General features: G+C 42.0%; 4 protein-coding genes and 1 long non-coding RNA gene across 10 annotated transcripts in view; 2 read left to right on the top strand and 3 right to left on the bottom strand.

The window, feature by feature from the left end:
- Nucleotides 1-9,930, bottom strand: part of LOC129178849 (ras-specific guanine nucleotide-releasing factor 1-like) — a 33,818-nt gene extending 23,888 nt beyond the window's left edge. The window contains exons 1-4 of the mRNA XM_054771459.1: nt 9,358-9,930; nt 2,313-2,419; nt 743-890; nt 114-206 (exon numbers count right to left, since the gene is read on the bottom strand). Coding sequence (XP_054627434.1) covers nt 114-206; nt 743-890; nt 2,313-2,419; nt 9,358-9,633 — 624 coding nt within the window. The 5' untranslated portion in view covers nt 9,634-9,930. The remainder of the gene's footprint in view (nt 1-113; nt 207-742; nt 891-2,312; nt 2,420-9,357) is intronic.
- LOC129178850 (uncharacterized) overlaps nt 1-14,957 on the top strand; it is a 21,117-nt gene extending 6,160 nt beyond the window's left edge. The window contains exon 3 of the long non-coding RNA XR_008569856.1: nt 14,474-14,957. This is a non-coding gene — a long non-coding RNA (uncharacterized LOC129178850). The remainder of the gene's footprint in view (nt 1-14,473) is intronic.
- A 22,625-nt stretch (nt 14,958-37,582) lies between these two features.
- On the bottom strand, nt 37,583-43,673 carry si:ch211-107o10.3 (uncharacterized protein LOC407663 homolog). The gene is made up of 7 exons (XM_054771663.1): nt 43,464-43,673; nt 42,260-42,400; nt 41,995-42,186; nt 41,420-41,581; nt 41,095-41,211; nt 40,814-41,018; nt 37,583-38,891 (listed from the first exon to the last, which is right to left on the bottom strand). Exons 1-7 carry the CDS (start codon nt 43,543-43,545, stop codon nt 38,795-38,797), a joined length of 996 nt encoding a protein of 331 aa, XP_054627638.1. The 5' UTR covers nt 43,546-43,673; the 3' UTR covers nt 37,583-38,794.
- Nucleotides 43,674-44,202: 529 nt separating this feature from the next.
- tmed3 (transmembrane p24 trafficking protein 3) lies at nt 44,203-47,014 on the top strand. Its single transcript, XM_054771016.1, has 3 exons — nt 44,203-44,429; nt 44,575-44,820; nt 46,247-47,014. The coding sequence occupies exons 1-3, from the start codon at nt 44,283-44,285 to the stop codon at nt 46,478-46,480; spliced, it is 627 nt and encodes a 208-aa protein (XP_054626991.1). The 5' UTR covers nt 44,203-44,282; the 3' UTR covers nt 46,481-47,014.
- A 1,339-nt stretch (nt 47,015-48,353) lies between these two features.
- Nucleotides 48,354-68,116, bottom strand: znf710b (zinc finger protein 710b). Of its 6 annotated transcripts, XM_054771012.1 has the most exons (6): nt 58,661-59,477; nt 56,842-58,586; nt 54,446-56,029; nt 53,319-53,510; nt 53,066-53,237; nt 48,354-51,825 (listed from the first exon to the last, which is right to left on the bottom strand). In XM_054771012.1, the coding sequence occupies exons 2-6, from the start codon at nt 56,884-56,886 to the stop codon at nt 51,644-51,646; spliced, it is 2,175 nt and encodes a 724-aa protein (XP_054626987.1). In that variant the 5' UTR covers nt 56,887-58,586; nt 58,661-59,477; the 3' UTR covers nt 48,354-51,643. The 6 variants fall into 6 exon arrangements, with proteins under 6 accessions (XP_054626987.1, XP_054626988.1, XP_054626990.1 ...); XM_054771013.1 differs by lacking the exons at nt 56,842-58,586; nt 58,661-59,477 and adding an exon at nt 68,061-68,116; XM_054771015.1 differs by lacking the exons at nt 56,842-58,586; nt 58,661-59,477 and adding an exon at nt 63,082-67,727.
- Between the last annotated feature and the right edge of the window lie 3,638 nt (nt 68,117-71,754).

The raw sequence follows: 71,754 nt of genomic DNA, 5'->3' as shown, positions 1-71,754 counted from the left end.
GACTCGATGCCGGATGAAGAGCTCTCAACTGTGAGAAAGTGTTTGGTTGCTTTTGTTGCTTTGGTTATTTTTAACTTGCTCGCTAAATGTAGATGCACACCAAAGTTCCCCACCTTTTTTATCTTCTTGATTTCCGTGTCGTCGTCACTGGGCGGTACCTCTGGATTGGACTGGATCTTCTCATTGTCCTTCAGCAGCCCTGCGATCTAACATTCAACATAGAGCCCACTAGCTGGTTAAATCCCACTGCACTATATGAGTGAAAAATTGCACCTATTTTATCACATTCAGTTTTCTATTTAACCCAATCTTAGTTAGTACACTGCATAAAGACTCAATACTTGAATAAAAATCATGTTCAGTCCACATTTTAAGTACGAAAATGGAGCCGTTATTAAAATTTTCTGCTGATTGTAGTTTCAGATACAAAAGTAGCTGAATCGTTTACTGAAAAGGTTCAGTTTAGACTGAGGCATCCATTACGGCATTAAAGAGAAATGCATTTGCTCTACAAATCCTCACATGACTGACTGGTGGTTTCTATGATTACACATTAGACTATTGTATTGTTTGGATGGGTTAGTAACAAAAGATACTGGAGTTCTAAAACATTTCTTTTTACAGAATTTTTGTCCCATGAACTTTTCAGTATTTATTTTCTATTCATTAACCTTGAGCTTTAATCTGCCTCCAACGTAGACAATGGTGGTTCTTTCTGGCAAAATAGCACAAGGCAGGTTACCTCTGATTTTAGCCGCTCTATCTCGATTTCCCCATCCTCAATCTGTTGTCGAAGTTGCTTGGCAACCATTTTCTCCGTCTCCACTATTTGTAGTAGATGCAGATACTTCTGCATGAGGGTCTCATGCTCTGTAGCCAGGTTCCTGTAACTACAGTGACACATACACATAGGCATCATAATAACCCTCTTATTGTATGTTTTACTTGGCGTTTTCAGTGGATGAATCAAGGAATCAACAGATCATCATCGATTTAAAGTTATGTACCTTTACACGATCAGGCCGAATAAGCATTTGTATATTGTTTTTAAATGATACTACTGTACTATAGCCAATCATATACAAATGCTGCCTCTGTATGAGCAATGTCTCTATTCATTACCCACTCCTAATATTGGGTGTACATGCTAAAATAAGCTTGAACACAGTATAGTCGACTCCTTCAAGCTTATGCAACTGCCTCTCAGTCTTTTTGTAAAAGTGTTCTGGGGTAATGTGAAATGACACAAATATCCTCTGTACCTTGCTGCTGCTTTGTGCTCACTGGCTACTAACTTCCTGTACAGTAAGAGTGGCTGCTTTTGAGTGAGCACTAATCAAAGTACTCTTCAATGAGTCCAATCAGTTGACCTTTCACCACACAAATGCACAGTGCTGACATTTACACTGATTGCAAAGCTTGGCTTTCAGTGCCCTCGTGTGTTTGAGCTTTTGTTTATTATACGAATCTGCCCTGACACATCTGAAATTCCAATTGCCAAAGTGTTTTTTTTCTTTTAAATCAGAGCTATACTTGATTTAATCCAATATACAGTACCTTCAGTATACTTGGTGTAAGAGTACTTGGCTTATTAGATAAAGGTGGTCCACAGTTTACGAGTTTTGCCTTTTTGTGGATACGTATGCACTGCCATTAATTATTAATATTGTACAGAAAGAAAAGAGAACTAGTTACATGCATGCAGCAGACTAACACATAGGCAGATGAATACATTGCTACACTGAGAGTATCTGCATGCCCAGTCCAAGCTGCTGAAACACAGCGACACTCATGAAGGGTCAGATGGTATCTTTAAACATGTGAAAGGTCATGTTCCTATGAAATGGACAGTGGTAACAGCATAAGCAGCATAGTGTTCTTCTTGCTGAGACTTTGTTGAATGTATAGCTTATCGCGACAACAACATGAATGTAAATTGCTGATTGCTTCTCTGAGACTGCTTTTGAGTGTGTGTGCACGTGCCACGGACATGTACCAACAACCGTAAGTGAAAGCCATGAACGCCAGTTATGTTGTTTGTGCTGAACGAAAATGTATGACAGTTTTTATGCAGTTTCATTGGTAATTGTGAAATTTTTACAATCAGTTCTTTCAAACCACAATTGGTAGCATATGCTAGCCAGTGGTGGTGTTCTTATATTTTTCGATTTCAAAAAAATGTCATTTGGAGCAACTTTCATAGCAACTTACAGTCCCTTTAAGCGTTGCAGTGGGATAAGTGGACTAAAACTACTGTACATTTTACTACAATTTCACAGCATGGGGTTATATTGTACTGTATCAATTAGTACCTGGCCTGCGTAATGGCAGCGACCCACTCATCGCAGTCCTTAACATCTTCTGTGCGCAGCTCCAAAGCTTTCTGGTTGTCGTGATTGAATGTGACGGTGAAGTAATACTGGAAAACAGAGAGCAACAAAGAGATCATACAGTATTTCCTGTTGCATTAACAGCGATGTCAGAGAAATAATAATAATTCTGTATCAGTTACTTCCACATTCTCGTGAAAGAAATCCTGACATTTAAACATTCGTCACTTTGCAAAATCAATGAGCGAATGGCTGCAATGAAGAATCTTGATAGCCCACAGACCCATGTGACACGCATGACATACAGTCAGGACAGTCAATTACAACCTCATCTGATGGGGTCTGATGGGATCTGATCTCGCAGTCTGGATCAACTTCTTAGCTTCAGACCCTAAATACACATAGATTTTTTTTTTTAATTAGATTAGATATGAGATTTTTTTTAGTTTTACTCATTGTAAATGATAGTGATTTAAGAACAAAATAATACTTGAATTGTGCCATATTGATAGGGATTTGCATGAAAATTTAACAGGAACTTTGGAAGAATATCTACACACATCATAAAAAATCCATACCAAGCAAAGAAGTGGCAGGCATGGCATAATAATAATGCACTGAAACTATCTGGCCGTAGACTTGGCAGTTAGGGAGTTAGTGCAATAACAAGTCACAGTTTCAACAATAAAACAACATCCTTTCCAAATAACCAGAAAGTATATCAGCTATTTAGTAAATACTTGGTGTCTTTTCACAAAAAATCCCAAAAATGTTACATGGTGAGTACACAGTTGAAACATTTTTGTACGACAAAGTCAGTCATATTAATTTCTCAGAGGTTTCTCAACTCGCAAACCCCTCAATCAGTGTGCAACAACAGTAGACAGCGCCAGTGGAGGCGCTGATGTAAATGAGCCCCTAAAAATCCACTATATTGGTTTTTCATCCACCCCAAATGCCAAGAGTGAATCATCTGTATAGCGGAGCAATGTTCCATATTTCCTGATGAGAAGCACAACAAGCATTTGTCAATAAAACACTTTTTGTCTTCCACTTTTTCTGTGCTAACGCGCCACAACATTATCTTTTTAGTTTTGATACACATTATTATTAGGGCTGTCAATCGATTAAAATATTCAATCGTGATTAATTACATTTTGCCCATAGTTAACTCATAATTAATCACAGATAGAAAGACGTTTTTATCAGAAATACGCATCCAGATACACGGGTTAAGATATGATTCAGAAACTATATATTTTAAAAACAACGATTTGATTGGCTTCGCTACACTGTACAAACGATACGATTCGATTTGCTACAATTCAACTGTTACATTTGTTGATGTAGACATTAATATTACATAATGGAATAAAGAAGCCAATTCGATAAAAGTGGTATTCTTACAGTATTAAAAAAATAAAATAATTTGTACATTACATTTTATGGGAGGGATATCAATTTTGGAAAGTAAATATTCACATTCCCTCTCACTTCCACTGTATTACTGATAAATACAGTACTCAAATAATAAATGACAACTGTCTTCTCTAGCCACCCTGTTTCTGTCCATAGCTTCTGAAAGGACTCATTGGTGGCATTATATACATTAATACTCCAATGCTGCTCTCCTTCCTTCTTCTTTGGTGTTTGTCCCCTTTCTTCCTCTTTAGGAGTTAATGTGTGTTGTCAAACTAGCTCATTTGCACGTTACTGTCAACTACTGGGCTGAAGTGTGGAGCAAAGGTTCATTGTTTATAATATATTTTTTAGTTCAAATTAACACAATTAACAGAATAAAATAACAATTTAAATATACGTATTTCTTATAAAAATCTGACCTGCTTAATATAAAACAGTATAAATTGTCTGTGCAGGTTTATGATAGCACAGGTGTATCCAACTTCCTGCACTATTAAAAGTACTTTGACAAAGAGAAAGGAGAGGTGAGCTATTTGTGTTTTATGTGACTGCCAACATTTCCATTGTACTTTATTTAGAAAGCCCATCTCCACTCAAACAGTGCACTCATTGTCTTCGTGCTATTTTGTGCTCATTTGTCATTAGATACAGGCATCATGTCTGAATTAAACAGTTACAATGAATACTAAGATTTGAAGCAAATATTCTTTGAGTGAGTTACTCAACTGATCAGACAGCGAGCTACCGGTAGTTTACGAGCTACCTGTTAAGATCCAGATATAGCGTCACTATTTTAAAACTGGACACACTACGTGTTCATGTAGACACACAACTGGTGTTTTGAAGACAAGACATAATCATTATAATGGTGACAAGAGAGCAAGGTTGTTAAGTGACACTTTAAAAAGTAAGTTAGCACATACCCAATGTACGTGACAGCCTTGGTGGTTTCCCTGTGGGACAAAAACAAGCTCCGAATGAACCACATTGCTTGTTTGTTTTAAACACTGTCCCCGTGGTAAAAACAAACAAAGAGTCACATTTAGATTCTGTGGACCAGAGGCTAGGAAATAACTACAGAAAGCTAGCTACCGCCAGAGAGACAGTGGAGCCAGGCAAAATGTGTAAACAAAAATGGTAGACTAGTCAAACTTCAATGCGAGTCAAGCTTGCGCGATCATACACGCTGGCATCCATAGGCTTAGACTGTGACAAGCTGTCCTCAATTGACTTCACATTTCACAGACTATTTTTCATTCTCACTGTTATAAGGGACGTCCCTGGTCAACTGAACACGGAACACGTACTTTTATCTGGTCGCACATGCGCGAGTAGATAAAAAATTTACTTGCAATGTCTCATATGTTAGTCGCAAAATGCAACCATTTCGTCACAGTCTGGAGCCTTGAAATGATATAAATTTAGCTGTACAGAAACGGTTTCCTTTTTTGTTTTAGTGTGACACACTTTTTGCTTATATTTCTCCCATTTGTCCTGTTCAGTAAGTGCACAATAACAACTCATATTCTCACATTTTGTTGGCCCCTTCAAATGCACTTTTTCAGATGCAAATAGGGGTTGCCATAGTAACAGTGGGCTTAAACGTCGCTCGCCTTCTAAATGGGGAATAAGAAAGTGGAACACTACAAAGACTACAATGAGAAGGGAGAGATAGTTGAGTAGGGACGGAGGGGGGGGGATGCTTTTTTTTGTTTATTGATTTTTTTTCGAGGAGCGAGGCTATAAAAAGCAAGTGTATGCCTGCAAAGGTGGCAGTTGGCTTGGCATCGATTTGCTGCATTGTCCCTTCCCCTGTCACACACTGATAAAATCTCCTCGCATGGCCCTTCCTCTTGCAGCTTTGACACACACACGCAAGCACACGCACAGACACAACATCTGCGTATGTAACAGGTTTAATGCCCGAAATGCGCTGTAGTGTCGCCTCACAAGACCTCCGCAGCCCCACTCATCGACCCGAGTGTCGTTCTTTATCGAAATCTGCATGCCCTCAGACACCTGCACCATTCATTCCTCTCCTTGTCCTCATTTCACCTCCTTTCCTGCTGAGTTGAGGATGCATCAACATGAACTTCACGCCGGTGAGACGTACAGTACATACAAGTAGATTGACGCTGAGCGCATCACATGCACAGACACGGCTGACTGCTGTGCAGGTGTCACACATTGAAAAAAGATACATGGTGTGGTACACAGTGGAGACTGCATTGGAGGCAACAGATGGCACTGTTTTTCTTTCTGTCCGACATGCAATGCAGAATGGTGATTCAAGTTCAAAATTAATGTGTGTACATAGAGGTGTCGCATAAGCGGTCATTTAGACGGCTTAGTGAGCGTGACTTGCATATCATCACTGTCCAATGAAAATCTTGTAACTTCACTTCATGATCATTTTGACATTTTCACATAATAATTCACTCTTGGTGGATTCACTATAAATGGCATTTTTGGGGTCCCTTTTGGGTTGTAGTAAAAATGCTTTGCAAGACATGCTAGCATACATGTACAGTAATACAGATATCCTCAAAGTTTTATAATCATTAGATAAATGGCCGATGATTTAGGGTAGTGGTTCCCAAGGTTTTCAGTCTCGTACCCCTTCAGATTTGATCTGAAGCCATGTGCCCCCTACTCCTGCACACGCAAAAGACAAATCAGTATCTGTAAGGACACGATAAAACATCTTACTCTGAATCATTTCTCAACTGTTTGATATGTTTAATGAATGATTATAAACATTTTTTATATATTTATTATATTTGTGTATTTAAGAATGTATTATTTTAATTTAATCACATTTTACTATTTAATTCATCTAATTCATTATTATATACAAATGTACTTATTTGTTCATATGAGGCACACAGAACAATGAACAACTTGTCTGTGTCCTTTCTTCTGCGCCGTGCAGGTGCTGCTCACATGATGAGGCGTTCAAGCACACTGCATAATTCTCAGTGTAAGGCTTTCAGCCACCGATGTTATCACGCTGTTTTAAATTTTTATTCACATACCCTCATAACAATTTGTACCCCACTTTGGGAAACTTGCCCCTGCAAAGATGTTTTTCTTTATGGCGTCATGTTTTTCAGCCAATCTTGCTCAAATTTTAAAGACATGTCCCCTAAAGTTGTGTACCAAATTTGTCGGTGTTTCAGCTAAGCACCCTAAAATTACAGTGGCTGTTTTGTAAAGCGTATTGACCTGTGTGAGAAATTTCAAGTCCATCCGACTGATGAGGTGCATTTGCCAGAAAAATAATAGCACAGGCAACACAGTAGGGGTACATGTTTTGACAAATTTTCACCCTTTTGTATGCAGCGGTTCAGGAGTAGAAGATGGCAAATATTTCTAATAACAGGTGTTTGTGGCTTGTTTTTACCTGCCTGACAGACTAAACGGTGCTGGTGTAAAAGCACGCCAAGTGAGAGTACTGTACTTTTCTTGTTATAGTACATTGACTGTAGTCACCTACTGGTTAGTGCCACATAAAAACACGAGTGTGCCAACACACACACATACAAAAACAGGCATCCTCACACCAATAATGCTAAACAGAGCAAATTTATTCCTGTCACAAGAAACACATGAAGAAACAGAAGACAGTGTGATGTTAATTGATGCCTTTCAAATGCATTTAATCATTGCTGAAATAAATGGAGTGGAGCAGCCTGCATGAGCAGCTGTCACTTTACATGTCATCAGCTCATATTTCTCCTCCACACCCGCCAAAGAGTACAAGCGTCTTGTCCTGGCACACTTTGGGAGGAACATGCCTACAAAACTTTGAAAACGTTTTTAAACGTTTTAAAAGTTGTCAACAAAGAGTGTGATGATGTGATGTTGGCTTTTCTTTCCAAATACGTGTTAACTCGCTGTTATGCATTGACAACTGTTTTTGCCTGCCGTTACTATGACGATGAAATGTAGTATTCTACACTGCTCGCTAGGTGTCAGTAATGTTACTGTAATGTTTGGTGGGACAGCTGAAACTCAACTCTGAACCACCAACGTCACTTCCTGTCCGCCTCTCTTTCTGGTCCCCTAGAGAACACATTTATAGTAACAGTCTTAAATAACGAGTCTAAGTAACGAATCTTAAATGGCTTATTTATTCTTATTTTGCCTTCGATTCTATGTCTTCTATTCTTCTATATTGGGTATTACAAGTGCAAACTATAGGGGTGTTATTTCACGTCTAGAGGATTGTAATAATGCTAAAAACTGTGTTTAGAAGGTTGGAAATAGGTTTTCTATGCTCTAAAATGTATTATTTATAAAGAAGGAATCCTACTTTGCCGAAATTCACTTATCACATTCGGGTCTGGAACCAATTAACCCCAATAAACGAGGGATTACTGTACTGTATAAAGACTGCACCTCTCATTGAAGCCCCCTGTTTTACCCTTTAGGAACTTGGTGCTTAGAATTACTTGTAGTATAACATCTGATACCACCAATGTCGCCAGTGGACATCTTTACCACAACACACACTGCCTGCTACAGAAGACATGGCATCTGTAAAGCTGCTGTATGCGGCACGGAGCATTCTGAAAGCTACAAAACATTTCAGCACTGATCCAAAAATAAAATCTACAGAAAAAAAGTGAATAACGTCAAAGTGGCTGCTGCTCCTCCTTTGTCATCATTTATTTTTTCCACATGTGGCCCTCAGTGGAAAAAGTTTGCACTAGTAGATGCCTTGTACTGTCAGTTGAGTAAATAAACACCCTGGCCATAATATGAGGATATAGGATTTATCCTCCTCAGTGCAGCTATTGTAATGTTGAGTATACAGTATATACTGTATAGTGTGTATACATATGTGTGTATAAGCACAACTTGATGCTGTAATACCTTGTTTATTGCACCAGCTTTCCTTAGTTTGTTGATTGCTGTGATCGTTACATCAATGATTCTGTTTAGTGTCCAGACTAAAATGAGCCACATGACTCGCTGAGACTTTTTGGCTTGATTTCTTTATAGCTGCAGAAGACTGCAGCTGGCAGGGCAGCTTTCACACAGGCTGACTGCAGTCATCAGCTTGTTTTAAGACCCTCATCATCATCAACAGCAGCAGCAGCAGCCTTCTTGACTCCTCCAACCTCCCAAATGTTTCACTTTGCTTGCAACCAATCATTACATCAAATTACTACTTTTTCTTCAAGAAACACACATGTAAAACTAGTAGGAGTATCTTATCATGTGTGGTGTGAATGTGAGAGCCGTGTCAATTGAATCATGTTACCACAAAGCGGGCAGATGCAGTTGCCAAGGTAGGATGCTATTAATATCAAGACAAGGAGTTAAAATCAATACGTCAAAACTGCAGCGCAGGGGCAACCCGCCTCCACCAGGTGGCAGTCTAAACCCAAAGTTTTGGCTGTTTTAAGTTTGCCACCCCCCTTCCAAGAAAAGCATTGCCTCAGCATGAGATGCAGAAAAAGTACATGGCAGCAAGTTTAAGTGTTCTCCCAGTGATGCTTAGTGCACAAGCAGGATGGCCATTCCTGAGAGAACTGTGCATGGGAATAGTTTGCATGCACATACAAAGTCCTGATATGTCCATAAAAGATGATCCTACCTGTTTCTCCAGGCATTCCTTGGCAGAGAGAGGCGGTTTGGGCGAGGGTGCCCTGTCGCAAACGCACCCCTCCAGCAGGTAGAGTCCGGAGGGACGCGAGCTGGAATCGTTCTCGAAATAGAAGAGCATGTTCTGCAGCAAGCAGAACCATTTGGAGTGCCATTTGGTGTTGTCCGAGCTCTTCTTGCTCAGGCATCCTCGCCTGGTGGCGTCCTTCTTGGCCAGCAGCGCCAGATAGGTGACATGACCATCATTGAGCCGCATGCCCTTCTGCATGTTGCAGCCCTGGGAGGACGCGCACTGCCGCTTCTTACATCTTCTCCCTTCCCGCTCTTCCACCGAGACAGTCACACTTGATGGGCAACAATCCCCCTCTCCCTTCACTACTAATCTTTGAGGGAGAAGCCCCCACCTCCTCTCCTTCCCAGTCCCAACAAAGATAGGCTCCAAAAAGAACCACACACACGTTCAAGGCTGGAATGCAACCAAGAGCTTCCACGCCAGGAGAGAGCCCCAAACGCTCCTTGTGAGGGTGGAAGTGTGCGCGTGCACTGGAGGAGGCGCGCGCACTCGCTTGGATAGACACGCTGCTCGCACAAAGAAGCGCAGTCATGTGACCCCCCCTCCTCCCTCCACGCCACGAGCGGCAGGTTTCAGCATGTTGGACAGTTCCAGCTCTCTCTCACACACACACACACACACACACACACACATTTTGCATTGAAATGTTGACCCCTTCACTAGTTACGCAATGGCATTTGCCTCCATAATGATAATTAGGCTTTTTTTAAAGGGTCATTCATTTAACAGCATGATTATCACTGAGGTTTTAGTTCGCGTGGTGTACGACTGCACTGTGTCTTACTGAGAAGTTGGGCGACCAAAGCGGATAATTAAAATATTAGAAACAGATATTAGCACGATAAAGTGAAATTATTAATCGCAATAATAAATATATTGTTTAATTAATCCATGTGCATTGCTGAACTTTTTCTATGGACACAAAAGTCCAATTTTTCTCAAATATTGTTCACAAATCTTTCTAAATCTGGGTAAGCCAGCACTTATATTTTGCCGGGATAATCCAACCACCTCACCAGCGTACCTTAAGCTGGCCATAATAAAAGGCAGTTTTAGCACATAGCAAATTGCCACAGATGTTGCAAGTGCTCAGGGAGCATGCAACAGGCATGCGGACTGCAGGAATTCACCAGAGCTGTTGCCTGTGAATTGAAGGTATTTCTGAGAATTTGGCAGTACATCCAACCGGCCTCACAACCGCAGACCACATATAACCGCACCAGCCAGGATCGTCACATCAGTGATGGTCTGAGACCACCCAGACAGGTGATGCAACAATTGCTTTGCATAACCAAAATTTCTGCACAAAAATAACCTAAAACATTTCTGCACAAACTGTCAGAAATGTCTCAGGGAAGCTTATCTGCATACTCGTTGTCCTTATCGCGGTCTCAACCTGACTGCAGTTTGTCGTCGTAACCGACTTGAGTGGGCAAATTCTCACATTTGATGGCATGTGGCACTTTGGAGAGGCGTTCATGGACGAATCCCAGTTTTCACTTTACATACACAGAGATGCCATGACAAGATCCTGAGGCCCATTGTTGTGCCATTCTTTTTTCAGTTATGTTGCACTAAAACAGTCCCAGTGTGTTTTTGCACCAGTGCTGTTTATATTCTGGTTAAAATATGCTGCAAAATATCTATTTATTTTATATACTGCTTGTCCTCATTAGGGTAACGGCTAAGCTGGAGCCTATCCCAGCTGAAGGCTACAAAATATAAGCGATGAAATCCATTTTTTTTTGGTCTTGTTTCACCCTATCACCGTATCGAGATATTATGGTTATCGTGAGCAATGTATCACAAATGGTATCGCATCGTGAGATACCCTGACATTCCCATTTATATTAATCATACTGTCTCATCAGCATCTTCATATGCCACACTTGTGAGGTGGATGGAGTACAGTGTTCCCTCACTTCTGGCGGGGGATAGGTTCCCAAAATAGCCCGCAATAAGTGAAATACACAAAGTAGCCAACTTTTTATTTTATTTTTACAATTGTTATATATGTTTTAATGCTGTAAAATCCCTCACCATACACTTTATACACTTTTCTCAGACCGCAAAAAGCAAATGGAGTGGTTAGGAAGTATTAGTAAGGCACTGAAAGAGGAATCTAACTGACATTGACTATGGTGTTTTCAGAAATATTTGAGACAGATGGCCAAAAAGCTTCAATATAGGATCCCGAGTCTATTGTTGTTTTAGTGCCTCACCATCGTACATATGTTCCATTAACACTGAGTGTATAACCTGCGGTTTTGTTGAGAAATGTGTCCTTTTAATGATCGCCCAGACGGAAAATGTTTTTAGTAGCACTATAAACAACTTTTTAACCATAACACAGAACACCTAGAGTAGGAGATATAATGCAGCACACTTTATTATACAATCCAGGTAAATAAGTACAGATAATTATCAGTGCAAATGGAAGAATGAAAACAGGTTACATACATCTATAGCAATATCTGCCTAACAGCAAACAACCTTCAATCACCCTTCTTCATGTTTAAAAGCACAAAAGGTGTCATGAGAGCAACACTTCTTGTGGCTTTGTCCAAAATTGCACTTCCTGTGTAATTGCTAGGCTGGAAAAAGAATTCATCTGTCACGCTGTCAAGGAGAAAGGTATCAACATGATGTGAGTGTGACATCAATAATCCTGCAATAACCATATTAAACTGGTCTAGGTCACTGGGTGCTGCATTGTGCACGGTGTGGGCAGCTTTGATTTTATTTATTTTGAATAATAATAATGATTACATTTGCACCAATTTCTACCCAAATGAAGCCACACTTAGGTTTATTCCAGGAGCGATATCATTTGATATACAGTACTGCATACTGTAGTCTTAAATTAAAACCTTGTACTCCACAAAGAGTGAACAAAAGCCCCTCTGTGTCTGTCCACTGCTGGATGCATTTGCACATCTAAGAGAGCTGGAGAGAGACCCTCATTAGGGTTGGCCCATAATTAATCCCGGATTAGCATATTGGGGCGAGGACATACACAATGGTTTATTTCATCACACAGGGATCACAGTGCTAGCGAGGTCGCGGGGCCATCAGAGAGTGAGCTTTGGTGACCAGAATCATCTGGCTCTTTGAAAGAAGACAGCTCTATTGAAAAAGACAATTTCAATTAATGAACGCATTATTTACCTCCACCAAGTGCCGTTAGTTTGTTGGTTGCTTTGTTAGTTGGCAAGAAATGCTAAATCGTCACAACAGATTTCCATAAAACTTTGTTGAGGGTTGACACAACCCAATACATTTTGCAGATACCAGGAATTTATTTGTGTTTTTGCAATTTTAAGCCACAACGGAAGCGTTCCTCTTATCCCAGACTGCAAATTGTACAGTCCCGTCCTACAGTGATACTAAGATCTTACATCGCTTTTCATGAACCAGGAAGTAGCTTTCTGGCTAAAACAGACTGACAAACACACATTTGTTTTGTAAGTCACAATAGAATAGTTCCCCCAGCGCAGTCCGTCACGATTGGCATTGTTAACAAGGAAGTGATACATTTTCTTCAGGTTTGTTCCTGCTAGCATACGAATAGCATACGAATTACATTTTGTAAAACAACACAGATATGCTAAGATAAAACAGACTGCATCTCAGCTTAAGATACAAAAGTATGTGCTTTCTGGGTTAGTGAATAAAATGTCCATTAATTAAATCGTTACATTTATTGATGCAATACATCATTGGCCAATTTTTCCCAGTAATTCAGAACTGGATGTGGCACGGCTAATAACTTTTCTAATGGGATGTCAGCCTCCGCACACATTGCTACAAAATCTTCAACAAACTGTAATTCCCGTGTTTGTGATTACGGAAAATGTAGTCACAGATGCAAATTCCAATTGCATTATTAATGTAAGATATTTTTTATGACACCCTTATTTTGTTTACGAAATTAGACAGGATGTGGCTAACAGCGCTGTTATTTTGAAGGCCGGAAGTGTGTTGTGTGTGTGTTGAGAATGTCTGTTGACGGTTAAGACGAGCTGGGTGCAAGAATAAACGTGCCTCTCGTCTTTTTTCACTTTGCATTGTAAAACGCTCGCTTAGATTAACAAGAGGTGAAGCACAACACAGCGAAAAGCCCGAGTCGCACACACACAGCTGCACTAGCATGCTCGGCTAAACTAAGCTAGCTTCCATTCATGCTCCGTGAGAGGAGTTTTCCGCCCACTTCGCCGGTGTTTCAGGTCCCCATTTCGACATGTTTAGGGTTTATGAGATTCTGCCACTATTGAGCGGTCGTCCGGGGAAATACTTCCCCACATTCCACATTCCACGATTCCATAAACATGGACATCGTAGGGCCCTACATAATATTATGACAAGTGTTACCACTTTTTTCTGTTAACTTTTCTGATAACTTTATTCCCCTAATATTTTGACACTATTCTTGTAATATTACTGCTCACTTCTACCATTTTTTCCAGTTTTTTTCCTGTTTAATTGTACTTTTAGAATGTGCTGAGGGCCATTAAAAAACTGCTTCGGACCACGAATGGCCCCCGGGCCGCACTTTGGACACCCCTGGGATACACGAGCACAACAACTGACCATTCCCCCGACATAGAATGTCAATGACAAACCAGAAAATAGCCCGCGATCTAACCAACAGCTTAAAAAATGGCACAGTCCCGTCATTTTAAGTCATCTCCCAGGAAGTAGCCTGCTAGCATACGAATAGAAAAACAAGCTATTATTCTTAAGTTCAACCGTTCAACCTTGGCGTACGTCTGCGCTCGACTGAATGCTATTCTATTTTTACTGTGGCAAGTAAAAAGTGTCAGATATGTGGAGGGAAAGCAAATCAACCGTGAGGGAGGATCTGTAATTTAACCTTGGCCCGTTAGCAGCACTGATGCAGCACCGGGACACCCTGCAGCCTCAAGCCTCCGAGCTTCTTCTATTCCCATAATCATGCCCTCAGACAGTAGTGGTAATGAGGTGGTGACTGGCACTGATAGTAAAAGATTATTTTTTTTATGACTTCCTATTATAGGTGGCGTGAAATGAGGGTGAGGCGGAAGATTGGAGAGGCATTCTGGCGGTGACATTTGACAAAGGTCACGGATGAGATTCAAACCTGCGCAACGGCGGCCCCCGACCCACAGGTGTAGGTGAGAGTAGTCGTATTATGTAACGGCCTTTTTCTGAAGCATCCTTTAATCACGGTTAAAGTGGATGGAAAGGAAGCTCGGTAAGTCATAATAGAATTCGATGATTTCTTTCACCAACAGGGGACACAAAAACCTCCTGTCAGGCTCCAGTTGTCACTCCACTCCACCTCCCCAGACATACCGTCAAAAAACAAAACTTCACAAAGACAGCTACCCACAAAATGGCACGCAGCAGAACACTGACTGTAACGCATTGCAATGTGTAGCTAGCGACTGGCCTTTGACCTCAACTGCCTCAGCCGTGTTGTGTCAGAGATCATTCAAAGTTCTTCTCAAAGTCGTAAACAGTCGATCTTAATTATAAAAAAAAAAACAACAGTAAAAATGGACAAATCTGCAGTAATTTGAAAAGAATAAAGTCAAAATACGAAGCAAAAAAATTGTAATCTAACGAGGACAAATCGTAATTTTACAAGAATACCGAAAAATAATGTCATTTTAGTAGCATAAAGTTGAAATTTTAAAAATCTGTTTTTTTTTTTAAGTCGTAATGTTATGAAAAAACTAAACAAAGTTGTAATTTTTGGAAAGTTCAGTTGCAGAAAAAGTTAGAATGTTACGAGAATAAAGTCAAAATATTATGGAAATAAACTCATGATCACAAGAAAGTTGAAACTGTTGGAAAATTTAAAAAAACAAAAAAACAACAGCAGCAATGGAAAAAACAGATGTACATTTTACGAGAATAAAGTCAAAATAGTAAGAGAAAAACGTTGTATTCGAACAAGACAAAAAGTAACAATTTTACAGTAATAAACTCGTAATATTATGAGAAAAAAATAATTATAATAAAAATAATCATTGCATAGCATAGTTTTGAAAAAATATGTCATTTATTTTCCATGATGTAAGATGAAAGAAGAAAAAAAGAGAGAGAGAAAAAAAAGAGATCATTCAAAGTTCTTCTCAAAGTCGTAAACAGTTGATCCTAACATATTTGAAAATCATTGTTTAAAGGTACTGTATGCAGTGCGTTCCCCAGCTGCCTGACAACATGTGAACGTGCTGCCAATAATATATCCCACCCTCTTCCTGTTTCGAGTACTTAAGCTATGTCCAACATGACACGCGCACTAGTGACACACTAATGACATCAATTTGGCTAAGTTTAGCTACTAATGTTAGCAATCATTGAATGTACAGCGGCTATACAGTTCCAGACTCCACGGCAGTAAGTGCTTATTATATTGTATCACATTTTTCGCGAAGTACGATTCAATATTAATAAATGCAATATTTTTGTAGTTTAGTAAACTTATTTATGACTTTCTAAATACGATTTTTACCCTTATTAGAGACCTGTAGACATGAAATAACACCCCTATAGACACATTTACACACCTATTAGTCTTTGTTTACAACACATTGCTCAACTGCAAGGACACAAGAGACGGTCGCCACTTTCCAGATAGCATGCTACCAAGCTAACTAGTTGGCCTCCAGTTGTTTTATTCTAAACTTAAGAAAGGGTTTCAAACAGAGTGGAGAAGAAGGACAAAGAAGCCAAAAACTTATCACTTCCACACGGAATGAGAGGGGAACATTTTACAATATGTCATGTCGGACATGCCATGACAAGCAGTGTGAAGGTAATCTAATCTAATGCCATGTCTCATCAATGTAACATTACTGACGCCTGGTGAACGCTGGCACCTTCTTCCGCTATGGAACACATACGAATGCGGCATTCCGTCGCAGAAGAGTGGCATTACCGCGAGCGTCTTCATCACATACACGTGAATGTGCAGGTGACAGTGCGCAGGGATACAGCGGGAGACAAGTATAACGCTGAGCGTTTTGTGAGGTATGATTTTTTTTTGAGGAGGCATTTTTGTGATGCAAATGTATTACTCTTTTGAACGCACATTTTTTAAAGAAGCCAAACTTTTTACTTAAGCGGCCCCAGCAAGTAAGCGGAACTATGTTCCTCGTCATGGATCTCCGACCAGAACTGGACTCACGGGACCAATTGGAGGATAAGTCCCTGTTGCTGTACTACACTGCTGATGGGGATGTCATACAACTTCATGTCAAAAAATCCAAACTATCCCTTTAAGTATTACTAAAAACAGAGAACAATAGTCAGCAAAAGTCGGCATGAGAAAAACATTTACTTCTTGATGCATCTGGTGTACAGTTTTATCGACAATAGGCATAATGTAGCTAGTAGCCTCAACATGCTCAGTGAAGCGTTTAAACCTGACATTACTCGCCACTGACAGGGGCTGGCTCTTTTCCGCTACAGCCAGTGACTTTTTGCCGTCCCGTGGGAGTTTCTCACAATTTGCAAACGTTTCAAACAGCAATGGAGGTTTCAGGAAGCCGCGGTGTTGCAACAATCCTTCTCCAAATGCGCAATGAGGTTGGTCGTATTAAACTTCCCCAGTTCTGTGCTACCACGGGAAACTTGTGCATGACAAGCCTTGCACTCAGCTGCGAGGTCTTTTTTGGACTCTAACGAAAAACACAGCCACTTAGCTGACATCCCTCCTTCTCGTTGCTAAACATGCTGTTGTTGTGATCATATGGGTTCTGCATGCTGAAGAGAAGTGTTGCTGCTTGATAGAAGTGCCTGTGCGGAGTCTGGAATAGACTGCTTGTATTGGAGACTGTCCATATCTCAGATTTCAGATGCAGGCTGATATAATGCGATATTGTTTTTTTGGTGGATATCGAACCAATATCCGATATCAAATATTGGATCGAGACACCTCTGGTCACCAGAATTCGCTACTAGCTTCTTGAGCCGCCAAGGAATCTTGTCAACTGATTTCACCAGCAACTCTTGTGATATGGAAGACACAACTTCTTGTATTTAAGTTTCTCTAAAGTCTTTGGTTTGGTAGCGTAGACTCAATTTTTTCACCAACCTCAAAGAAAAAAGTCACAAAAAGTTGTACATTAAAGAACAAACCCAAAAAAATTTAAATCACCCTGTAGATAGATATTTAACTCAAATAACCCCAGTTTTATTGTAAAACTTCAAAAGTCACATAATAATCACAATTGACTAGCATATGAAAGCTAGTCAGTCAGTGGCTACAAGGAGCTAACCTAGCAGTCTACAGCTTCACTCAGTGTCAAACAGCACAAGCATATGGGACTCCAATGCCCAACACCAGTCACAGAAATCATACTCCTTCATACTCAAAAAAGCTGCAAGCTGAGAGTCCCATTAATTAAGCAGAAGGAAAACCAGGAAGTACAAACCTACCAAAATAGAACAGTATTATTATATTTCCTGCAAATGTTGGTCAGTCCCAAAATTTTAGGAGCTGGAGAATTAAGGTTCTACCCTATTCTAAAGGCTGAAATTATAACCACAAAGTTAATTGGACAGCACAGCAACAACAGAACCAATGATGTAATGGTGGTAAGCCAGTATTGATACCACTGTTACGATGGTGTTTGTCGCTCTGCTGCCGCCTTGTGTCTGTTTGCTCTCTGTGCAGCTTCAGCCGGTGTGGGTGGAGTTCCCAGCACACACCTGCTGACAATCTCATCTAGCACCCTTTATATACCCAGCGGCAACAAGAAGCCAGTGCCAGATTGTACTCCTTGCTACCTGTTCCGCTTCGTCTGGCTCCTTACCTGTTCCCCGCTTTCTGGCTCACCCTTGTCCCTCTGCTCAGTACTATTTCGTGTTACACTAGTTATTGTTCCAGCTCAGGTTTGCCTGCAGTATTTCTTAGTTGCATTCTAGTTATTCCTGTCAGCCTTCTGCTGGCAGTGTTTTGTGTTTTTCTACTTTGTTTTGTGACTTTCCCTTGTGTTGTACTTTTCCCGCTCGGGACACTTTCTGTTATTAAATACCTTTTGTTTCCATTTTTGGTCTGACTCCTTGCGTTGGGTTCCGCCCCTTTTTACAAGTGGCGACTCCCACTTGTGACAGAACAATCTGGCCACAATGGAGCCCGCAGGATTGGACCACTTCCGCAGCGCTCTGTCTCATCACGGACAGCTGGTCAGCGACCATGAGAAGAGGCTGCGTGACCTCACGGACACCGTTTCCGCACTCACCCTAGCGGTCGACAGCATGGACCAACGTCTAGCAAGGGTATGTGCACACCTGCTGCAGGAGGACGAGGCAGGCACAGCTGCAGTGATTACCTCCACTCCTGCCTCATTATCGACACTGATTACTAACTCAGGACGGGAACCTAGTATTCCTCACCCTCCTCGTTTTTCGGGTGAGTCACAGTCCTGTGAACAGTTTTTGCACCAATGTTCGCTGGTGTTTGATCAACAGCCAACTACTTACGGCTCGGACCCAGCACGTATAGCCTTTATTATGAGCTTACTTACCGGCAGAGCAGCTACATGGGCTATGGCCATTGGCAAGTCAGTTCCTGCCACGCGCACCTCTATGCAGACATTTCTGGCAGAAATGAGACGAGTATTTCACCACCCGGTGCATGGTAGAGAGGCCGGGGGTCGATTACTAGAACTGAAACAGAGGGGACGCACGGTGGCGGATTTCGCTATTGACTTCCGGGTCATGGCTGTCGAGAGCGGCTACACCGATACTGCCGTTCTTCGGGACATTTTTCGTAGGGCTCTAAATCCTCGCATAAAGGACGAATTAGTGGCCAAGGACTACTCTGTGTCATTGGACGAACTCATAGATCTAGCTATCAGATTGGATAATCGTATCAGGGACCGAGCAAAGGAGCACGCGGAAGAGAGGAGGATCGATACCCGTCCGTCTACTCCGCGACCCGTATCAACCCCGCCGATGGAGAGGAGACCCGCCCGGCACCTGCCGATGGAGACCGACTCGACACCCACTGAGACCCCAATGCAGCTGGGAGCTCGCCGTCTTACGCAAGCAGAAAGGACCCGCCGCCTCAAGATGGAATTATGCCTGTACTGCGGCGATCCAGATCACCGGCTCCAACGATGCCCTGCTAGACCTGGACAGAGGCGGGGATCGACCTTGGGATCGGCCGAGAGCCTCACATCGGTATCAGGGATCGATCAACCCAAGGTTGGGGATCGTCCTGCGCTTAGGGATAGTGAGTATAAGACCAATGCCACTCCTTTTCAGTCTTGCACACCCCCACACAGACTACAGGTCCATGGAACTATCATGGGAGGGGGGAATAATATCCCAGTGACTGTACTCATTGACTCTGGTTCTGATGACTGTTTTTTGGACCCTAATTTTGCTAAATCTTGCAATCTGAAGCTAGTTGAACTACCCTCCCCTAAGGAGGTACTATCCTTGGATGGGCGTCTCTTGGCGGCGGTGTCTCACCAGACCGAACCCCTATCACTCCGGTTGTCGGGTAATCATTTTGAGAGTATCCGTTTCTATTTAATTCCGTCTCGTTCCGCCCCGGTTGTTCTTGGTCTCACGTGGCTAAAATTACACAACCCTTCGATCGATTGGAACAGAATGTGTATTAATAACTGGAGCCCCTTTTGTCACGCTAACTGTTTGCGTTCTGCTGTCACCGAGACCCCCGTTGCCCACGTTGTCGAGGAGAGGATTGAGCTAGCTGGGGTACCCAAGATCTATCATGATCTTAAGCAAGTGTTTAGTAAGGACAGCGCTCAAACTCTTCCCCCGCATCGCCCTTACGACTGTGCGATTGAGCTGCTACCTGATGCTAGCCTGCCCAATGCCAAACTATATAATGTTTCGGCTCCTGAACTGCAAGCCCTCAAGGACTATATTTCCTCCTCGCTCGCTTCCGGATTTATTCGCCCGTCATCTTCCCCGTTGGGGGCGGGATTTTTCTTTGTAGCTAAGAAGGATAAGTCACTTAGGCCTTGTATCGACTATAGGGGGCTCAACAGTATCACTCTCCGCAACCGGTATTCGCTCCCACTTATGGACTCCGCCTTCTCCGCTTTGCATTCCGCGCAAATATTCTCCAAATTAGATTTACGGAACGCATATCACTTGGTTCGCATAAAGAGGGGAGATGAGTGGAAGACAGCCTTCAATACACCTATGGGGCACTTTGAGTATTTGGTGATGCCATTTGGACTTACTAACGCCCCAGCGGTTTTTCAAAACTTAATTAACGATGTGCTAAGAGACATGATTAATCGTATTTGCTTTGTCTATCTGGATGACATTCTCATTTTCTCTAGGAACCTACAGGAACATACCCGTCACGTCCGGCTCGTCCTCCAGCGACTTCTAGAGAACCGGTTATATGTCAAGGCAGAGAAATGCGAATTTCACACCACCTCCGTGTCCTTCCTGGGGTATATTGTGGAGAAGGGTCAGATACGTGCCGATCCCGCTAAAATCCAGGCGGTGGTCGAATGGCCGACTCCGACAACAAGGAAGCATTTGCAGAGGTTTCTGGGCTTTGCAAATTTTTATAGACGATTTATTCGTAACTTTAGCAGCAAAGTCCAACCCCTGACCATGCTTACATCTTCCAAAGTACCATTTGTATGGAACCCCAAGGCGGAGGAGGCGTTTACTCAACTTAAGAGATTCTTTACTACGGCACCGGTGTTAATTTACCCTGATCCTGCTTTACAGTTCCTAGTTGAGGTCGATGCATCGGATACGGGAGTGGGAGCCGTCCTGTCGCAGCGGTCCCCAGTCGACCAAAAGCTCCACCCGTGTGCATTCTTCTCGCGTCGCCTCACGAAAGCAGAGGGTAATTATGATGTGGGAAATAGAGAGCTGCTGGCCATCGTTCTCGCGCTGCGGGAGTGGCGTCATTGGTTGGAAGGCGCAGCTCTTCCGTTCATGGTCATAACCGATCACAAGAACCTTGCTTACATTAGAACTGCTCAAAGACTCAATGCCCGTCAGGCCCGGTGGTCCCTCTTTCTCACCAGATTCGACTTCTCCATCACCTACAGACCCGGTTCCCGCAATATCAAGCCCGACGCGCTGTCCAGGACTTTTGGGACCACGGAGGAGGAGGCTGCACCAGAGACTATAATACCTGTGGCTCGGGTGTTGGGGGCAGTCCAGTGGGAGGTGGAGAAGAGGGTTTCGGAGGCTACCAGCAGTATGGAACGGCCTCAAGGATGCCCACCGGGAAGACTATTCGTTCCCCAGGATCTTAGGTCGGAGGTCATACAGTGGGGACACTCGTCAAAGATGTCATGCCATCCTGGGGTTAGTCGCACACAAGCCGCGGTGGCGCAGAGGTTCTGGTGGCCATCCATGGCCGCGGACATAAAGGGATTCGTCGCGGCCTGCTCTGTCTGTGCCAGAAGCAAGACTCTGCACCGTGCTCCGGCCGGACTCCTTCAGCCATTACCCATCCCATCCCGCCCTTGGTCCCACATCGGCCTGGACTTTGTCACTGGACTACCTGCCTCCCGAGGCAAGACCGTCGTTTTGAGCATTGTTGACCGTTTCTCTAAGATGGTACACTTCGTCGCCCTGCCGGGCCTGCCTTCGTCCCTCGAAACAGCGCACCTATTGGTGAGACATGTGTTTCGTCTTCATGGCATACCACTTGACATTGTCTCCGACAGGGGTCCCCAATTCACGTCCCGAGTGTGGAAGGCCTTTTGCAGGACCTTGGGGGCATCTGTCAGCCTTTCCTCGGGACATCACCCTCAGACAAACGGCCAGACAGAGCGGGCCAACCAGGACCTGGGAGCGGCGTTACGATGTGTTTGCCACCAGCACCCGGCATCATGGTCCTCCCACCTCCCCTGGGTTGAATATGCCCACAACACCCTCATAAGCTCAGCCACAGGTATGTCACCGTTTAAAGTTGCTTACGGTTACCAGCCTCCGCTATTCCCTGCACAGGAGTCGGATGTCGCAGTTCCGTCCGTTCAAGCCCACCTGCGTCGCGCCCGAAGGGTCTGGCGGGAGACCTTGGCAGCACTTAGACGGACAGCCGCACGCAACCAACGCCTGGCAGATCGCCATAGGGTTCCGGCACCGGACTACCAGGTGGGCCAGGAGGTTTGGCTATCGGCCAAGGATCTGCCGCTAGCAGGAACCAGCAGGAAACTGGCTCCAAAGTTTGTGGGACCTTTTCCTATTGCCGCCATCATCAACCCCTCCTCCGTCAAGCTCAAGCTTCCGCCCTCCCTCAAGGTACATCCAGTCTTTCACGTCTCCTGCATTAAACCAGTTTCCTCCAGCCAGCTGTGCCCGCCGGCCGAGGCGCCGCCCCTGCCGCGTATGATCGATGGCCAGCCAGCATATACTGTGAAGGCTCTTTTGGACTCCCGGAAGAGGGGTAGAGGGGTCCAGTATTTGGTCGACTGGGAGGGATACGGTCCGGAGGAACGTTCCTGGGTCTCCCGCTCCTGTATCCTCGACCCCTCACTCATTGGCGACTTCCACCGTCTCCACCCTAATAAACCAGGTAGGCCGTCAGGAGACGCCTTATAAGAGGGGGGAATACTGTTACGATGGTGTTTGTCGCTCTGCTGCCGCCTTGTGTCTGTTTGCTCTCTGTGCAGCTTCAGCCGGTGTGGGTGGAGTTCCCAGCACACACCTGCTGACAATCTCATCTAGCACCCTTTATATACCCAGCGGCAACAAGAAGCCAGTGCCAGATTGTACTCCTTGCTACCTGTTCCGCTTCGTCCGGCTCCTTACCTGTTCCCCGCTTTCTGGCTCACCCTTGTCCCTCTGCTCAGTACTATTTCGTGTTACACTAGTTATTGTTCCAGCTCAGGTTTGCCTGCAGTATTTCTTAGTTGCATTCTAGTTATTCCTGTCAGCCTTCTGCTGGCAGTGTTTTGTGTTTTTCTACTTTGTTTTGTGACTTTCCCTTGTGTTGTACTTTTCCCGCTCGGGACACTTTCTGTTATTAAATACCTTTTGTTTCCATTTTTGGTCTGACTCCTTGCGTTGGGTTCCGCCCCTTTTTACAAGTGGCGACTCCCACTTGTGACAACCACTGATAATTTCATTGTAAACAACAGTACGGCAAGTGTAACTCACTCAAAGTGACACTCACGATATTTTGAAAGCAGCTACTGCCACCTTGTCGTTAATAAAAACTAAAATAAAAACTCAGGAAGTTGTCTACTGCACAGCTGTTCGTGCCAATGTTTTTTTTTTTTTTTACCCGATGTTGATTAGAGACTCCGGAGGTTATTTGCTTTTGTAGAGCACGCACACGGCGACTATAGAAGACTCAGTGGTTAATGAAATGGAGGCGATGATTGGAGCATATACTGTATGTGTACTGTGACTTTGAGAATCCAACAATGCACTGATTTAACTTCTGATGCCAGCTTCTGTGTGGTCTCATAGCTTTGGTGGGTTTACAACAGTGGTGTTTCATGCTGCTTTTTAAAGACTCCCAGTCTGAATCTATTCAACATACAAAAATATGACATTGTCCTACTTTTATTTGGACTCTTTCATTATTCCTGCCAAAAATATTAGCGTTTCCACAGTTCATTCTCCTCAGTGGCAGATTGCTCAGAGTGGGCTGCTCTCAAGCTCTGTGATTTGGCCGTAAGTCTGCTGAGAGGCTGATACCGCATGCCGGGTCACCACCTGGCTGCTATAACAGATCCCTCCAAAAAGACAACACATGCGGTACATCTCATACTGTATGTGTACAGTGTGACACTTAGTCAGTCCCCTTTGTAAACACACCACTAGTAGATTGAGCAGAGACCCCAGCTTTGTCGTCAAAACTTGCCTCTGAGCCTCGGACCTGACTTTCTTTTGCACTTGGCAAGTACCAAAGCAGTCTTCTGTAATCCTAATACATACTGACCCAAAAAACACAAAATATGATCTGCTAAAGATGCATCCACACTGACTACATTATCATAATGAACACATGCCTTAGTGAGTCAGCACAACCAGAGCTAGCTGTGTTTGTGCAAGTGAGTCTATGAATGCATCGCTGTGTGTACCACGTGTGTGTGTGTGTGTGTGTGCTGCAGCAGATGTTGCCACAAGCCTCAGGTCACACGCTGTCACTCTGACCTTGAGTAACATTTAAAGATGACAGTCAAGGACAGGCCACCGCCCTATACCTGACGACGGTGCTCTTCATTAATATGCCTCACCTCCAGATTGGATGCATGACATTTACATGGCATTAACATATATCATTTAGCCAGCAGAGTGCCAAGCTTGCGGGAATCACACCTTTGTGGGAATCACACGTTTTAGGCCATTTTTAGACAAACTGTACATTCTGCAACCTGTTGTGCCCTGAGGGATTTTTACGATTTTTTTTTTTGACCTCGGTTAGCATCTTTTTCAGTTAAAATTTCGTCAAAAATGTATGCCAATATTTTTTGGTTAGCGTACAACAAGGTGCGCGTTATGTCGTGAGTGCAACTGTGTTTTTAATGTATTTTTAATCACAAAATGTCCTCGTTAGGAGTTCGCTAATACAGGAAAAAAGAAACCGTAAGTCAGCTCCATCGCCGTCTATGATGTCATCAGCGGTTGACTCTGTAGTTCTTTGTAAACTCACACAGTTATGCTAGAAGTTTCAAAAATAGCAACACAACACATTTTTATAGTTTTCCAATTATAGTTTTCCATGCATTAAACAACTCTAAATGGATATAAAGGACGATTGAAAGGGATAAATGAACATTTAAGGTTACTTTTACCTTCACAGAAGACGTGATTGTTGCCAAAGACACAATGTGGCAGCGAGATCAACACGGACACTACCTCGCCATGAATTATTTCTTGAATTCAATAGTGGCGCTTGCAACTTTGGTTGGCTCCATTTTGGATTATTTTGCACCCACAGGTAAAAGAAAAGCAGAGACTTGACATGAGAAACATTACTGAATTCCAGAAATAACTCATGGAAAAACACTAAGGTGGAGTCCGTGTTGATCTTGCTGACACATCGTGCCTTTTAAAACAATCCCGTCTTCAATGAAGGTATAAGTAACCTTAAATGTCCATTTATCCCTTTTCATTCATTATTTTTATGTATTTATATGCATTTAAAATTGTTTTCTGCATATAAAACTATAATTGTAAAAACTATATACTATATACTATACTATATATATACTATACTATACTGTATACTCTTTCAACCATTCTATCAGTTATTATTAAGCCTGTAGCTTCCTTTTAGTAAGTAAAAACCTTGGCTATGATTGCACTACATTGTCATGTAGACCTACAAAGTACACTTGGAAGAACAAGAGGTGAATAAATGTATTGCAACTGATGTGAAACTGATGAGGGATAGGATTAAATAAGCTTTGCTTCTTCCTGCTCCTTTTTGGACATGCAAAATTGTGAATTGTACTATGTGATGTGCTACTGTTTGACTCATATGCATGTTCAGGATGAATTAAAACCATGAACCATGAACCATATATACATGTTTTGTGTTAACATTTGTGACTTTCTGGAACAGATTCTAATCTTGTGGCAAAATTTGATTCATATAGAGTTGGACGTTTTGGAACAGATTAATTACGCTAACCAAGGTTCCACTGGAAAGTGCTACGTAGTACTGTTTTGATGCACCTGCGACCGGAAAAGACAAACACGATGCTGCAAATGTAATACACAAATGATAATGTCTTCAGGTGTCGGCACATTCACAGTAGCCCCAAACACACTCCTGCACAAAGCGTCAAGAGCCGTTCAAGCTTCTATTTATTCTGTCCTTTTTATGGAAGATTTGATCGTGCCTTTTCCTCCGACTGAGGCTCTCCAGATTTAGAGCATCTATTTGTGTCTGTCTCTCTCTGTCGTTGCCTCCGCCGTGCCTGGAGGAGGACAACTGAGAAAACCTTCCTGAGTGCGCGCTGGTATAAAGCGGACCATGCAGGCTCATGGAGAGAATAATGTGAGGCCGACCTATGTCAAACTAAGTGGACTGTTTCAGCTAAAAAAACAACAGCATTCATGCTAAACTGACCTTATTCCCCTTCTGTACTACTTCAGGCCCATCTCAGTAATAAAGAACATGCTTACAACGCCACTAATTGTCATCTAAATTTGGATTATTCCTGACGGCAAGTTGAAGTTAATGATTTGTATCAATATCCTCCCAAAGGGTTCCTCAGCGGGGAGATTTAACATGCTAAATTCGGCAATATGGATCATTTTGTTTAATATGGGCTAATTGTCGACACATGCCCTTAAACTGGCTACAGGGGTGTGTTTATCATCGTAACACATAGTAGTAAGGAAAGATGTCTACATTGAAGATAAAAAGGGACAGAAACCCCTCTTATGTGATATGTTGTGAAGTGTGAGATAATATATATATATATATATACATATATATATATATATTACATTTTAAGACCACAAGCTGACAATAGCATTGGCTGTGTTACTAGTTAAAGTGTTTACTGTTGCCATAATGTTCCACTGCACAATGCAAATATCATCAGAAAAGCTATGGTGACATGCTGAAGTGTAGGAGGAACGATGGGGAACACAATAGAGCAACACGGACGATTCAAACACGATCCAAACACGTGTGTCTCCGCCATCCTGTTGTCTGTCTATCAAGTTTGATGTGTCCCTCTGTGGACAATAGCGTCCTCTAGTGTACTTGCCGAGTTCGTCATTCTAAGAATCAGGTTCTAATCTCGCATAATTCAATGAGATCCAAAACAAGAGCTCTCAAAAAAGGTATGAGTTACTATTAATTATTATTTGAACTCTACTCCATGTTTGTTGTTGATATTAATGACATGAAGTGAACATAAGTGTTTACAGACCGTGGCAGGAAATCATAGCTAACCCACACAAGCACAGTGCAACGTTGTGATATATGTGACCCCTTTACATGGAAGATCTCGTTGAAAGACGGCCCTTTTCTGTCTGAAGTTTCTTGTTGGTACAGTACGTAAGAGCAACCTTTGTGGTGCGCTGCTGCGAATGTCTTTTTTACAATGTCAGTTTTCTTAGCTGTCGTAATCAGGACATTGAAATGATTCACCATATGTCTGCGCACAAAACGGCGCGATATTTAAACAAATATTGACAGCACTCTACAAAAGTCAGTTAGTGTTTTAACAAACTATTGCACATCAATCATTTTGACGCAACAAAACAGCAAATAGAAGTACAGACCCAATTAGCAGGATTACACTAAAAATACAATACTGTCAAACGTAAAAATGAAATTCCACTAACCTCTGGAGAGAGAATACATTACATTTTGGTGGTGATCTGGATAGGGGGCTAATACAGGAATGTATTATAATGAACCTCATAATCATTAGGGCACCCCTGGTTTCTCTGTCATCCTCCAATGAACCCTATTAGTAGTAGGGTGTCAATGTGGAATAATTTGGATTTTTTTTATTGTATTTTTTATTTTATTCTTACTTTATTATTCTATTATTGTATATATATGTTGACTCTGAGGTCTTTGCTGCTATTGCCATTACTGCATACAGTGTCGCTGCTACTGTAACCTTAATTTCTCTGGGGGCACACGCCCAAGGAGTCAATACAGTTCTAGCTATCTAATCTAATCGATAACTGTGGTTGTATGTAGTCATTAAAGTGTTACCAAAACAACACATCTAATTTTTACTTTTGAAGTAACATTAGCAAACACCCACTAAACTGGTTCATTAGCAGTGCAATTGAAATGTTATCATTTTTCATGTTTACTCATTTTTCGTAAAATACACCAGCCGGGATGGCTACATTTTTGAGCACAAGTAGAATTATATGAAATAGAAATATAAGCCTTTTGTGTACATAAAAAAAAGTTTGATATCTTTTGTCTTTTGTCTCTTGTGCCACAAAGCTCGTGTGCCGTTGGTTTTGGCCATCGCGGACCAACAGTGCATTGTATAGCTGTGTTAAACATCACATGATAGTAATAGTTGCATCAGTGTGGATCATACTTTGCAGTGTGCCACAACCAGTCACATATTATTTGAGGGCTGGCTGTTAAGTAACTAATATGGTAATATTAATAATAAAAGTGGCTTTGTAGGGGGCTTTTTATAGACACAACAGTTGTTTTTTTTCATAGAAAATAATGCTGCATACCACATCTGGTAAAGGACAGGTGCATCTAATGGGAAGAAATACAACTGCATTCCATATCAGCGTCACAATATCCCACTTCTCATGTGCATGACTGTTTGCAGGCATTCATGATGATATTTGTCATTTAGTGGAACATCCTCAAAACTTAATGCATGTTTAGAAGTCTGTTTTTTTGTCTGAAATTTTTCCAAGTGCGTTTAAACCTTCTGCAAAGCTGGAGGGAACATGAGGGGACATTCCACTGGAGACCATCCAGGGGAGGGTTCATCATGCCTGGGGCGATGTTGATTCCTCTCTCTCGGCCCAGTCAGGGTTTACAGCCCATATGTCAGCCCAGGATGTCATATTATTGCGATTAATTAAACCATGCCTTTATATTGTAGTAGTAGTTGTTGTATTGTGATATTTTGTGAAACCTTCAAAGTTTTGAAGTTTCCAAGTTCTTCAAAGAAAAATGTAAAAATTCCCAATAATTCAAATACATTATTGGGAATTTTTACATTTTTCTTTGAACAACTTACAATAATTCAAATACATTATTGGGAATTTTTACATTTTTCTTTGAACAACTTGGAAACTTCAAAACTTTGAAGGTAAATCAGGGATGCCCAAAGTGACCTGGGGCCATTTGAGCTTGTTTTTCATTTGCTCTGTGGCACAATGTATAAATAAAATTAAAACAAAAAAAAAAAAAATTGGAAAAATACAGCAAAAAGGCAGAATGTGAAGACAAAAAGCTCAAGTGTGCAATGAAATGATACCAATAACTAATAATAACACAAAGCTTTACCCTGAAATATAACATGTATCGTATCCTTTTTACAAAATAAAGAAATAAAAACAAAAATATTAAAAGTGGGCCCCTCCATCCTTTGGTTTTTCACAATGCGGCCTTTGGTGAAAAAAGTTATTACCGTCATTAAACATATTTTAAATTCTGTTTTACACATTAAGAAAGAATGAGAGACATACAGCACACGGCATCGCACTTAAAAAAAACATTACACAACATCGCATCTGAGCATCTTCCTGTTGGGAACAAATGAGTGAAATGACATGACAGCGCCCTCTGCTGGATTCCCAACTGCAGCACTCTTTTTCCCCTGCAGATAGCGCCGTCAAGCCACTTTTTATTTAAGTGGCCATAAAAAACCGAATTATTAATTTGACGCTATTTAAAACAGAGAAAAAAAAATACACGAAGATGCAGGGGAGCGAATGTCGAACCGCGACTAGGCCGGCTTAACTTCTTTTTACACTTAACTGACAGTTAATGAGGATAACATGTTATTTCACATTTGCATGTATTTAGTTATAACACAATATCATATATAAGGTATAAAGGGTGTATGATGGCTAAATGTCAGTGTTAAAAATGTCAGTGTTGTAAAATTTCGTACTACCACACACACACAAACGCCAGGGAACTAAACACAAGCCACACTATGCACAAAACATGCTAAATGATGAGCAAAAACAAGATGGCTTGAGCACACTGCAAACACGCCAGGTCATCAAGAGATGATCATTGAGAGAGAGAGAGAAGGTGTCGCTTGCTTTCTATCTCCTTATCCTTGGCGCCGCCACACCTGTGATGCACTCTCCAGGTGTGCCACCACTCTGAAAAAAACACTACTACTGTACATAACAGTTGAGAATCTTAACCACACACGACATGATGAGTGTAGTGCGAGGCTGAATGGTGGGAGCCACTGATTCGAGGTCCACGGGAATGTTTCTGTTCTAATCCCCAGAGAGGGACATAAGATGTTTTAGCAGATCTCCTCTGGTCCACATCAGTGGTCCCGGCATCCGATGCTCCTGCAAACTCCGGAACCCAGATAAAGGGAGGCCGGCGCCTGTTTGTATAGCAGCGGACTTTCACACTGACGAGAGCAAGTCAACTAAATAATCGACAACAATGCCAGCAGAGGCGCTTACAGCCCTTCCTGTCCCGCTGGTATGCTAAGACATCACTAAATATTAAGAGCGCGGTGGCAAGCCATGCGGAAAGATGGATGCTAGTTTTAGCCCTTTAGTAGGGTGGGAACCTTTTTTTTTTTTTTAAGAGAATGTTGAGAATGGAGCCAGGCCAGAGAACTTGGTGATTCTTAAACATTTAAAACATTAAATGGCTTTTAATGAAATATTGTATATTAATATTACAGTGGAACCTCGGCTAGAGTACGCCCCGGTTAGCGTATTTTCCGGTTTTGCCTTGGTTCTTGTGCATTTCCTGGTTAGCATACAATATGGCATGCGTTTTGTCATGTTGTTAATAAGGAGTCCAACATACAGTGGTGTGAAAAAAGTGTTTTCCCCCTTCCTGATTTCTTATTTTTTTGCATGTTTGTCACACTTAAGTGTTTCAGATCATCAAACAAATTTAAATATTAGTCAATGACAACACAACTGAACACAAAATACAGTTTTTAAATGGAGCTTTTTATTATTAAGGGAGAAAAAAATCCAAACCTACATGGCCCTGTGTGAAAAAAGTGATTGCCCCCTAAACCTAATAACTGGTTGGGCCACCCTTAGCAGCAACAACTACAATCAAGCATTGGCGATTACTTGCAGAGTCTCTTAAAGTGCTGTGGAGGAATTCCGGCCCACTCATCGTTGCAGAATTGTTGTAATTCAGCCACAGTGGAGGGTTTTCCAGCATTAAGCACCTTTTTAAGGTCATGCCACAGCCTCTCAATAGGATTCGGGTCAGGACTTTGACTAGGCCACTCCAAAGTCTTCATTTTGTTTTTCTTCAGCCATTCAGAGGTGGACTTGCTGGTGTGTTTTGGATCATTGTCCTGCTGCAGAACCCGAGTTCGTTTCAGCGTGAGGTTAATAACAGATGGCCTGACATTCACTTTCTGGATTTTTTGGTCGACAACAGAATTCATGGTTCCATTAATCACAGCAAGTCTTCCAGGTCCTGAAGCAGCAAAACAGCCCCAGACATCACACTACCACCACCATATTTTACTGTTGGTATGGTGTTCTTTTTCTGAAATTTGGTGTTACTTTTATGCCAGATGTAATGGGAACACACCTCCCAAAAAGTTTGACTTTTGTCTCGTCAGACCACAAAGTATTTTCCCAACGGTCTCTGGGATCATCAAGGTGTTTTGTGGCAAAATTGAGATGAGCCTTAATGTTCTTTTTGTTCAGCAGTGGTTTTGGTCTTGGAACTCTGCCATGCAGGCTGTTTTTGCCTTTCTTATGGTGGAGTCATAAACACTGACCTTAACTGAGGCAAGTGAGGCCTACAGTTCTTTGTTTGTTGTTGTGGGGTCTTTTGTGACCTCTTGAACGTCGCTGCGCTCTAATTTTGGTTGGCCGGCCACTCCTGGGAAGGTTCACCATTGTTCCATGTTTTTGCCATTTGTGGAAAATGGCTCTCACTGTGGTTCACTGGAGTCCCAAAGCTTTGGAAATGGCTTTATAACCTTTTCCAGACTGATGGATCTCAATTAATCTCAAAACTTTCTACTGTCATTTTTTTAAAGAACACCACTGGCAATGGTGTAAGACAACTGAGGAAAATCCAATTTATTTACATTTTGGATATACAAGCTTTTCTTTATTTACGGCAAAGTTTGCCATACAAGATGATAGAACAGGGTTTAAAAAAATTAATCTTGCGCAAAGTGCTTTTTCTGAGTTGTGACTGGGGGAATTGAGGAACTGGTGGAAAACATGCGGCACGAGGGAGGGCAACGTAGCGTGAGCTGAGTGGATGTGACAGCCCTCTGACTCAGCAGTTCCTTTTGCTGTTGTGTTCGCTCGTTCCACAGTGTCTTTATCCCCGGTGACAGGACACAGCCTCGGGGTGCGTACACGCCTCGTAGTCAGCCCAAAATCCTCCCAGACTGGGACCTGGATTTGTCTCATTGATCCTGATGGATCATCCCCTCTCCCCCTCCTCCATTACTTTTCCATCACACCCAGACTGAATGGTGTGAGTAGTGATAGCTCATAGGCTTGATGGTACATTCAATTTGCCAGATAAATAAATCAGTAGACATGAAAGGAAACTGCCTACATGTCAAAAGCATCCAGCCAGCCAGCCAGTTCCCAGGTCAAAGTCAAATAAACGCACCAAGTGTGATGGTATGAGGGTGTGTTTGTGCCCACGGCCTCACGAGTAACTCACACCACTCACGCTCAGAGACACAAACAGGTTTTGGAGAGCAACGTATGCTTCCATCTTCCTCGTCTGAACAGTCTCGTCTCTTGCAGCTTAGTCATTGGTGCTGCTATGATGGGGCTCGACGCATGCACAGACTAGTCCCCAAAGTCGAGACAACCACTCCGCTGCCTTGCTAAGTCCATGAATGCGGCAAACCTGCATTCCCACACCTGCCTTAGGCGCTCATTCCTATGCTGGAAGGAGGGTAGGTGGGGAAGGGGGGGGGGGCGCACAGAGAGAGGAAGTACTGCAGGATGAACAGAAAAGACTGGACAAAGTAGGGAAGGAGTGCATACCAGAAGGGCAGACAGGACAATCCTTGCCTTCACAACACACATTGTACTGCAAACTATGTGATCTCGAAAAGGTGGGGGGGGGGGGGGGGGGGGGGGATACCTATACGTTGTTGTTGGAAAGGGGGTTGGGGGGGTACTGCGTGCCACTCCCTGCACCTGTATGCTACATAACATATTAAAATGTACGATGAGATGTATACTGTATACTGTAGCTCTCTACACATTACGGTGTATGCTTATATGTAACAGGTGTATGGGCAATATACAATATCATTATATATATATAACAATATATTTGTTCTATGAAAATGTATTAATTTATTCCCAACAGTCTATAGTCTTCACTTTATAGCATGTTTCTTGGCTGCACGGCTTCCAGAAGTGTATGTGTAGGTTAGATTTTTTTTGTCCAGAGTTCAGCTTTTACGTGTTGCCATGTTAATCTGATGTGACCAGTGCCTTCAGTAGTGCTAGCCGATGTCACTAAAACACTATTAACAATGGGGCTGTTTTGTTAACCAGTCAGATTTCAGATTCGCCACAGTAACGTCAGCATTTTTACGTTTTCTGATTGGTTGATCGGAGCAAGGCCGCACGGTGTTCTAGTGGTTAGCACGTTGGCCAATACAGGAACAGCCTGGAGATCGGGAAGATCTGGGTTCGATTCTCCCCTGGGCATTTCTGTGTGGAGTTTGCATGTTCTCCCCGCGTGCGTTTTCTCCGGGCACTCCGGCTTCCTCCCACATTCCAAAAACATGCAGATGAGGTTAATTGGCGACTCTAAATTGTCCATAGGTATGAATGTGAGTGTGAATGGTTGTTTGTCTATATGTGCCCTGCGATTGGCTGGCAACCAGTCCAGGGTGTACCCCGCATGTCGCCCGAAGTCAGCTGGGATAGGCTCCAGCATGCCCCCGCGACCCTAATGAGGATGAAGCGGTATAGAAAATGGATGGATGACCTTTCGACAAATAGTCTGTACCGATCTGGACAGGAGGATGGATTTTGTGTATAAATAATCAGCATCTCTCTAGTATGATGTATGTTTTGTCATGTTACATACTGTAATTTCCAGACTATATATAGTGCACACTAGTATACAGTATAAACAGAGGTTTTTTTTTTTACTCTTGATTAAATAAATGCTTTTTTCAAAACAGTGTGTGTATCATGGCTAGCTAAACAGTGCCGAACAGTGCATGTAATTGGCTAGTTAAGCAGTAGCATACCAGAAAAGTCATTCATCATCATCCTCCTCCTCCTCCTCCTGGGAGCTAAAACCACAAAAGTTGTCTTCTTTAGCGTCAGAATTCCTTCGACACACACTTTGTCAGTCTCTCTCTTTCGTTGTCGCTCTCGGTGTCACTTTTGTCTCGAGGCGAATTAGCCCTTCAGCTTGAGCTGTCCTCTTCATCACGGCCCAGCCTTTCGAAACCTGTTGGTGGCACACTATAACGAAAGACACACTATGAAATTTGCAATCCTATCTCCACTCAATGTTCCCAGTGTTACTCGAGACGCTTTTTTTCAGTTCAACATCTGCCGCGGTCCAAACAGTCCAAACGGAAGCTCTATAGTAATTCTACACTTGATCAAACTTAATTAAGATTTGTCAGATCACAACACGATCGTTGCATGAGACCTCAAATCGTGATATTAGCGTCCACGTCACTCATCCAATTCATTACTTCCGAAAGCTTCACTCTAAACATCATGGGATCTGTAGTTCTTTCAGCCATAAATGAGCCGCATCACTGTATAAGCGGCAGAGTTCAAAGTATGAGAAAAAAGCAGCGGCTTATACACCGGAAACTACGGTAAATATTGATTCTGAACCGCTCCAAATGTTGTTGTAGTGGTTTGGAGTTGTGTGACGCTTTTTACCGAGCGCCTAATTTGGTGGATGGAGGTGGATTAAGTGAGTAAAGTCCCCACTGAAGGCCAAGGTACCAGTGAGTAGTGGTATATATTGTACAATACTCTAAGACATGTTATTTATATAAAAGTAATACGTCAAAGTAATTATTTTTTCATTATGCGCAACACACAAAGCATTTGCTCCTCAGCTTTGCTGAGTATTTTTTTTGTTTGGCTTCAGGCGTTACTCTGGGGCTGTAGTAGTATACAGGTGAGTTGTGTACACAAGATGCATATGCTGTGTACACATCGGTGTAATGATGTGATATTTATCAGTATCACCATTATTTGCCAAGTATGTTAAATTTACAATGAATTAGTTGGTTGGCTGTTGATGGAGTCTACTACAGTACGTATTGTAGCAGAATACAGTGTGTATGCCCAGCACATAAAGACTTGGTATTTACAACAAAAACAACAGTACGTATGCATACAGTCCAGTAGGTTTCTGCAGTGCCTCGCATGTGTTTACACTTCAAGCTGCCTTTAAGGCATAAAGCAAGCATTTCCCGTGACATCTTTTCCTGTGACACGGTGACGCCAAGCTCCACCTTTCTTAAGCCTTCACACGCGGATATCAAGGAAGAGAAGTAATGCAGACAGCATGGCTATAAAATTGCATATTCGTGCGACTATGCCGCCTCTCCCTCTGCGTGGGCCCCCTCGGCAGGAAAGGCAAAGAGACAGCCAGTGGTCAAGGCAAAGAGTAGAGGTCTCACTCTGTAGGAGCAGCCGAATACCGGAGAAGCTGGCAGGTATGCACATACTGGAATTTGCTTCTTAGCATGCACACCTGTTGGGGAACACACCGGCCAAGCCTGTCCTCTCTCATCCCACTGGCTCATCAGCATCTGACTGACAAGTAGAGGACTTTTTTTTTTTTTTGGACTACAGTGGGCAGGTTTGGTGACTTGGAGGTCGGCTGGACCAATGGCAGTTTGAGACATCCCTCCAGAGGAGACAGGCGGGGCCACGCTGGAATAAAACTCATCAGTGGGGTGTGTCTCCAAAAAGTTTGCCAGCAGTCAAACTGTGAAGTGCAGCGAGGAGCTGACTTTTAACCGCCGCAGAAGACGAGGAACGACTTCCCTCCGGGACTTGGATGGAAGCCTGGACACGGATCAGCTGGAAGGGGCATTGAGAAGGTGGATGGCTCCTTGCAGCCCCTGGTTGAGGACCTTTTTACACCAATTATTAGGCTTTTTGTTTCTTTCAGTACTGTTGTTGTTTTATAGTCGCTCACATCTCCTTATCACTTTTCCAGCCCAGCTATTGATTCTGTATCCGTTGGACGGAGAACTGATAAGGGCATGTGCATGACAATACCACCAGAGACAACATCAGGTCCTAATTGGTCACCAGAATCGAGCCTGTTTTTATCACAAATTGCGTTAATCTAAATGTGTAGCATTTCATTTAAAACGGCAACCTATCATTGGAATTGCTTGCATTTCTGGTGTAAAATATGTTGCAGGGGACTATAAACTACAAGAAAATCCCTTCAGGCATCTCAGGGCACACCTGGTGCTTTGCTCATATTTTTTTCCCTCAAACAAGCGAGCAAAAAGCAAGCAGTTCAGGTGCGCGCTGTGCTTGAAAAAGGTCACACACGTGCTTTTTAATATTGTGCTTTTAAGATTTTAGCATATAATTATCGCCCCTTGAACGCTGACGTGATAGAACATGACCGCCGTGACCCGTTAAAGCTACTGTAAACTGTGCACGGGCACGACGTAGAGGTGGTGATGCAACAGGTACAAGAATTAAGTGAGTCATGTTAATGTGGAACATGCGACAAAAACACCGCGGTTTTTTTTTTTTAACACAGTCTTTGCATTGCTGCGCAATTTAATTACAGCTCAGCGTGCGTAGTCTCATTCTTCAGATGGCGTGCAAGAGTGAGCATGTTAAAAATACGCACGTTTACGCACAGAGAGATGACTGACTGACGTTTATTTTTTTGCTTTTAAAAAAAATCCACTCATTCTTTCACTTTTTTGTGCATATATTGCATTTATTTTGTATTATATAGAGATTGGATTCCCTAGTAGCGACTCATTTGGGCACTAAAGATTCATATAACAGAGGTAACAAAATGGCACAAACGGCTGAAGATTCTTGGTGTTACTCCACAAAAATAGTTACCGAACCTAGGGTCAAGGCCTAAATTGGTCATAGGTGCATTTTTTATTGGGTTGCCAACTTAACCCTTTTTGGCATACATTCTTGTGCAAAGGGATTTTTCATCCATGTTTGTTGTATGAAATGAATTTCTGTTGTGTTTATTTGTATGTATACCTCAATGCAATGGCAATACTTTTGTAGGTTTAGTTACTCGGGGAGGTACCACATTTCAGATATTTGGGTCTTGAGGTGAAAAAGTTTGGGAACCCTTGCCAGATTAGTAAGCACACCCCTGACAATAAATAACATCACCTCTAAAAGAAATGTTTTTGTTGAAACAATGCAAATGATACTGTACTTCCGTCTTGTTACACCAAAATACCCAGTTTTAACGGGCAATATTGGAACACCTGTAACGTGGACTAAAGAGCTACAGTATCGTCGGCGCTGCCAGAGCAGTTGCCTGTACAAACAGTGGAGCACTCGTTAAAATGAGCAGACATTGTCAGTTTATTACATATTTATTACAGTACGATGACTTCTAAACATGGCTTTAATATTGCACTTTCAGGGCTGTCCATTTGTATTTGTGGCTTAAAAATAAATTGCACTTCACAACTGTAGGGCGATCACTGGTGCAAAAACGAGCCAAATTTTTATGACGGTACTTACAGCTACTTAAATTGTACTTGGTGTGTTTTATGATGCTCTGTCAGATACAACACAAAAATCACTACGCCACTTATACAATAAAATCCCTTCACACTAACAATCTCCCAAATAAATGCGGTCTTCCCTGCATGTTTTTTTTTAAATCTTGATGACTGCATAGACATACTCTAACAGTACTGTTGGTGCATCATTTCATCGACAGGTAATGCATGGCTTGCATTTTAGTTAATCAAGAGTACAGCAGCTGATGAGAAAATGTGACCTTCTAGTCACAACACGATATCACAGCAATAAACAAGACATCAGCGCAATTTACCTCAAAAGGATGAAGGATTGGTAGGGGTCACACTGAAAGAAGCAAAAATATGAGAGGAAATCCTAATATTATGAGAATAAAGACTTGTAATGTTAATGGAATATAGTTGTGATTTTAAACAAAAAAAGTCAAATCAAATTTGTGAAAAAGATGCCATTTATTTGAGAAGAAATCACAATAATCCCAAAAGTAGTCATAAGTATTATGACTTTGACTTTGTTTGCATAAAATTACATCCTTATTCAAGTAAAAAAATGTACGTTTTTTTCTAGTCATATAAATTACCTTCTCTTAAATTATTAATAATGTAAGAATTTTGGTGTATAATCAAATGTTTTCCCACAAAAACGTTTTCAGTAATATTATGAGATGATTCTTGTACTTTACTCACAACGTGATTTATTCTGTAATATTGCTCCATACTCATTGTAATATCAATTTCATCTTTTTTATGTATTTTTTTCACCTCATTTCGCAATATTGCAACATTTTTCCCTCCCCAGACAGTTTTTTTTTTCTTTTCAGTGTGACCCTAATACTTTCATAGATTACAGACAGTGCAAACGGGGAGTGCAAATACGTCACTTTAAGGTCAAATTTAAAAAAAAAAAAAGGCCACATAATTCAGCACCTTGCCTTCATCCAGTCATTGCCTGGTTGCCTCTGCAGTATCAATGGAGGTGCAGCAGGCTGCTGATTTCAAACCAGGCCAACCATGGAGGCGCTGAGGACCCACAGTCGTTTGGCTACAGCATCATCCAGTACCGCTGGGGCAGGAGTCTTTACAGCACAGTCACTGTTGGCAGTGAATACAACAAGAGGGAAAGTAGGATGATTTGCTTTCTTGATTATAGTTTTTTATTATATACAATACTACTATTATTATACAATATAATTATACAATATATGTGATTGGCTGGCGACCAGTCCGGAGTGTACCCCGCCTGTCGCCCGAACACAGCTGGGACAGGGCGCAGCATACCCACGACCCCAGAGAGTACAAGCAGTATAGAAAATGGATGGATGGATACTATATATATTATATGTGTGTGTGTGTATTTATATATTACAGTGTTCCCTCGTTTATCGCAGGGGATAGGTTCCCAAAATAGCCCGCAATAAGTGAAATCAGCAAAGAGGCCAACTTCATTTTTTTACAATTATTCTATATGTTTTAAGGCTGTAAAGCCCCCTCACCGTACACTTTATACACTTTTCTCAGACAGGCATTAACATTTTCTCACATTTCTCTCTTGGTTAAACACTCTCAAAAAAGTTCAAATGTTCGTTTGAATTTTAATGATCAACCTACCAGGTTGGACGCAAGAAATTATTAAGTGGCTCGGGCATATTTCACTCCTCTAACCGTGCCTCTTCGTCCTGGCGCCGCTCCGTTGAAGCGTTTTTGTATCCTTGTTATACATGTTGTTGCTGTGGTCTATTTTTCTCGTCCTCCTCCTGCTCCTTGAACCGAAGATTCATTTATTCCGTAATGGCACCCGACCGCCCGCGTAACTTCGACATTCCTTCAGCATGTCCAGAAATCCAACTTTTTGTGCGACGGTTGGCTTCCTCTGCCTTTTGGGTGCAGCACGTTTCGTCAACATTGTGGGTTTTGCAAACATACAAAGACTGCAAGTTGTTTGCCAGCATGACACAAGGAGACGCGGCAGGGCGGCACGAAGGGAGACAATGACGATGGTCTACAGCCAATCAGGACGCACAAGACAATGAGCTGTGCAGACAGGAGAGAGACGGAAGCGAGAGAGACGCCACCTTTAACTAAAGCACAGAACTACAACACTCAACTTCCCACAATGCAATTCTTCTTAAAGGGCCAGGTACGGCCTGCAACAACATTTATTCGCTTTAAAAAAAAGCACTAAAATTGCATGAAAAAAAATCAGCGAAACAGCGACTCTGTGAAAGGTGATCCGCAATACACTGTATTCCCCATTTTATTATATGAATATACATGATATAATAACCATATATTACTCTATTTTTAATAAATTGTTTGAATATTTATATTTGTATTATATTAAAAAATACATTATATTTATAATATAATGTAATATCATATATATATTATTTATAATATTAATCCCTTCTACTTCCTGCGACCCTAGTGAAGACAAGTGGCATAGAAAATGTATATTATATACTATATATATATATATATATATATAGTATATATATATATGTAAAAGAATATTTGAACTTGCATGTCTTCAGCCATCCATCTTTGATATATTTACTTCTAGTTTGTTGCATTTTGCTGGTTTTAGTTATAGTATTATAGCAGGGGTCACCAACGTTTTTCCTTGTGAGAGCTACTTTTACAAAATGAAAATGGCCAAGAGCTACTCATTTTTGTAACATTTATTTTCAGAGCTTATTTTAAACCCAAACAAAGCAAATATGCTTGTTTTACCAGAACTAACAAAATGCTGGTGTCCACAACTCTGTTCTTTCATTATTAACTGAAAAGCTGAATGAAAAGCAGGCTTGCGGGCACCTCATGTGGTCGTCGGGGGCTACCTGGTGCCCGCGGGTACCATGTTGGTGACCGCTGTATTATAGTATAGTATTATAGTACTACTTTATATAGTATTTCAAATCGGGGTGGCACAAAAACATTTCTGTCCCCCAGTGGGGGCATGACAGAAAATAATTGAGAACCACTGACTTCGAGGAAGATTGATCACGATAACTTGCCTGTAGTACAGTCCGCTGGCGTTGGTCAGACTCTCGTCCACAGCGCAGAAGATTGTAGTCTGAGCTCCTTCCCAGGGACTTTTGATCATCATCAAAAAGGGCATGGCTAGAATCCTCTTCCACAGGGCCACAGTCGGGAACATGTGGCGGGCCAGCTCAGTGCGGACGACGCCGGGGTGGAGGCTGTACGTTGTCACCCCGGTGCCTGGTGAGAGGAATCCATCAAGTTGGACCAAAATATCACAGAGAGGAATCATCAAGTGTTTACTATTTTAGAGCACCGTGCAGTCTGGAAGACAGCTCTCTGCAGAAGAGCACATTGGCCAGCTTGCTTTGCCGGTAGCTCACGTCGGGTTGGTAGTCTTGATCCAGGTTGATGTCGTCGAAGTGGATGTGACCTCAGGGAAAAAACAATCAGCACATAATTCACAGCAAAACTTAGTATCAAAGCGAGCAGGTTTATCTATTGACAATACCATACAAATGACACTTGAATATACTTTATATAGTCAAGTGTACTCTATACTAAACCACGAGAGCGAGCATTTGTGGCGACTGAGGCGAGGATGAAACCTCAAATATAAGCCAGACTCAACGCCCTTTTACCTTTTTCGTGCGCCAGGCTGGAGACAATGACGATTCGACTCGGAGCGGACCTTTTCAGCATGTCGGCAAGAAGGTTGGTGAGGAGGAAATGTCCCAGATGGTTGACGCCAAATTGCATCTCATAGCCGTCTTCAGTCTTCCACTTGGGACACATCATGATACCTGGAAACAGTGGCGGTTCTGGCTTGAATGACGCCCTGGGCGGACCGACTTTGCCACTCCCCCCCCCCCCCCCCCCCCCCCCCCCCCCTCAATATAATATTAAGAATGAAAAATGTTTTATTTTTTAGCAATTATTGTTGTAACTTACTTTTTTTAACCTTGTAATTAACCTGAGGGCTGAGGGACAGCCATTTAAAGTTATTTTTATACTTTTTGACTCAAACCTGAATTTAGTTAGATGCATGTTTTGAACCGGGGCTAAGACCAAACCTGCGCTCTCTGTAAGGAGGGCATTGTGAACCGCAGCGTTGTCCTGTTGGGAAAACCCAGTCATTACCACACAAATGAGGGCCTTCAGTCATGAGGGATGAACAAACCTTTCAAACGTGTAAAAAGAGTAAAAGAAAACACACCTGCGTTGTTGATGAGGATGTCCAAGCGTTGCTCAGTCATCTGGACGTCTTTGGCCAAGTCTCTGACCGACTTAAGGGAGGCGAGGTCCAGTCGCTTCACCACCACGTTTCCGTTCCCGCTTTTCTGACGGATGGAATCAGCTGCCAGGTGGGCTTTAGTTAGGTCTCTGCAGGCAAGGATCACTCGGGCCCCTTTGGACACACACAAAAAAAATTTAATTAAAAAAAAATGTAAAATCAAGTAAAAGTGATTAAGATATCCGACCTCGTCGTGCCAAATCCAGGGCCGTCTCCTTCCCAATGCCGGTGTTGGCTCCTGTGATAAGAACTGTTTTCCCATCCAACCTGGCCTTGCTCCGACACACTCCCCCTGCCAGCCACCTGCGCAAGGCCAGCAGGCTTGTCCCTGGAAGGGGAAAACAGGTTACCGGTGTTAAACACTGGCACATATGCACCGTCATTGCATTGATTTCCCCATCTTTATTCCCATCATTTTTGTATGGATGCTTGAGAAGGCATTCACGATAACAGCGGAACCTCTAAAGTTCCTTGACGTAGTATAATTCAGAATTCAACCGGTTTTGAAACAAAATATGCCTCTAAAGTCAGTTAGAAAGCTTTCTCTATATGTTGTTTTTCTTTGGCTTTTTGCAAGCCCTATTTTCTTTTTAAAGGCACGATGTAAGAGAACAATGGTAAAGTGTGTTTTGCTTCTTCTTACATTTATGTGCAATTTTGTGAAGTACCATTCTGGAGGAATCTGTGATGCATGACACCATTTTATGTCTTAATATTTACTTATTTTTCCACTCGTGTGACTGTTAATGCCTGCACAGTACATAAAAGGTTTCATGACGGTAACAGTTTGACCCCAGAGCAGATTGTTTGTATTTCCACTGTTTCCTAAGGGGGGAGAAAAATCAATAAATCAATTGAAAATACAAACGAGTTGATAGCTGGATTGTGTTAAAATTCAAGGAGGTCTCAGCAGTATTTATCTTGGAAATACTGGCCACTATAAATACAAAGGCAACTTCTTCAAGGGAAATAAAGCAATGATGCAACATTGATGTCATGATGTCAAGATTAAGAATTGTCTGCTTTAATTTGAAGTTTTATTTACATTACATTGATGGTTGAATGTAAGTGTGCAGTGTGGTGCTTTAGTAATAAACCCAAATTTGTTGGAAGCACAAAATAACAAGGGCAAGGACCTCTCATGTCTGATATCCTGCTCGTGGCCACTAGGAGCCATTCATATAGTATGTGGAGATTTATATGATGTGCCGTCATTTAGCAGACGATTTGTCGGGCTTCACCTGGATTTCTACAGAAATGTGTATACTATTGTAAGAAAGCTTGATTTTAGTCTTTGTGATGTGTGTTTTCATGATTACACTAACACGTGTTCACCATGGAAACGTATAAATAACAGACAAAAATGAAGAAAATAACATTATCAATTTTACCTGCAACAAATGCAACGGTGAGACCGACGGCGTGCGCCTCCACGAATTCCTTTATGGTTGTGACGTACTCTGGCATTTCCATTTTTTTAAATAATAGCTAAACTGTAATAAATACAGACTTAAATAGGTATTGTTGTCACAAAATTAAAGGTTAGGAATAGCAACAGTTTTCAACTTCCTGGAGGCAATGACACAGGCTATGACTGACAAGACACTTGTCGGAAGGGGGTGTGGTTTTTAAACATTTATTTTTTTCAGATTAAAGGTCCATTCCGGAAGTTGACCATTTTAGTTTCGACCTCAGAAGTTGCGACACGCTTTTAGTGGCGTAGAACTGCCGTAATAATGTATTTAAATATTTAAATTTTGGTTGTGTGGGTTAAGTTTGTTAAGTCTCAAATTTGTCCACTTTTAAGATAGTTAAGATTAAAAAAAAAACAACTGTAACATACGTATTTTTGGAATTTATGTTTTAGATGTTTGATAAATAGTAAATATACATTGGTGAATTACATTGAACTTTTATTTTGATACATTCCGTACTTCCTATTTGCCTTGTTACGTCAATATTTTTTATTATTTCTTATTCACACAATTATTTTTAATTTTATATTCGTCTTTACGTGTTCTTATGACCGTATGTTTTCCTACGTTAACATGTTTAAGATGAATACAAATTAAAAATAATGTATATATTTTCTTAAAGATAAACCCGGAAGTGTTCGCCACTGTGCCACGTCAGAGCTAACGTTCAATGTAGTCGTTGAGAAGAGTCGCCGCGCTTTGTAGTGGCAGTGTAGTTCTCATTTATTGCTAAAAATGCAGCTGTTGCCGGTCACATTGCAGCTGCTCTTTCAGGTTTTTGTGGTGTCCGCCACCGAGCTCACGTTTGAGCTTCCCGACAACGACAAACAATGTTTCTACGAAGACTTGGAGAAGGACGTCAAGTTTGACTTAGATTATCAGGTATGTCCTGAACGCAGCACTTGTTTGTGTCAGTGTTTCTTAAACAGCTGCTTAGCGAGTCAGCCTCCCTGACTGTAATGGTTGCACTGAATCTTGTCCAGCATGTACTCATCTCTGTGTTTTATTTTTATTGTTTTTAATGAAGGTGATTTCAGGAGGAAACTACGACGTGGACTGTTTTGTGACAGATCCTCTTGATAACATACTGTACATGGAGAACAAGAAGCAGTATGACAGCTTCTCCCACACCACTGCCATGAAGGGAGTCTACAAGGTCTGCTTCAGCAATGAGTTCTCCACGTTCTCACACAAATCCATCTACCTGGACTTCCGCCACGGCGATGAGGAGCCTCTGCTGCCCAGTATGACAAGAGCCACGGCGCTGACACAGGTAACGAAAGTCCTGTTAGGGGCAAGATGTTCAATAATCTGATGGAGAAATACTGATGCAAAATGGAGACAATTAAGACGGCCCTGTTGGACATTTTAATATATTTTCAAAATGCAAAAAGGATTTTAAAAAATACAGCTTTGTCTTATTAGTTTTATTCTCAACATTTCAGTTTTTCTCTTGATATTGTGCCTTGTTGACACTGCCATCCATTTTTTTAAGGAATAACAAATTTGCCATTAGATACTTTCTAAAAAAAATTAACACTCTTCCTTCACAACATTTTCACTCCTTATGGCAAAGAATGTCCCACTAAAAAAAAAAAAAACATTGTAAATGTCATTTTAAAGCCCACTTTTATCTTTACAAAGAGTAACACAATGTTTTATTTCTATACTTTATCGCCACCAGATGGCGCTACTTTATCCATTTGTGAGCATAGAGCCAGGGTGTCAAGAAGCACATAGCCCTGAACATTGTGTGCGCATTTTCATTTTTGGGGGGGAAAAATCATCCCAGACAATCGCAATGTCACTTCTAAGCAAGAACATCGTGATTCACATTTTTTGCATAATTGTGCAACCCTAGTTGAGCTGATGTTTTTTGGCCTTAGGACCTCTAATGTGAGTTTTGTTTTAAATAAAAATATAAAAATAATGCATGAAAATCAAATGTTGCTGCCTCAGGGCTGAATTATAGTAATAACAAAATGCTTCTTGAATGTATTTTATGGGCATTTGCAATATTTAAAAAAAACGCAGCAGTCACGTAAACATCCTGGTCCTTAAAGGGTTAATCACCCTAAAAGATCAGTAATGTTACATTGATGAGACATGATATTACGTTAGATGAACTTCACACTGCAGGTAGTCATGTCTGACATGGTAGAGTGGAAGAAAAGCTCTCCTTCCATTCTGTGTGGAAGTGGTTAAATTTTTGACTTCGTACTTTGTCCTTCTTCCCCACTCCGTTTGAAACCCTTTCTTAAATTTAGGATAAACAAATTGGAGGCTAACTCGTTAGCTCGGTAGCATGCTGTGTTTGAAGCGGCGTCCGTCTCTTGTGTCCCTGCAGTGATCCCGTAGCATGCGCATTACAGTTGAGCAATGTGTTGTAAACAAAGAATAATAGGAGTGTAAAGGTGATTATAGGGGTGTTATTTTATGTCTACGGGGCTCTAATAATGTTAAAACCCGCATTTAGAAAGTCCCAACTACGAAAATATTAGTTATTAATATTGAATCCTACTTCGGAGAAATATCTGCGCTAATATTGAACGTCCTCCCTGCCTCTCATGGCCCCCCTGACAGTACAACGTGCCCCACCCGCCGGGGGTGGACCAGGAGAAGCACTGCATTCGGGTCAAATGTGTGAATGAATGTTAAGGACCTCTTAAGGTTGAACTTAAAATGTCTTTATTTGTCAGCTCGAATCCACATGCGTCGCAATCCACGAGATCCTGAAGGTGGTGGCTGAATCCCAGACGTGGTATCGTCTCAGAGAAGCACACGACCGCACGAGGGCGGACCAGCTCCTGGACCGCGTCACTTTCTGGTCCATCGGCGAAACTGTTCTGCTGTTTATCATCGGCATCGGCCAAGTCATGTTGCTCAGAAGCTTCTTCAGTGATAAGAAAGGCTCTGTGGCAGCAATGACTTAACATTTCTTAGTCTGTAAAAACAGAACTGTTATTTCTTTTTGCTTACTGATTGTCTGTGTTGTTGTTACTGAAGAGCTACCACATGTACTAGGGTTTAAAATTACAGTCACCTACAGAGTCAGATCATTTATTTTCCTATCCCTAGTAATACTATGTCGTTGGCTGTTTAATTTTGCCAGTTGCCTTAAAACACAGTACTGTCATCAACATCTTCATGGCCCAAAATGAGAAACATAGATGCTGGTATTTGTTTTAATGTCTGTTAGGTTTTATGTGTTTGTCCTAATTTATGCGCAAATGTTTTTTTTTTTAAGTACATTCTATCTTTCATTTTCGATGAAATTGTGCATACTTTTTTTTGACATGTGGAGATTACAGTCTGTTTGCTTCCCTGCTCCAATTTAAAACAAAAACACCAACCAGGGCAGCTGGTTCTAACTTGAACTAATTATGTTGTACAAGGATGTATGTTAAATATTTGATCAATTCTGGATTTTTCCATTTATAACAATGTGATAATGTTGTACAAGGATGTATTTTAAATATATGATACATTCTGGATATGTTTTCTGTAAAAATGAGTTGTCTACATTATGTCTAAACAAGAGTGCATGAGTGGTTAACATGTTGATCACACAGGAGATTGGGAAGAGCTGGGTTCGAATCTCTACTTGGGCATCTCTGTGTGGATTTTTCATGTTCTCCCCAGGCGTGTGGGTTTTCTCCAGGTACTCCGTTTCCTCCCACATTACAAAAATATGTAAGGAAAATTGGCTATTCCGAATTGTCGTGCAGTAAATTAGTGAAAAGTTAAAAAATGTATATTTTATTGATCTCCAAGATAATTTCACATCTATCAGTATGGTTTGATTATTGAGTGTTTACCGTACATCTACAATTTAAAACCATGTAGTTCACTTCAATCACTAGGAACGCATCATTGGCGGGCATTTGAGCAAGCTCTTCTCTGATTGGTCCGGTGCCGTTCGTGTTGGCCAATCAGAGACGTGCTCTGCAGTTCATGTCGGAAGTGTGCTGTCCTAGTTCAGTGCCATTAATTCCTGGAATAGTACCAAACTAAATGTCAGACCGCTTGAAAGCCATGTTGAAGGTTCATCCCGTTTTATAGCCCAACACTTGAGCACTGTCACCGTCTACCTCCACAACCTCCAGCTACGAAACTAAGCGTCAAATTTCACAAAAACACGATTTTGAAAGTTTGCTCAAAGTAAACATTAACCAGGTAGTCGGTGTGTTGTCATTTTAGAACTATGGAGGGATGCTACAGCAGGTGGTTCTTTACATTAATTGGCACCAACCGCTTCAAGGTGGACCAACCAGTGCTGGAGACAAATGGAGACGAGATGCTGCGCATCATATGGGAGTTCATCAAAGAGAAGGTAATGGAAGTAGTATTAAACAATAGTACGTGTTGAGTTCCTTCATTTGTGTGTTCTCGCGTTGGTATAGCTCGTGACGACCACTAGTTAGCAGTGTTGACTTGCGTTGTGACGACTTTTCCCTTTGTGACAAGTTTTCCTTAGTTAAGGATAAAAGTTTTTTTGTTCCAGTTGACTGAAGACCAACAGGCCTTGGGACTGCCGCGACAGTGCACTAACACGTTTTAATATTTGAAAATATATTTTAAATGATTTAAAGCAGGTTCGCTGCGAATTTACGCAATTTGACTGTCCGTCAGTCAAATTACTGCAGGTGCTCGGGCATTTCTCTGTCACTCCCTGCTGACCATTACACAGAATGCAGCTTTTAGCCAATAACTCAACGCTGAAGCACTTCCACCTTGTTACCAGCAGGTGTCGACATTGTCCCCAAATACTTTTAGCACCCTCTCATCTAAAAGTTGATTCTAATGTGCTCCATTGCAAGAGTTTTAAAAAAAAGGATTAAACATTCCACCCTTGAAAAGATAATAATGATTAGCATTTATTGGTAATGAGATGAATTGGCTTATATTGTGCAGGTATATCTAATGTTGGGTCCAGTGTATACATGAGGTCTACGTTGCATTACATTTGACCTGAATCGACTCACCAGTTCTTTCATTATGAGACGTTCCCCACTATATTAGGTTGCATAAGAAGCTTCTAATTAAGCAGCAGTGTAGTGTTAGGGCGACTATAGTGCATGTCAGTGTCTAATTACAGGCCAGCTGTGCAACATAATGCGCAGCATCATGCAACTGCGTGTACTGTACTGTTTCTCTTCACATCATTGAAGCATTGTGAAAATGTACTATTGGTATTATTAGGGAGACACTGAAAGGTCCAATATAAAAGAAAACATCATTTGAAGTGAAGAGTGAATGTCAAAATTCACTCTTTCACAAAAAAAAAGGTGCGTCTCTTTCAAAAACGACCATATGTTTTTAAAAACACAGATGAGACAACAAATGAGGTGATTTCAGTGTGTAGTTTGACATTACAAGTGTTTATTACTGATGGTGGTGTTTGATATGACTCAACATTGACTTTAATTGTCTAATTTATCCTTAACTGCGTATCACTTTAACATAGCAATACGTTTATGCACTTAAATATGACGTTATTTTTGTTATGGCTTTACCTGAAATGCTTTTGACTTAATTTTTGTAAAATACGTTTTTTTTTCTAATATTCTAACACATTTTTTGCTTGTTATATTGATTAGTGATCCCTAGCTCTATCGAGGTTCACCTTTCGCAGAGTCACCATTCCGCAGATTTTTTTTTGTGCTTTTTTTTTTTTTTTTTTTAAATTACAGGGTATGAAAGTTGTAACAGGCTGAGTGAGCCTGGCCCTTTAAAAAGAATTGCATTTTGGGAAGTTGAGTGTCTCTCTTCCCACTCTTGTCTGTCTGCACCGCCCATTGTTTTCTGTGTCCTGACTGGCTGTAGGCTGTTAAAATCAATCAGTCTCCTTTTGTGCTGCCCTGCCGTATCGCCTGTGTGATCGCAAGCTTGCTTGCTAGCTTGTAAATGAATCTTGAATGAGGAGCTCTGCAACAGAAGGAGTGCTGCAGCAGTATGTTTTAACAAGGATACAAAAACGCTACAGTACAGCAAAACGGCGCCAGGACGAAAAGGCACGGTCACAGGAGTGAAATACGCGACTGACATCATTTCTTGTGTCCTGTATGTCGATCGTTCAAATTCAAACGAAGGTTTGAACGTTTTTTTGAGTGTTTTAACAAGAGAGAAATGTGAGAAAATGTTATTGCCTGTCTGAGAAAAGTGTATAAAGTGTATGGTGAGGTGTTTTACAGCCTTAAGACATAGATAATCATTGTAAAAAAAAAAAAAAAAAAAAATTTAAAAATGAAGTTGGCTACTTATTTCACTTATTGCGGGCTATTTTGGGAACATATCCTCCGTGATAAACGAGAGAACACTGTATTGTTAAATGATTAAAATATTATTCTTGCATAATTATTAAATTTTTCTCAACTTTATTCTCTAAAATACAATATTGTAAAAAAAATATATATCTTTATTTAAAAAATGTATTCTAGCAATAACCTTTCTCTTAGAAATGAATACTTTCCCATGACATTAGTCTGTTAAACTTGTCTTAATATTTTAATGCCATTGTCAAAATTGAAAAATGACTACATTTAGTATATAATTTTTTCCTAGTAGTAGTACAACTCAACTCTTGGAAAATGTAGAAATATAAGTGTTAATATAATAATAATAATAAATAAAATACATAAAAAATACTAAATATAAATAAAAAATATGTGCCCTGCAAATGGCTGGCGACCAGTCCAGGGTATACCCTGCCTCCCGCCCTAAGTCAGCTGGGATAGGCTCCAGCACACCCCCGCGACCCTAATTAGAATAAGCGGCATGGATGGATGGATAAATAAAAAAATCTATACTCACACAATTGTGATAGTCTTTTTCCCTCTTCTGCCACAATTTTTTGGACTTTCCTAACTTTTTTTCTCAAACGTGCCCATGATAAAGATGAGCAAGGCATCACCGCACGGCCTTTAAATGGATGACCTCATTTAAAGTCTTCTGAGATGACTCGCAATATTCCTTATCAGCAAAAGAAAAAAAAAAAAGTTTCCAAATACTGGTGGAAACATAAAGAAATCACATTCTCACCCGTACCAATGCCATAACAAAACCAAAATTAAACACCCATCCCAAATAATGACATTACAGACAAGCCACATTGATTTTTCATTTTAAACTAGAATTTTTTTCTTTATTATTAAATAATCCATGGTCAATTCCCGTGACGTTTTAGTCTGATAATGCTCAACTAGTCGACCATTCTTTTGCTTTCACTTGTGTGTATATCAAAAAAGCTGACTGACCTGCATGGCAGGACAGGGGGCGTCCACTTCCCCAAAACAGAATCATGAGGAGCAGGCAGGACCATCATCTTCAGTTCACTTTCAATTCACACGTTTTTTTGTAGTTTTTTTTAAACATATACAGAATGTACATTTGGAATAGACTTTCCACTTGAATTGAACTGAAAGTGAAGTGAAAAAAAAACAAACCCCAAGCCTGTTGAAACTCCAAACAAGCACTAAAGAAGAAAAAAAGCTCCTCAATTTGCACTTAAAATGTGTCACATGTCCAACCTTACAGTCTGGTTTCCTCCAGCTTACTGAAGACGGGGTTCCTTTAAAAAAGGAAAAAAGAAACCTTCCTCAACGAAAGCTCGCTTCATGTTCGCTCAATAGCACTCAAAGTTTAAAAAAAAAATTGTTTTTTTTTTTTAAAGTATAGCAACGACACAGGTTAGAATATTAAGGTGAAGCTAAACTCACATGATGTTTTGGAGACAAACAGTGCATGTAAGAATGATGTTCAGTAAGTGCACAGGAAGCTAAAGAATACTGTATGTAGTGACTATGGATCAACCATGGCGTGTGTGTGTGTGTGTGTGTGTGTGTGTGTGTGTGTGTGTGTGTGTATATTTACTGTACTGCAGTGACTACATAGCCTAATTGACCTTTCCAGTCCAAAAATATACGCTTGTGATTGACAGGAAATCACATCAATGGCCTCTTCTTGTTGTTCGTTATGAATCCACGCATACAACAAACAGCTTCGACAGTCTGCACCTCGTGCTTCTCCTTTCCGTCAAGAGTCAAGTCACTCTTTCTAGTCCGGTCGATTGATTCCCAGCAGGGTGCGCAACTAACTCAGGGCGTGGCGTAGGCGCTGGTGTCCTTGCCAAAGTTGTAATACTCCTCCATGTCCTCCATGTTGGCCGTGGTCAGCTTGGTGAGGTTCTGGGAGCCGCTATTGTCCATGTTGTCAGGCGACGTGAAGCCAAAGTTCTGGCTTTCATACTCCCCCTGGTTCTCCATTTCTGGCAGCACCTCTGCATAATGATGGCGGGGGAGGGGGAAAACGCTGGGATTAAAAGTCTTGTCCACATTATTAGGTAGACCTGCAGATTCTTCTGAGTCAATATGGTTTAGCCAATCAGCTCTGGACACAAATATTAGGGTTATGGTTTACCTGATGTAGCCCGCAGAGTGGCGGTTACCAATATTGCTATGAAATTTACTTCCATAACAACATCCACAGTGGAGCCTCGGACTGGCTGAATGACGCCCACATGACTGAAATCAAAACCGAAACTTGCCATTGCTCGCACGTATACTTGTGACACTGGCCGGAGACGTTTCACGCTGCTTAGTGATAATGACGAAGTCGGCAATACACGTGTTGTAGTTGGCCGACATAGATAGGGTTCCCCTGGATTTTTCCTCCAATAGAATCAGATTGGGGCGCATTGTTTACTGCAAAATATTAATACGCGGGGACGTGAAAAATTTGAATGGCAGTGTGAAAACCCTCTTAAAAGTCGCACAAAAACTCAGAAGCCAAGCCATCATCTTGCAGGACATCTGCGTATGAAATGAAACTGATCTTGCCAGAGACTTCCGCTCAATAGTGAATGTAGCGTTTTGCTTTTTCTTTGGCTTCATTTGCGTGATTACCAGAGAGGGAAAAAGTGATGGTAACCATAGAATAGGAAATGTAACAAACGGTGGTACGCAGGTTTCCAGTAGATACCAGTTGTTGGTGCTATCATTTCTACTGTAAGCATCTGGTTGTTTTCATGTCACACATCTGTCCTTCTCAACAGCCTTTTTATTCTCAACTAGAGAAGCACTCTGAGAGCGCAGACCTCCGCCAAGCGCCATAGTTCCCCCAGTCTTTTATATTTTGTAGAACCTGTTGGAAACTTGTCCTGTTCTTTTTACACTTATAGGTCAGTTAAGAATGTTAAAATTTGTGGCGTCCACTGTCTTTAAACACAACTTCAATGTGAGTTCAGGGTTAACACAATTTATAGTTGTTTTTTTTTTGTTGTTTTGTTTTTTTAAAAAACATCTGTAGGACAGTAAAGTTTGACTTAAAACATTGCACGCACAGTTAAAACGATGGCGACAACTTGATTTTGGAAGAAATGATTCGTATTTCCATGATTTCCTACTGAACTATAATAGAAACAACTGGATAGACAAAAGCTTATTATCACAAAACATCCAAATATGACCTTAGATGATAAAACATGAGTTATGTATAGGCAGGAGTTTTAGCAGCCCGACCTTGTCCTTCAGGCGACACGTCCATCCCGTGTTTGACCTTCATGTGCCTGCTGAGGTTGCCCTTCAGGTTGAACTTGCTGGTGCAGTAGGGGCACTTGAAGGGCTTACTGCCAGCGTGCAGATGCATGTGGCCCAGCAGGTTGTACATTCTGTTGAAGGATTTGCCACACACCTGGAAACAACACCAGCGGACATTACTATCAACTGCGTGTCTGCTGAAGTGTGACACCGATGCATGACATCTCACACTCACCTTGCATTTGAAGGGCTTGACGGGCAGGTGGACGATCATGTGGGTCTTGAGCGTCTGTTTCTGGATGAAGCTCTTAAAGCAGACATGACACTGGAAGGGCCGCACGCTGTTGTGGATGAGCATGTGCCTCTTGAGGTTGGCTGACAGCGTGAACTCACGCGAGCACACTTCACACTTGTGGCCTTTCATACCCTGCAGTGTGCAAAAACCCACAAAAGAAACAATTATATACATCCATCCATCTTCTTTCACTTGTCCGGGGTCGGATCAAGGGGGCAGCAGCCGAAGCAGAGGAGCCCAGACTTCCCTCTCTCCAGCTCTTCCCAGCATATCCCGAGGTGTTCCCAGACCAGTTGAGAGACATAGTCTCTCCAACGTGTCCTGGGTCTTCCCAGAGGCTTCCTACCGGTCGGACGTGCCCTGAACACCTCCCCAGGGAGGCGTCCGGGAGGCATCCTGACCAGATGACCGAGCCACCTCATCTGACTCCTCTCACTGTGGAGCAGTGGTTCTACTCCGAGTTTCTCCCGGATGACTGTGCTTCTCACCTTATCTCTAAGGGAGAGCCCATACAGTGTATATATTTCTGAAATTAATCCTTCGGCTTTTAACATTCAAGGGTCAAATAATGAGGTAAACACCTGTCAAATAATTCATAGGCAAAATGGAGTTCACTACTTGGCTGCAACCAGTAGAGTCCAAAGTCCAAAACGTGACATCGCCTGCAAATCTTACTAATAAAGTCAGATTGCATGATGTCAGTAAATCCTGTGAGATTTCAATTTGGAAAGTGTCCAACATTTTGGGGGAAAGCACACCTCTAAAGTTGCACAAAAGCAAGACAAGGTGAGCTCTCATCCTGCATGATGTCAACAATTCCCTTGAGATTTCAGAAAAACCTCCCAAGAACTTAATTTGGAAAACACCCAACTTTTTCTTCTAAAGTTGAAGAAAAGTATAACCACGCATGATGTCGGCATACCGCATGAGACTTAAGCAAATCCTGCAATATTTCAGCTAATCTTGTCTTCAGCTTGCTGAGCATCTAAAAGGTTGAATTCCACGTAAACCAACTAGACTAGCCCAATAGGGAACATGAAAAGTCGAAAGTTCCGCCCCATAGTTACCTTATGTGTGAGCGAGTGCTGACGTAGGTGGTGCAGTTGCACAAACTCCAATCCACACTGCGAGCATGTGTAAGGTCTGGGGCTCTGATGCTTCAGCAGGTGGTTCTGGAGCTGACTGCGGTAGGCGAAGGACTTGTTGCACTCGGTGCACTGGAAGGTGTGAGGCCCCTGGTGGCTGGCCTGGTGGCGCTTGAGGTGGGCGTAGGTGGGGAACTCCAGGCCGCACTGCGAGCACACGTGGCAGCGGCCGCGCTCGTGCTTGACCTCGTGCGCCCGCAGCTCGCTGGGGTAGGCGAAGCCGCGGCGGCAGAAGCGGCAGCTATAGGGCTTGACGTCTGTGTGCTGCAGCATGTGGCGCTTCAGGTGGCTGGTCTGCGTGAAGCCCTTCTTGCACACGGTGCACTTGTGTGGCCTGGTGCCCTGGTGGGTCAACAGGTGGGTTTGGAGATGACTGGGCTGCTTGAAGAGCTTGCCGCAGTGGGGGCACGCGTGCGGTTTGATTCCGTTGTGGCCCAAGATATGCGTGACCAGGTTGTACTTGGACGTATAAGACTTGTCGCACATGCGGCACTTCCAGCGTTTCAGACCATCCCCCACGTCCACGCAGTAGGACTCGTCAATTTGGATGTTGATGTCTAGTCGGTCCACCCTGCGGCCGCCGTGTCTTCTAGGGGGCTGCGGCGGCTGAGGCGGCTGCTGCTGCTGCTGCTGGTGCTGCTGTCCACTCCCACTCCCATCCGTCCACATCATGTTCTGGTTACCGTCTTCGTACTCGCCCCCCATGGCCATTTCCCCCGAATCGTAGCTGCCTACTTCGCTGGTTTGGAAGTAGCTGCTGATGGCTTCATCTTGTTGGCTGGGCTTCATCATGTTGTTCCCCTGATGATTGACTTCCTCCTCACCCTCACGGACACCTCGACCATGACCCCCCAGGGGGCGCTGGCCCTGCAGTCCTCTGTGCTCTCCTCCTCTGTGGGCCACCTGAGCGGGAGGAGGGTGCACATGTGTGGGGGCTTGTTGCTGGTTGGAGGCCTCCCGCTCACACTCTGCACAGTTCTTGTTGGTCCCTCTGAGGGTGGCCGGGTCTACTTGAATCAAGCCCCCCCTGGGAGCCATATTGTTGAGCATGTGGACACAGGAGCTCATGACAGAGTTCACCCCTTCCCCTTTGATGTGACACACGGTCCCGTCAACCCCTTGAGGGACATGGCGATCGGGCAGCACCATCTTCACATCGGGGTGCTGAGGGGGCCCCTGCTGCCACCTCCTCTGACTGCAGCTCGGTTGCATCTGTCCGTCTTCAGCTAAGTTGTCCCCGAGGTAATCTCCGTTGGCGCCGATAAGCTGGTCCGCGTACTCGTAGTCCACTCCGTCTACTGGCGGTGCGGGCGACTCTTTGGGTTCACCTGTGTAGAAGCCGTTGGGTGCAATGGTAGCGCCGAAGACTTCATTCTGGGAGATGAGACCTAGCACGGCGGCCTGGGCCAAGGACAGCACGACTACTGGATCTGTTTGTGTGCCTGTGTCCACCAGCCTGGCCATTACCTTGGGCTCACATCTACCCAGGCGCCGGCTCGCCTCCTCCTGGAGATGCAAAAGACAAAGAGGTATGCACTTCAGTAAATAATTCACCTGTAGAGCTAAAACAGACTAATCCACAAACTGTCCATCAGCTCAGAAATATATCTTTTTTTACTGTAATCCTACAGTTATTGTACCTACATTGAGGAAAAAAGTTTTGTCTTTACCAATATTTTTCAGTGAAAGAGGGGTCGTCTTATATTCACTGTCTCTGCACCTTTTATTAATGGCTTCCTCTTTGGCACGTGCACCAGCCCCGCTACAATATACACGGAAATGAGTTCTTCTGTAATCCTTCTAGCAGACAATCGGCCATCAAAACAATACCTGCCATCTCATTAGTTGCAACTCTAAATCCAGCCAACAGACACAAGAACCATGAAACATGCCATCCCTCGCCCGTGCTCGCCATGTGGACCATGGTGAGGATGGGGACTAGGTGGCGTGTTGATCTGCACAAACACACATGCATCCAAGTGTGGAAGGGGGTGATGACAGAGCGAGATTAAGACACAATAATGGAATAGACAGAAGAAGAGGAGATGGAGAGGAGTGGTGGAAGCAGACAGGAAAGAAAATGAAAGGTAGAGCGGAAGGGAGATAAGGAGAGAGAAGGGGGAGGGGAAAAGAAGAAGAAGAAGAGGAGTGTCAGGCTACAGGAGGAAGAAAGATATGTGGAGACAGAGGGAGAACGAACATGACAAAAAGACACAGCTGGAAGAAGAAATAACTCAACAAATGTGAACACCGAGTCAGGAACCGTGGAAAAATAGCAGCAGCAAACTAGTAATTAGCACCTCGGCCAGTAAACTCACCACACTTCTCCTGCTGTGAGGCTTCAGGTGCTTTAAGGACCTCATCCTTCGGAGCCGAGTGCCAAGTGAGACAAGGCTCGCTCTTATTTATACGCTGGGCATGGAAGGAGGCGGGGCTAACAGTCTGATCCTTTTTTCAGAACAAATAAATGTGTCTGGGGCATTATTTATTGTCCTAATGCCTCAAAAATAAATAGACTCCTATCTGTTTATTCTCTTTCCATTGCTTCTTGAGGTGCAGTTTCCGATCATCCATCATGCATCAGAGGAGAGAGAGAGAGCGAGCGCAGACCGAAGCACAAATGGGAGAGCAAGAGAGACGGTTGGCAGGTGACTGACATGTGGATGAGCGAATGACTGATGACTGTGAGAGAGGCCGGGGAAGAATACTGGAGGAAGACATTGAGGGGTGTGGGAGGGTGGGAGGAGCGGAGAAGAAAGATGATGAGGGCTAAAGATGAAGACTCTCTCCTGGCATCGCACAAAAAAACATACAGCGCCAGTGAGGCTTCAAAGAAACCAGCTGTAAATAGAAAGTAAATGCACAAGCTGGACACTTCATTAGGTACAGCGGTGCATGACAAAAAAAGTGATGTCATGACGTCGTCGTCGGATATGCATAGTTGGCAGGGAAGCATTTGCATGTAACACTAACAGATACTGTAGGAGAGAGGAATAAGCATTATTGGAGACAAAAAGGGAGTTTAAAAAAAAAGAAAAGCTAAACAAATATGCTTAGAACTGCAAATGAACTTTGTTCTGTCGCCGCTGTCATTTTTTGTAAGACCTGGTTAAGTGAAATTGGCCCATGGGAGGACCCTCAAGATCAGTTCCATCACAGATAGTAGTAGAAGTAAAGCAGGCCAACGCCTCAAAGAGTCCATTAAAACATCTCTCTTTACTGCCTGTGGATATTCTCATTCATCCGGGTCAATCGATCGCAACTGGGCTGGTCAGGTTGTCTTGGAAGACGTTTCACCTGTCATTCGAGCGGGCTTCATCAGTTCATGCTCAGTGACTAGATAGGACAGCTTTAGTCTAGCCTGCTCGAATGAGAGGCGAAACGTCTTCTACGACAACTTTAACATTCCAGTTGCCATCAATTCAATGCCCCGAAAATCTCTCTTTACTGTTTAGCAGACACTTTAATCGCATGACGTCTTTGCTGAGTAGGCACGTTAGTGTCACATTCCTGATCTCATAAAAATGTGTGTACAACGAATGAATTTGGCGTTCCTATCACCTATACAACTTCTAAGTTCTATTTTTCATGCAAACGTCAAACATACCTTGACCTTTAATCCACCTTGTTGACAAACAGTGAAACCTAATAAGACGTCAGTAGTAGGATGTTTACTGTGTTATACTCTGTGATGAATTGAGGCACGGCCAAATACTGCAGAAGCCAATTATTGGAGAAACATGGTCACCTCTTTAGATTATTATTACAGCGTTTTTAGGATGAGAAGTCCACTCTCCTTTGAAGAAAATACATTTAATAATAATCATCATGTGTTATCAATTAGCAGGGAGTGAGATCAGCTGGTATAGATGCAATCACATATATTGACTGCAAATTTATTTATGAGGAGTGCAAGGCAAAGGTATAAGGGGGAGGTTTGGACAATTCCAAGGGTGCTCTGGCCAGTGGGTAATTATTAAAAAATAAAAAAGGAGGGGCCCAACATGATTTTTTTTCTTTCTTCACAGGGCCAGGAATTCCCGGCTGCAACCCTGCTATTGATCTGAAAAAGGAACCATAAAATCACCTTCATGTAGACAAAAACATATTTTACTTTTTCAAGAAAACATATCTCACTCATGAAGCTTTCAGAGGACGAGACGCCTGTGAGAGTACATCGTCTGATGGAGCTCTGGCAGGGCTACGTCTGTGAAATACTGTATTTCCTTCCAGACAGCAGCAGCGGGACTCCGAATGAGAGAGCAACCTGGTGTCTTCCACCACAGAGAAAGGCTGCTCATCTAGTACAATTAATTCAATTTTTTCAGGTTATTTGCTTAGCCTTCTGACTGTCATACACACATACGGGCGAGTGTTGACTGTTTGTTGCTGTTTGACTGACTGTTACTTCACCGTGAGCCTCGAAAACTCACCATATTGTTTGTTCTTCAAATACCATCATAAAGCTTTTTAACATGTACCCCGGTGCAATGTTTTTCGTGGCATATGTTGCAGGATACAAACTTTACATCACTCTCACAAATGGCATATAAGTTCCACACAGCAGACATGTTTGTTTTGGGTTGCGGCCACACGCCTGCGCGGTGTGAAGAAAAGGGGCAAGGGGACACTACCCAAGACATTAGAGCAGGACACCACACTGCACACAGTTCTCTGCAAGCTGCAATAGTATGAGCCACAAGTCATCGCTTTTTTGTAATCAGCACTTGCACGAAAATGTGTTCGATACTGATCGGTGGTTGACCAGAGAATCCCTATCAATTAGTAATTAAAAAAAAAAAAAAATTAATTACTGTTCTCAGAATCTAAAATAGTTACAAATAATAGCAACATTTTAAAAAATGCTAAATAATCATACATTATGTTGTACCACTCAGCGTTTATAGCGTTAGTTCTCAAAATCAGTGACCTCTGACCTTTTCCTTGCGCTGCTCATATAAAAAAATATATGCATGCTCACCTGAAGCTGTGTTGTTTGATATTTCATATTGTACTTCAAAAGAAGATCTTCATGTATTTGACAAAGTCCCTTTTCTTGCATTGTTCACATGCCTGAGAAGTCCCATTTGCGCTCTTAGCCACTTGTTGAATGTATGCAAAAACAAACCAACTCCCCTACGACACTCATTTCTACGTGGAGCAGGTGATTAAAGGGTTAAATAGGACGCCAGATATGCATCGATATTAAACTAATCAACATTGTCTTGTCAATAAACGTCACATGGGGGTGCAGTAAACAACAGGATAGAGAGAACATGGAGGAAAAGGAGAGAGAGAGAGAGAGAGAGAGAGAGCGAGCGAGCGAGGGGGCTGCAGAGGACAAAATGGGGGCATAATAGAGGAAGCAGGGAAGAAAAAAAAGAACAGATGATTGCACGGAATGAAAGAGGGATTGAAGGAGGGAGGGATGGGAGAGAGAGGCTGCAGTGGGGGAAGGAAGGATGGAGAGGACGAGAAAGAGGGGAAAAGGAGACTGAGGAAGAAGGGGAAAGAAAAGGGTAACGCGTGATAGAAAAGAAGAGCAAGAGAGGAGGTGAAAAAATGGGGAGAGTAGGGAGCAGAAAGAGGGGGAGGGGATGGGAGTTGGAGAGAGAAAAAAACAGAAAGAGGAAGGAGGGAGAAAAAAAACGGTAGAGCAAGCAAGGGAGGGATAAAGAGAGCACAAAGCCAAGCCTGACAAAAACATGGCGGTAGTGAGGGGAATGGAACCAAATCTAAAGAACATTGTTGCTGCTCTTTTCTTCACACCAAGTACATTAACGAGTGTCACCTGTCATCACAGGCTTGACTCTGCATCCAGGCACATTGTGATGTGTTCAAAGACCTGAACAAGCCAAAACGTTAGCAACACCTGCACACTCTAATGACATCCAATAAAGAACAACAAAGACAAGAATATTCAGTTTACGGATCCATCGACATCAACATACTTCATTCCAATGCATGGAACCTACTGGCTCCCCACGCTACACGTTTCTGCAGGCAAAAATTAGATACCATTTCTCCCACGTGGATAGAAATGACCAAAATAAACACGAGATTCCACAGTCTCCGCTTTGCTGCAGCACCCTGTTGTCTTGCTGCAGCGCCCTGTTGTCTTGCTGCCCTCAGTCTCCTCTTAGATAAAATGTATCTCCTCAGTAAAGTAAACAGCAAACCCTTGTTCATCTCCATTGTTTGTTTAGCATGTCTGTTTCTGACCGATGCATTCAATGAAGCTTGGTCTTTGCAGTTTCTGGGAAGCTATTTTGAACCAAGCACAGCAAAGCCGAGCTGGGACTGTAAGTCCAAAAAGTGTCCAAAAGGTATTACTACTATGGACAGTACCTACTATTCTGTTCACTGTCCACTCCAGTCCTATACTGCATGTGGTAGAAATGCTAAACTAAACCAACAACTGAAGTAATAGAGGAGTAAACCACCCACTGTTTTTAGCAGTATTCATCTGGATCCAGAAGTTGACAGTTTCTTCCCTACACGTGTTAGTAAATATAAATATTTTTTGCGTTATCTTGCTAACACGCATGCATAAAACCATAAATAACTATAATTAGTTTCAACATAATGTGAGTAGTGGCTGAACAAGTGCGAAGCAACACAATAAAACAAAATGTCTACAGCCTGAGCGAGTGTTGCCACTGATACCTGAGCACACGAGAAAAACAGACAGTGTGAGAGAACAGGTAGGGATGCTGGTGACAACCGTGGTAACACACTCACATGAGCTAAAATTACATTGAAGAGGGCGCAAATTGGGCCAAGTGAGCAGAGGCTGGAGAAGGCTGAATGAGGTTTGCGACTGATTACTCTCTAAAGGCTTCGTTATGCTCCAGCGTCCAGCGTGCCGGCGTAAGCTGCCCCTGGAAACCCTCCGACCAAGCTTGACGTACACCTCCAATAAATTCTAGCATTGTGTCAACGGCGACACAGTACATAACTTTTGTTTTTTCCCTCCCGCGAAAGCACCATTTTTTAATCCGCCAAAACAAGAGTCCTCTACCTCGACTCGTCCGGGGTCGCACAGCCCACCTTTGCGAACGTCTTCTCCTCCAGTTTCGGTGCAAAATGTACAAATACATTCACAATAAAAGTGACTCGTAAAAAAAATAATAATAATAATAAAATAGTAATAAATAAATAAATAAACATATATATAGATATATATTGCAGTTAAGTGGTTCCAAATTCTACCGGGATAAATTTCCGCAAAGTAGGATTCAATATTAATAATCGAAAATGTGTTTAATGACTTTCCAAATGCAGGTTTTGACATTATTAAAGCCCTATAGACATGAAATAACACCCCCATTATCTTTGACGCTCAAATTATTTTTTGTTTACATCACATTGCGTATCTCTGCAGGGACATAACACATTGACATAACACAACACACCATTGGCAAACTTTCTCTAAAAAGTAAAAAAAAACACAAGACGGTCGACCATGGAAAATCGTGCCAACGTGACATTAAGTCAATTCACATTTCTCCTACTAATATGCTGCATTGTAGCCAACCTAGCTAGTGCTTTCGGCTAATGCATTGCTAATTCCTTAACGGACGCGCTAGCTAGGCGGCTAATGTGCAACCTGTTGTAGCTATCACTGCCAGTAAAACACATCATACGCCTCTCGACATGATTGAATGTTATTATTGTTGTGAAGATGTCACTTTCTTTGTGTGCGTTCATGGCTGTGCTTGTTTGCACCTGATTGCCGGTGTCACCCGTAAGTGTTCTAGACCTGAATTGCTTGCAGTCACTTGTCTTTCCAGTCTTACGGTTGATCTGTCAGTTTCAGTAAGTAAATACATATTTTTTTACAAGATCTATTCTACGAATATTAGAATAATGCTATGGGGTTTCATTCCAGGGCTAAATGGTCTTTCATTTTCCAGTTGGTTGTGTGACATGCTAGCAATCAAAAAGCCTACTTTAGAGCCATTTTTAGAGCTGTAATTATAATACCGGGAAACCGTGACATTTTTGGCCAAGGTTATCATTCCGTCAGACTCTCCTCTCATACCGGCCCATGCCTAAACAGCAATATGAGAAAAATATTTTATTAAGTGAGTACTTTCATTTTGTTATTGTTTTTCTTTTGCAAACTTTTTTTGGTGTCATGAGCACTTTAAAAGTCCCCATTGTTTCCCATTGTGTCAGGAAGCTGAACAGCTAGTCAACAAGAGTTGCAACAATACTGCCCCTAATGTTTCGGCATAGAACTGCAAGTCATGTGCTCATCCCACTCCGAAGAGCGAAACAGGACGAGAGGCCTGCCGTAGTGACCACGCTGTAGCATAACGACGCCTTAAACCGGAACTCATTCATCCTCCTAATGAACTGAACGTAGTACAGTGTTCCCTCGTTTATCGCGGGGGAAAGGTTCCCCAAATAGCCCGCAATAAGTGAAATCCGCGAAGTAGCCAACTATATTTTTGTACAATCATTAAAAATGTTTTAAAGTGATAGTTTGGATTTTTTGACATGAAGTTGTATGACATCCCCATCAGCAGTGGACTATATCAACAGTGACTTACCCCATTTGGTCCCGTGAGTCCAGTTCTGGTCGGATTTCCGTGACGAGGAACGTAGTTCTACTTAGTTGCTGGGTCATTTCAGTCAAGAGTTTGGTTTCTCAAAACAATATGCGTTCAAAAGTGTAGTACACTGCATCATAAAACTGCCTCCTGAAAAAATCAGACCTCACAAATCGCTCAGCGTTATATTTGTCTCCCGTTGTGTCCCTGCACACTGTCGCCTCTCCATTCGTGTGAATGTGATGAAGACGCATCTTCTTCCGCTATGGAACACACGTAAACAAGATTGCTGCGGCGCTCCATCGCGGATGAAGATGCGTAAAGATCCATCAACTATCCCTTGAAGACTGTAAAACCCCTCCCCATAGACTTTATACACTTTTCTCAGACAGGCATTAACATTTTATCACATTTCTCTCTTCATTAAACACGCCAAGTTCAAATTTCGTTAGAATTTTAATGATCAACTAACGAGATTGGACACAAGAAATTAAGTGACTTTCACTCCTCTGATCGTGGCTTGTCCTGGCGCCGTTAGGCTGTAGCGTTTTTGTATCCTTGTTAAAACATATTCCTCCTCCTCGTCCTCCATGAACCAAAGATTCATTTACAGTATCCCGGGCGCCCTACAGCCGCATAACGCTAGCTGCTAGCAATCATACAACGGGAAACAGGCAGTCCTGCATGAAGGAGATTGGCTTTAGACCACTGTCACTCAATGAGAATGCAGAACACAATTGGCGGGTTCTCCCTTAGCCTATCAGGAGTGTTGTGGCTCTATATTTACTGAGACAAACTGGACAAGTCTGGACACGTCTTCAACTCTCACATGAGTATACAACACCATACTACAACAATAGTAAATACAATAACACACACATGCAACGGAGCACCGATAGATCACTCTAATACACCACAGCGACGCAGAACTCATGCGCGGTCATATGCTGTTAAAAAAACATGCAAAATTTCACTTAAAAATCTGCAAAAGAGCGAATCCGCGAAAGGTGAACCGCGATGTGGTGAGGAAACGCTGTAATGCACAATAACAACCGTAGCACGTTCAACGCCGCTAATCTTTTGACTTCAGAGGACTGACAGTTCAGCAAATAACCTTGTTAGCACGTTGGTTTCGCCACTGAGCTGCTTTTGTAGAGCTCTTTGACAGTGGTTAGCCTGTTACACTGCTGTTGATTAGCCGGTAAGCTTGTTAGCTGGTTGTTTAACTTTTTGGCAGGTGGATCCTTCGCTTGTTATCTGCCTGTTCACAAAAATACAAGAAGTTGACCGTTATTCTGCTGTTGGTTAACTGGCAAGCTTGTTGGCAGGTTGTTGAGCCAATCAGGTGACTTTCTTCAAATGCTAAATAGTGGTTACCCTGTTAGCAGACTGTTCTTTAGCTTGTAAGACTGTTAAATGGTGGTTAGCATGTTAGCTAGCATACCCGTGGTTAACTGGGAAGAATTTACAGATTGTTGTTAAACTTATCATGTTGGTCTGTAGCCTGCTAACTGTAGCATGCTAACTGTTTAGCTTGAGAGACTGTTAGTTGGTACTTTAGCCTGTTAATCTGCTGCTACATTTGTTATTCGATGGTGGCTAGCCTCTTGGTCTACTTGTTGTTAGCTGGTACGTTTGTTAGTTGTTTAACTTGTCCATAGCTTGTTAGCAAACTGTTGTTCAGACTGGTAGACTGCTGGTTGACCTCTACGCCTGCTGTTAGCAAGTAAGCTTGTTAGCTGGTTGGTTAGTTTATAGTTTGTTTGTTAGCCTGTTATTGGACTCTGTTATTTCTGTTTAGCTTGTAAGACTATTAGATGGTGGTTAGCCTATCAATTAGTGCCTAAGCTAATTACCTGGTTTCTTCTTCTTCTTAACTGGCTGTTTTAACTTACAAGATTGTTAGCTGGTAGCGGTTATATATTATTATTATACCTATAGATTCAGTCTGTTAGCTGAGTGCATTTTCAGACTAAGAGCTTCTCATAGGATACCTTCTTGACACACACTCACATAGACTATCACTATAACTTTTCGGGTTGTCCGCCTTAGTCCTCCGACTGCCACGCAGACACGGTGTCCCGCATTTTGGCTACATTAGCCTCTGCTCGACCAAAATGCCGCACCAAACTAAAGCTTTTAAAAGACGCCACCCCGATGAGATATTTTTCGTGGCATGTTTTGCAGGGTGCAAAACTTACCAGTCTCACAACACAAAGTCCCACACAGCAGACATGTTTGTTTTGGGCTTTGTGAAGGGAAAGTGGGCGGGAGACAGTCGCTATAGGCTGGATGCAGCAATGGGGGCGCAGCTGATCGGCCGAAGGTGATTGGCGTTAGAAAGCAAGTATCGGCATATGCCGATACCGCGCTTTTTCATGGAAGCAAAGAACACTACAAATTTATGGCAACACCTGAAAGCACATCAAAGAGGCATGTCCTTATGTTGACAGTGTTACTAATTCAAGTTCCTTATTTTTAATTTGGTAGTCTTCTGCGTCTTTGTGTTGAACCACATTTTGGGTATTATAACACTTTATGTTCATTTACAGTATATATTTATCCAGTGTATATCAATGATCTTATTTCATGTATCGGATACCGGCTTTTTCAGCCCCCGATATCGGTATCGGCATCAGCCCCAAAAATCCCATATCGGTCGGGCTCTATTAATAACTGCAATGGTCAAATGAGCTAAACTACCACTACCTTATTTTATATTGAACTACTAGGCTGAAGATGACGAGCAATTCTGTATTCATGCTGCAGCCCTTATGGCATTTAAACTGGTTCCACCGCACATACAAAATAGTAGAAGGTGTTTCAACGGCTGGAACCCAGAGGCCCGACACATCACGCTTTCTGCTTCCAGAATCATCAGCCTCTTTTCTTTCTTTTTTTTTTTTTAACCCTGCCTGCAGCAGAGCAGAGCAGAGCACTGCAATGTGCTGACACCATCATCAGCTATTTTAAACCTCTTAGCATAGCTACATTCACACATGCTGATAATAAATATACATAAACATGTCGTTCTCCCTCACTCATTTGCCCGTTTGCATATTTCTTCATTTGAATGCCTTGGCACGGTTGGCGACTGGATGCTGGCAATATGGGCCTCTATTATTAGCATCAAGTTGCTTCCTGATTGAGCCTCTTTCAGACAGAGATCACACAAAGTCACATCAGCGCCGTAGCAGAAGTTACGACATTTATCCGCCTGTGCCTTTTACACAGAACCCAGCAGAAATTGCCAAAAACGGTGTTTGCCTTAACACACAGACACGGCAACCCACAATCAAATAACTTATCTTGTATATACTTGTCGGACAGCAACAATTGCTTTCAACACAACACGGCGGGAGAAGTGACTGTTGACATCCTTGGCACTGCTTGGCAGAATACCCTTACGCACAGGCGTTGTCTGGCTTTGTCCAAAATCGAATCAACCAATGCGCAACGACAATCGTTTACATCCCCCATATGATACGTGCTTGGCATACTTGGGACGCCGGGTGACTTGGTACTATATAGTAGTACCTCGCAGGACCTGATAGTGCTGGCTTTTCCTACCTCTTGCTATCCTTTTGGCCCTGGAAAAGGCACAGCACAATCAAATAACTGCAAATAAATGGTGGTAAACTAGAAGACAAGGACGCCACTTTTGGACCTTGTTGAGGTTTCAAGTACTGCTACACAAAATGTAAACATGCCACAAAGGCGTATACATTAAAGGTGTCGATTGTACCTACTTAGCACAGCACTATTAGTCTTCCTGGGCTGGAGTTCCAAGTGTGCTTTTGCTCATTAGTCAAGCAGTTTTGTCACTGTAACATTTGAGCATACACAACTACAGTAGAAATGACTCAAATAAACCCACATGCTAACATTAGCTCTGGACACAGCCCTATTATACTCCACAGTCTCTTCTCTGCTGCACTTTGCCCTCAAGTCTCCCCCATTGTCGCCGTTGTTTGCATGTATCTGACCGATGCATTCAATGCTGTATGGTCTTCACAGCATCTACCAGTACGATTTTGAAATAGTGTGCATAATTATTGGTCTGCGATGTTACTTTTAATACTTTTCTAGGCCCCAAAACAGTACAAGTATGTTGCCAAGCTGTCAAAGTCAATTGTCAAGTACGCAAAATGTTATGGTACCACCCCAGTCACAAGTCATAGTTTGCCTAAAAGCAAAATATTGTGATTTTTAAATGAAAAATATACAGAAAAAATCAACCGATTTTACAATAAGAACTGAAGATGAGAAACGTATACGGGACAGGACGGGCCTGTGTGTCTAGCATCCCCGTGTAGGGATGGGCAGAGCTGGGCTAGTGTGGCCTGGTCGCCCCGGTTGAGCTCCAGCATGCGGCTGCCTTGTCCTCCACCCGGCCCCCGCCTCTATCGACGCCATCGGTTAATGGCATGGCCGAACGTAAAAAACAAAACAAAACAGGCGACGTTTTGGAAATAGTTGGTAACCTACATGGCGAAATAAACGAAAAGACTGCGGAAGAAGAGGATGATGTGGTGGTCAGCCCCCCGGGGGTGGAATGGAACCAAGTTACGGATGAAACAAACACTTGTAACCTAGCATAAACACGAGCGCTAAAGACAGATAGACACGTAAACATGGCTGCTCACCTGATTCCAAAACGGGTTTATGGTGGCGACGAGACGGAGAAAGGAGAAACAGTTGGAAACGACGGCGGCCGTTGTGTGAAGGCAGGATGGAGGGAGGGAGTGAGGGAGGGAAGAAAGGAAGAGAGGATCTGACGTGAATGAATAAACAAGCGAGCTACTCCTCTAAACACCCTTAAATGAGCATGCTAGCCGCCATATTCTACAGCATTAACATAACACATGTATTATTAGTCATTTCAAACATGCTGTCACTGTATCATGACTGCAACATAAGACATTCTTACTGTAGCTTCATGTTTTAGGTTAAAAAGGCGTTAAATCGGTGATGTTTACCATTTGACGTTACATGCGCCAATAGGTGGCGCCATTTTGTTCGTGTGGAGTTCCAGTGTTGTTCGAGTGACTATATTTGCATACATTAACATAAAATTACACCATAATATTCTAGCAAGAGTCATTTGTATTCAATAAGAAGCTCAGTGCAGCTTTTTTTTCTTTTTAGTTTGAACCAACTTAATTAAGACATACAGGCTGCCAAATACTGATTGATTTTTCTTGTATTAGCATTTTAATGTGACTGTATGCAGCGGATTCCTCCAGCGGGCTAGCGGGCGCCAACATTCGAACGTACTGCAAGCATTATATCCCGCCTTTTCCTGCTTTTCGTACATAAGCTACGCCATCATAACACATGCACACGCACTAATTATGTTTGTTGTCAGCTAATGATGGCAATTTGGCAAAGTTTAGCTACTACTGTTATAACTGAACGTATAGCCTATGGTAAAATAAATTTGTTATAATATCCTTACCAACCAACCGTTCTAGCCACTTAATTAGCTCACTAAGTAGAATGCTCACTTTCTAGATACGGTAGTTTTAATGTTTTGTATGGCAGTTTTGATTTTTAAAAGGCAATAATAGGACTTATCTACAAGTTTATTAGTCTATTTTTAAATTGCTCTACAGACCTACTGTACATAGCTATCTCAAGTAGCTGTCTACTCTGCTAACAAGATAGCTAAATAGCATGCTAGCTTGGTACATACAGTTGTTGGCTACACTTACTTGTAAAATATAGTAAAATAGTACTAGTACAGCTATCTACCGCCCAGTAGTTTGCTATATTTTACACTTAAATACAGTACAATAAAACTAATGGTAAAATAGCAGCATTATTGATTTTTAATCTACCTATCTAGCCAGCTAAAGAACTAGCTAACTATCTAGATCGAGTAGTTTGCTCTACTTACTTTTACACATATACACATATATATGTAACATATAAAGTAAATTATAGTGAAGTATAGTATAGTAAATTGTGTTTATGAATCTATTTATATATGTATTTACCTCTATAGCACATACAGTACAGTATTTATCTAAGTGGCTATCGAGCTAACTTACTCGTAGTCAGCGCTTCTTACTGTTAAAAATATAAAACGTTTCATTAAGCTGTGGCTTAAAATCATATCACATATTATTAAATTACTCAAACATTTATTAACATTATCAGCATCATTATTGCAGTAACTTTGAGTGGACAGTGCATGTAGTCAATTGGCCCAAGCCGACACTAGAGGTCGCCAAAGCTCCATATTTAGAGTATACTGTCTCAGTTGAGCGTGATTATCATATCGCTGCATTACTTCTACGTTACTTTTGATTTACTTTAACCAAAACAACTGCGTAATTCTGAAGTATGATATTTCAATTTAATACACTGATGCCTTTCAAACAAGTCAACAATGCCAAAACAACAGATTACATGTCATACTCATCTAAATAGACCCTATCTTCCTTTGGTCTTTTGTAATTTTTCACATAACCCAACTTTATCTATCCTTTTTATAGATGTATACCTCATCTGCTCATTATTCTGCTATCCTTCACGTTAGTAAGCTACTACAAGTAAACAGGAGGGTGTACGTCCATCCATCCAAACAATAAGTGCGCTATACCTCCAGACGAAAGCACTGAGCAGTTAACATCTGGTTCTGAGAAGGATGAGAAAGATGTTGCGTAACAGCAAATGAGAAACAGACATAGTGTGAGGGGAAGGAGGGAGGATTAGCGGCAGCAGCAGTGGGCCCCTCTGCTTGCACAAACCTGTTGTGTCATCGAGTATGTTTTTTTAAAAAGAAAGAAAGAAAGAAAAAGCACACATAGCAGACGGTATGAGCACGTGCACGCCTAGCATACTGTACTAGGAAGATTTGCTCTCATATGTTTATCATGCTTGACTAGTTCCACATAGCAAGTAGGGCTATAGCCATCAACCGTAGCTACCTCGGCATGCTACAAATACATCAAAAAAAGAAAATGTTGCTTGAAATTTGTATGATATTTTGTTTTTGGCAGCCATATTGCTATTTATGTTTTATTATGTCATTTTATAATGAATAATTGCTCTCATACTTATCATGTTCGACTATTTCCAAATAGCTAGGGGATGCTACAAACTGATGAAAAAGTAAAAACTGCTTAAAAGAATCCTCGCCACATCACGGTTCAAATATCGCAGCTTCACTCTGTAATATTTTTTCAAAAATATATTAATAAGTCATGCTGTTTCGTGGTTGAATGCAGCCTATTGGTTGAAAAAGAAGGTATGCCTATTTAAGCAAATTTGACTTATTTTTTGCCTACATGTCGTATGGCTTTCCCATAGAAAAATGGCAAAATAAAGTAAAATACAAATATAAGACTTGGTGACTGATTGAAATTGTGATATGCAGTATTCTACACTGGTCACTGGGTGTCAGTAGGTGATACATACTTGTACAAGCAACAGACTGACAGACACCAGGCAGACTTTATTGCAGATTTGAAATATCTCACAACAGGCACAATAATAATAACATAAAAAGGCATAATAATAATCGGAACATTAACACGGGCTAATGTTGCGGCCGTAAACTAAAAGTCAACTCTGAACTCCCGATGTCACTTCCTGTCCAAACGTCCGAAACACATTTATTGCAACACACACGAGCACAAGTTCTATTTATGTCTTAAATGGCTTATTTTCTCTGATTATATCCACTATATTGGGTAATATGAGTGTAAAGCTGACTGTATGAGTGTCATGTTATGTCCAGAGTGCTCGAATAATGTCAAAACCCATATTTACAAGGTCGTAAACTGCCTTTCTATGCTGTAACTACAATACAATTCCATTAATAAATAAGGAATCCTACTTCACAGAAATCCACTTATCACAAGTTGGATCTGGAACCAATTAATCGCGATAAACACTGGATTACTGTATAGCTTGCAAACGTAGCTAGCTAACAAATGAAAGTGTGAATACTGCACAGAAAATCCTGGCATTTTATGATTTTTATGGCCAAATATTTGTTAATTTTGCAACTTTTAGATTTAGACTTAGACAGACATTATTGTTCCACAAGATAAAATTGCTTGTTTACTCCAATATGAATACAATATAATAAAATAAAAAGAATATAAGATAAAACAAGATTTGCATATTTACAAATGGTGTGTAAAATGTAAGCAGGTGAGGTACTGTGGTGATGGATGGCGTGTGGAATGAATGAAAGTCCTGTCGTGTTCACTGTGGGAACGGAACTGGAGGAGTTTGTTAGAGAATGAGCTTTTAGCAGTTAGTATAGCTAATAGCAGTAGCTAGCTACTGTATGTGACGAACACATAAAACCCCAAATGCTGCTTGAAAAATTTTTATCATCTTGTCACCATATCATTGTTATTTTTATCAATTTGAACATATAGTTCGTTCTATCATGAATATTTGCTCTAATACGCTTATGTCTGACTATAGCCGAATAGTATAGCTAGCAACTGTAGCTAGCTACTAACGGATGTCAGACACAAATGAAAAAGCGGAAAGAATTCTGGCATTTTATGATTTTTATGTGCCTTTAATTGCTATTTCACTATAATTAAGCAGTATATACAGCTAGCTGCTGTAATTATATCGTTAACTAGTTAGTTACTAAGCTAATCAGCTAAATAGAAAGATGGATAAATAGCATTTATCCATAGC

This window comes from Dunckerocampus dactyliophorus, chromosome 3, assembly GCF_027744805.1.
Source record: "Dunckerocampus dactyliophorus isolate RoL2022-P2 chromosome 3, RoL_Ddac_1.1, whole genome shotgun sequence".
NCBI lineage: Eukaryota > Metazoa > Chordata > Actinopteri > Syngnathiformes > Syngnathidae > Dunckerocampus > Dunckerocampus dactyliophorus.
Note: the sequence above shows the minus strand (reverse complement) of the source record. Positions and strands in the feature narration are given on the sequence as shown.

Coding starts and splice junctions, on each gene's coding strand:
- si:ch211-107o10.3 (XM_054771663.1), bottom strand. CDS start 43,545: ATGGAAATGCCAGAGTACGTCACAACCATAAAGGAATTCGTGGAGGCG. Junction 42,187..42,259: donor CCTGGATTTGGCACGACGAG/GTCGGATATCTT, acceptor GTGTGTCCAAAG/GGGCCCGAGTGATCCTTGCC. Junction 41,582..41,994: donor CATCCTCATCAACAACGCAG/GTGTGTTTTCTT, acceptor CACTGTTTCCAG/GTATCATGATGTGTCCCAAG.
- tmed3 (XM_054771016.1), top strand. CDS start 44,283: ATGCAGCTGTTGCCGGTCACATTGCAGCTGCTCTTTCAGGTTTTTGTG. Junction 44,430..44,574: donor AGTTTGACTTAGATTATCAG/GTATGTCCTGAA, acceptor TTTTTAATGAAG/GTGATTTCAGGAGGAAACTA. Junction 44,821..46,246: donor GAGCCACGGCGCTGACACAG/GTAACGAAAGTC, acceptor TTTATTTGTCAG/CTCGAATCCACATGCGTCGC.
- znf710b (XM_054771010.1), bottom strand. CDS start 59,585: ATGCAAGAAAAGGGACTTTGTCAAATACATGAAGATCTTCTTTTGAAG. Junction 56,030..59,504: donor ATCAAACAACACAGCTTCAG/GTGAGCATGCAT, acceptor TTGCATCTCCAG/GAGGAGGCGAGCCGGCGCCT. Junction 51,826..53,065: donor CGTGTCGCCTGAAGGACAAG/GTCGGGCTGCTA, acceptor ATCATTATGCAG/AGGTGCTGCCAGAAATGGAG.